General features: G+C 32.6%; 3 protein-coding genes across 7 annotated transcripts; 1 reads left to right on the top strand and 2 right to left on the bottom strand.

Annotated features, from left to right (window-relative positions):
• Positions 1-15,289: 15,289 nt before the first annotated feature.
• Positions 15,290-35,448, bottom strand: LOC148604552 (ATP-binding cassette sub-family E member 1). 4 transcript variants are annotated; one of them, XM_088548477.1, is made up of 16 exons: positions 35,419-35,448; positions 34,731-34,858; positions 34,017-34,102; positions 33,423-33,520; positions 32,122-32,239; positions 30,277-30,414; positions 28,825-28,894; positions 27,808-27,904; positions 26,683-26,894; positions 23,103-23,252; positions 22,695-22,826; positions 21,775-21,944; positions 19,212-19,354; positions 18,298-18,420; positions 17,838-17,949; positions 15,290-16,426 (listed from the first exon to the last, which is right to left on the bottom strand). In XM_088548477.1, the coding sequence occupies exons 2-16, from the start codon at positions 34,846-34,848 to the stop codon at positions 16,379-16,381; spliced, it is 1,815 nt and encodes a 604-aa protein (XP_088404603.1). In that variant the 5' UTR covers positions 34,849-34,858; positions 35,419-35,448; the 3' UTR covers positions 15,290-16,378. The 4 variants fall into 4 exon arrangements, with proteins under 4 accessions (XP_088404603.1, XP_088404604.1, XP_088404602.1 ...); XM_088548478.1 differs by having other exon boundaries at positions 34,731-34,857; positions 35,361-35,446; XM_088548476.1 differs by lacking the exon at positions 35,419-35,448 and adding an exon at positions 35,185-35,294 and having other exon boundaries at positions 34,731-34,857.
• An 8,892-nt stretch (positions 35,449-44,340) lies between these two features.
• On the top strand, positions 44,341-63,979 carry LOC148604551 (scaffold protein ILK-like). Of its 2 annotated transcripts, XM_088551200.1 has the most exons (13): positions 44,341-44,762; positions 45,870-46,035; positions 46,618-46,713; positions 48,751-48,847; positions 50,199-50,279; positions 51,038-51,123; positions 52,516-52,625; positions 53,039-53,160; positions 54,557-54,678; positions 55,147-55,221; positions 58,114-58,213; positions 58,809-58,939; positions 59,415-63,979. In XM_088551200.1, exons 1-13 carry the CDS (start codon positions 44,674-44,676, stop codon positions 59,562-59,564), a joined length of 1,425 nt encoding a protein of 474 aa, XP_088407326.1. In that variant the 5' UTR covers positions 44,341-44,673; the 3' UTR covers positions 59,565-63,979. The 2 variants fall into 2 exon arrangements, with proteins under 2 accessions (XP_088407326.1, XP_088407327.1); XM_088551201.1 differs by lacking the exon at positions 55,147-55,221 and having other exon boundaries at positions 44,348-44,762.
• A 1,567-nt stretch (positions 63,980-65,546) lies between these two features.
• LOC148604550 (heat shock 70 kDa protein 12A-like) lies at positions 65,547-71,384 on the bottom strand. Its single transcript, XM_088551199.1, has 4 exons — positions 70,940-71,384; positions 69,452-69,670; positions 67,798-67,948; positions 65,547-67,546 (listed from the first exon to the last, which is right to left on the bottom strand). Exons 1-4 carry the CDS (start codon positions 71,315-71,317, stop codon positions 66,456-66,458), a joined length of 1,839 nt encoding a protein of 612 aa, XP_088407325.1. The 5' UTR covers positions 71,318-71,384; the 3' UTR covers positions 65,547-66,455.
• Between the last annotated feature and the right edge of the window lie 705 nt (positions 71,385-72,089).

Raw genomic sequence — 72,089 nt, 5'->3', positions numbered from 1 at the left:
ACAAACTTTATATTACGTATAGAACAATAAACATCATGAATTACATTACCGGAAATGAATTCGGTGCTCCGATAAGATGAGTAGCAAGTAGTTCTAGCTTGTTGCCAAAAATGCTCAATGATGAATGACATTTTTTGACGGTTGGGGGTCAGATTGGAAACGGTTATCACACCATGTTTCAATGACGACCCATATCCATAGGCAGTATAACCTTTCCCGTTATTTTTTGTTTAAGCCATTCAAATTATGATTTTAAGGAGGTGAAAGACAATAAATCTATGTAAAAGAGCAACTGGAATGTTACAACATAAGATCGATCAATTAAAGTTATTGCTTTTGACGTAATGTTCACTTGAATCAGTTCCGTCAAAGCGAAGGTGATGATAAGAGGCAAACTTCGGCGTGTGAGTATGCATATGCGACATTTTTACAGTGACACACGATATACATATTTGAAAAATTGACATTTGAACACAGCATTTTCGAGTACGTGTGTGTGTGTGTGTGTGTTTATTTTGTTTTTTGTTTTAATTTGTTTTGTGTTTTGCTTTTGTATAATGTCTCTTAAAATCAAACGAATTTATCGACGAACAAACAGAAGCGAACTGCAATTATGTTAAAATTCTGGTATCGTTGGGAACGCCCAAGTTTGCTCTGACTAATATGGTATTTGTTTTGCCCCCGTTTTCGTTATTAGTTTTGGAACGTTGCAAGTCACTCGAATTATTTACAAGCACAGACATATTCGACGAATGCTAATTTATCGGCAAAAACGTTAAGAGATCGTTGTGCACCCTATTGGTGATTGGTATCTAAAAAGTAACGTGCGTTATCAAAACGCTTTCAACACTAATAACACTCATTAGCATTTTCATAATGTTGAAAACTGCTTTTAGAAATATACGGCTTATTTTCTGCATCTCTGTGACAGGAGATTATAAAATAAGTTTTTATTTAACTCGTAGTCGGGACTTAAATTTTTTAGGCACTACTGAGGTCATGGTGAGTCAACGAGTTCAAAAGCTGTTATTATAGTATTATTTCTTATGGTTTTCCATATTGGGTTAGTTATTGGTCCGAGGCTAGCCAAATTGGACTGATGCTAGCGGAAATCCAATATTTCTAGCTACATAAAACAAAATGCAGATGAAAAATGGTTTTATGAGATTTTTTTCTCGAAGTTTTATAACATTCAAACGGATAAAAGTTTTGACGGCATCAAAGAAGACATATGGCATCAACAAAGAAATATGGCGCTAAGAAAGAAATATGGCGTTAAGAAAGAAATAGATAAATTCAAATTAAATGACTATTAAAACCTGGTATTTTCATGAACTCTTAAGTTCTACCAAGGTCCTTACACTTTAAGAATCAAAACAAAACGATAGAATTTCAAATGATTCCACGAAATTTAAGGAATAAGTTACCGGTACATATAAAATAGTGGTAAACTAGAAAGACATTTTGAAAAATAATTTAACAAACTATCTCAAAAATATTTTCGCTATGCTTTCGTTCCACTCGTGAACTACCCATTTTCAATGTGGTCAAATCATCAGCAATACGTACAAAATGCGTTGTGATAAGTTTTCGTCGTATTCGGTTTCTCTATTTTTTAAAATAAAGGTCTAAATGTGCCTTATTAACTCTTTTTCTAAAAACTGATTTTTTTTAAGTCGTTCGCTGATCCTTTGCTCAACTCGTTACAGTGTATGGGAACCTTAAGTTGTAGATGATTTTTTTCCTAACATTAAAGTGTAAAAAAGATTGACCAAAAGAGGTACACTATTGAAGTCCTTATGATTGAATATTATATACACTTGGCAATAAAATAAAACATGTTACAAACGATGATTTTAACTTCTATAATATTGTTTATGAATTTTAAATTAATTATTTCTATTTATTGGTTTCATTTGCTTTGTCCTAAGCCTCTTTCGTTTTCAATCTTTAGTAAATAGGAGAGCTGAATTAAAATGTTCAGCCTCTCATCTGGCTTCGAATGTTGAAGAGAAGATATAAAAGTTTTTTATGCTACATTTAGAAAGGATCTAGACTTATGATACTCTGTATTATTCTGTGTATGATATAAAGCAATTTCAAATCCACTTCTGAAGTACATATCACTTCTTTTATGATAATAATTTTGGATACCGTTTTGTACAGATGTACGGATGGAAAGTATTTTTACACGACAGTGGAACACCAAGCATTCGATATTGTTCGCCAATTTGACCGCGGTCAACTGAACTAAAACAATGAATATGTTGAAAAAGAAACTTTTCATGTAATTTGATCATTTCAGGGAACACAATTCGCTGACATTCAAGTGTATTGACTTGCTACAACAACCCCAAAATTTCAGATAAGCTACGCTGGGAGAAGTGAATAATGAGAAAACAACACGTCTTAACGAAAGCATAATACAGAGAGGTAACCACGTACTCAAATATTGTAATGATACATATAGAAACATCTTCACATTATCTGTTTTGATTGTCCGTTTATAACACAAAAGTTACGACCTCTTAATTGATCATATTTATCTCCACATATGATTTGTTATATTACTATTGTTAAGGCCATTACAAAGGTGTAGATGCAATTAATTAACATCCCCCATCACAAAAACGTTACCAAACAAATTCCCCCATATTTCAAAGACAAATCCATACCAATTATTTCATATTCCTATACTTCACCATTGCATCCGAAATTTTCAATTATAAAAGGCTATTGCAGAACCTCGAGATTGAGGACTGCAAGGCTAAACCACCTGACTGATCTTGCAAAAACTTTCCATTCAAATATGGTCCTTCCGGTCACGTCGTTACGAGAGATTTGTCCATCATCGAAAATGAATCTGCGTAATATCCTTTCTAAAGGTCCCAAGTACCGTGAACCGCGCTCCATAAGTTGGAATTATAACTTTGAAGTTCTTATGGATGCAGTGGAGGACTACGCAAGAAAATGGATAAAACGAGAACAATTGATTCTTTGTCAGAGTGGTTAAAGGCCGTGAGGTCCTCAATTTTGAAACGAATGAAAGTTTTAAGTAGGTCAAAGCGTGCCAAGGCTATATCAGTTTTCAAAGACTCCGATGTAGCAAAAACATTTTACACTATACATGACAAATATGTTGTCATAACAGCAGACAAAGCCCAAAAGAACATTGTTTTGTCTGCAAAACGTTTTACATCCAATGTTTATTATCAGAGGTAGACGTAGAAAATAATAGCAGTGATAAGACCTATACTGCTACCACACTCTCCAAAGAAGAAATTGTGGAAAACCATAAATCTGTGCTATCCTCTTTTGGTCTCTCTACCAAGGACGATGACTGTGATTTACCGTCTATGTACTGGATTCCTAAACGCCACAAGAATCCATGCAAACAACATTACATAGCTAGATCTGCAAATTGTACCACCAAACCTCTTTCAAAACTTTTAACTTCTATACTCACCGCTCTCAAAGAGGGTTTGCAGTCCTACCACAACACTTGTTACTCCCGTAGTGCTGGTACCTCAATGTGGATTCTGAAAAATTCGAAAGATCTTTTGGAGGCAATCAGTTCAAAACTATCATCAGAATATAATTGCAATAAAACCTGTGATTTTTCAACACTGTGGACTTCTATTTCTCATACTCAGTTAAAATCCCGACTTAAAAACATTATACATCCTTGTTTTTCCAACAAAAAAAAAAGATGGTACACCTAGATACAGATATAGAGTTCTTGGTAGAGATTCGTCATACTTTGAAAGAAGGAATTCCAAATCTTCTTCCAAATATACAGAAGAAGATGTTTACAAATTGCTGGAATTTTTAATCGACAACACATTTGTCCAGTATGGTGGACGAGTTTTTCAACAAACGGTCGGCATTCCAATGGGAACAAATTGTGCTCCTCTACTTGCTGACCTATTCCTTCACTCATATGAGGCTGACTTTATAGCTGATCTGATCAGAAAGAAAGAATATCGTTTAGATAGATCCTTTATTCTCAGTTTCCGCTATACAGATGACGTATTATCTTTAAACAATTCTAATTTTTTGGGATTTGATACATCGCATCTACTCAAAAGAACTTGAGATAAAGGAAACTACAGACACTATGAAGTCAGCCTCATATTTTGACCCACACTTAGAAATCGATGGAAAAGGAAAACTATTGACCAAACTTTACGACAAACGTGATGACTTCATTCAAAATTGTCAACTTTCCTTTCATCTGTGGCAACATCCCTTCAGCACCTGCGTATGAAGTGTTTATATCAAAACTCATACGTTATGCCAGAGCATTCTTACAAATAGGCTTCTGGTGCAAGGTTATATTGCTACAAGATTGAAGTCATCACAACAAAAGTTTAATGGTCGTCATCATGAACTCGTGGATCGTACAGTGTATCCATCTGATCCATAAAAATTGATTTATTCAACGTGTCATTCGTCTACCCCGGACTTGACTTTTTATGAGCAACTCGGCAGGTGTTTCAAGAGAAGCAGAGGACCATTACCCTACCGGTGCACCTGGTCCATGCTCCCAGTTTTTAGTGGAGTCTGAGTTGCTCATTTGCTTTTGTTACTTTGTATGTATGATTTTAGTTATTTTATGTTCTTTGTTGTATATGTCTGTTTTCCATGTCTGGTCTTTGTCCCAGGATTACATTCTTTTGATTACCGCTATAACCTTGGTTCCCTTGATTACTCCTTCGAACAATGTACATGCATGTTCAAGTCAATCAACTCATCAGTTGATGAGACATGTCGATAAAACCAAAATATTTTTATTTCATTTCGTAATCATATCGTTCTTTCAATTTTCATGCCTCGTTTGAATGGATACACTTAAATCAATGCACTTTATATTTTAGAATCATAGGTATTGTTACCCATGCGTGTTTACCAAAGCATAAACTTACCAGCTATTAAGATTCAGTAACAGAGATACTATTAACAAATGTTGATGTATAAATATATGTTAAATGGCGGAGTCCTGTGTTAATGTTTTGATTTCGAACAGTAACATAGCCAACCACATATACATGTTTCAAAGTATTTAAATTACGGCTTACGAACAGCTTTCCTAGAAGTCACTTGAATAATTTGACAAAAATACAAAATATCCGAGGAAGAAGTTCGTTGCGGCATGTCGATCGAGAACGGACTTCAGAGCATGAAGCTCCTTTTCCACGATTACAACCATTTCCACCGAACTTTGGAAACGAAACACACATGAATTCAGAGTTGTATATTTATTACACGTAATTTGAAAAAAAGGTTTATAGTTATGAGTAGTATTAGAACAAGAGGGTGATTAATCTTCCGTTAAAGCCATAAATACTTGTAACAAATAACAATATATTTGATGATGCTTATTTTTATTGATAAGAATTCTCAACTCATTTAAGCAAGACGTATGGTGTAAAATATAGGATTAATCTCTGTGTTCTATATAATTTAACATTTAGGCAGTATACTCACAACGTAAACTATCAAGGCAATGTGAATACAACCTATCAAATATGGTGTACGAAATTGTTCAAACCTATTATTTATGGTTAAGCGGTATATAAAAGTCGAAAATGCGGCTTAATCAACAAAATAACCGATTAATCACCGAAACAAAACAACACAAAAACAAAAATGATGCAATAATTCGTACTAGTTTCACCGATTTATCAGGTTTATTATGCATAATTGCCATTTAGTGTAAAATCGTATTTAAATTAATGTCAATATCGGCTAATCGGTAAAACACTTTTTAGTAGAATAGCAAAGGTTTAAAAAGTCATCAAATAACGAAGTTTAATGGCACCGAAATATAAACGGCTAAATTGGTACCATTTTAAAGAAAATCATTCTGCTTTCAAATTAGCATTGTTGTGCAAAGTTATTATGGTCACAACTTGTATTTTTGGCGTTTTGTGAAGCCGCCCTGTTTACCTTAACAAATTCAGGCTGTTAACAGTCAATTTTGATTTTGAAAGCATGAAAAGAAAATTTTTAACGATCTAAGTGTGCAAGCATTAAGGATTACATGATTCTGTAATTTTGAAGTAAATATTGACATGCAGAAAATATTGACGTAGTTTTTTCAGACCGTATTTTTATGCTGATTTTAAGCCATTTTCATCAATTGTATGAATACGCAAATGTTTATCGACCACAGTGGGTTAAAATGTATAGATTTTGTAACCAGGTACCTTCTGAATTAACTCTTAATTTGTGTAATGATAAGTATTTGTAGTTAGTAAACAAAAAGGTCAATATCGGTGGTACAAGCTACCTCATAAATGCGGAATTTCACGTGTTCCGTGTACAATCTACCGTACATTGTGGCCAGTCAATAACTAGTACGCTTTGTCAACATTACACTCTTGTGTTGTTGCGTCTTGCTAATGATATGTTGTATACTGTATATTTTGCTCGATTGTTTTTGTTTAGTTTGCAAGAAATCTTTGACAGAATTTTGTACTTGTGTTCTTATTTGGATATCCTCTTATTTTTTTCAAGTAACATTTATAAGACTCGGACCAAATCTGAGTATGATACGTTTTATATCCGGATTATAATAGTCTTTCAAACCGTCGACATCTTGAACTAAGACTAGAAGATTTAAGGGATGATTTTAATGGTGGTTGAAAGAAATCTTAGTCAATAAAACATGTAGACAAACAAAAGGGAAGGTTGGATCAGTGGTTTAGCAAAATAAGAAATCATAAGTGTGCCAAAACGTTTGAAAATGAGTACATATACTTAACAAATGGAATGTTTGTTTCTTACCTATAAGAAGGCACACTGAAAGATTGCGATTACATTAATTGTATAGATCCGATAAAACATTTCGACTTTGACTCTCGACATTTCCTTTTTATCCACAAAACAATGAATTCATAAATAGTGTGTCAAGTCTTATACGGAGCTCCAATTAATTTAGAATATCTGACTCATTATGGTACTTTGTTGGTGGTCTAAGAAAAAAATTGATGCTATTCTTATGATTCTCAATTTTTCTGTTTCTATAGGGAAAACACTTTCGCTATAATTCATTTTTTTTGTACCCCGTGAAGAACAGGGGCCCCAAATAATTAAATTAGGGCTAAAGTGATATAATGTACTGCAAATTTTCATTTGCAAAAATAACTGTATAATACACCATAATTCCGAGTCTTATCTCATTATAAAATCTAAAAACAAAGAAGTAAGGAGTCAGAGCTCACGGTCGGAAAAGTTTTGGCATGTTTATCAAAAACTGATGTGGACAGCACTGTTTGCTAGTTTTTCTAAGATAAAGCTATTGATTCTTGTATGGGATGTAATTTGAGCTGATCTGATGTAAAAAGTTTGGAATTTTTCACACCATCAAAGGGATGTAAGCCATACAAAAATGATATAACATTTTTTTCTTAAAAACCATATTTGACATTTGACCCCATTTTGTTAGAGACGTGACCACAATCGATGTGTACGACATCGCTATTTCGATAGAGCTTGAAATACGCTTTCCATCGATGTGTAATTTAGCCATATTATATTCCGATGCACTAAATTATCAAAAATCGATAGCCTGCTATCCTACTATTTGAAAAACGGATGACTATAGAAAGAATAACTCGAAAACATTTTTCAAACCCATTTATAGAAAAAAAATCACTTATGCTGTATTAGTTGTCGGTTATCCGGTTTTCATTACCGAAGACGCGGTATCAAATATCGAAGAGTAATCAAGGGAACCAAGACTATAGCGGTAATCAAAAGAATGTAATCCAGGGACAAAGACCATACATGGAAAACAGACATACACAACAAAGAACACAAAGCAACTAAAATCATACATACAAAGTAACAAAAGTAAATGGGCAACTCGGACTCCACCAAAAACTGGGAGCATGGACCAGGTGCACCGGTAGGATAAGCGTCCTCTGATAAACGTTGGTATAATTTAATATTTTTTATGATGTAATAATAACCAATGCGGAAGTTTCAAGATAACATCTAGTATCTTTTTTATATTGAAGTAATATTCAAACGATTTTGCAACATATTTTGATTTATAACGAATATGCACGACAAAATGAACGTAACATTTCTACAAAGTGCTTAAACGTAATTGGAAAACAATCTGTCGCATGCCAAGACTAAACAACAAAAGTGCGGCCAGTAACACTTGCAAACGGTTAAGACAGCTTAAAGACTTACCATATGCTTATGAAATAGATTGTTTTAAATTGAAACAAAAACTAAAAAGTGTATGTGTTTTTGTCATATTCTTTGAGGCTTACTTTCAATGCTCTTAGATTAAAGGATCAGATGACCAAAAAGTTGCAACGTGAAAACGGAGTTTTACGAGGCGAAAAGAGAGAGATTAAAATTCTTTTACGCGAAGTAGAAAGTATTTTTGACAAGTAATGTGACTTATATATTTGCATTATCTTGGAATTGGTTATGTTTAGTCCACTTACAACATCAGTTTTATAAAATCCCCCTGCTATGAGACGACAAACTTGTGAAGTTATATTTGACATTGTGTGTAAAGAGGGATAAAAAGTTTCTTCATGAATATTTATCACCAATTTTACTTTATTAAGTTTGTTTTAAAGCATGAGGAAAACATCCTTTATTGTTTTTATAGTGGAATTTTAATAATAGGAGAGTGAGTAACCAAAATATTATCACTAGTGCCGAAGATTTAACGAGTGAGTGGAACTTGTTTCGCGCACAAGTTAACATTGAAGCGTTCTTGGCATGAATGACCATATTTTGGTTATTCACGATAACCAATTGATTATCCTATTTTCTACATATTTTGTCGATATTTTCAACATGAATTTTAGATGTCAAAGTTACGACAATTTGGCGGGGGAAAGTATTTTGCAAAATACATTTCATAAATAGTATTTTTTTAAAGTTAAGGCATTAACCATCTCTACAACTTCAAAAGTGAATTGGGACAACTCGACTGTTTCTGCTTCACTAAAAACAAATTTTCTTTCTGCACTAAAATAAGCCACATAGTTCCGATCGCGGCAATTTTTAAAACTGTATCAAGCATTTTATTCATTGAAATATTTTCATTGTGGAATTCATTTCATTAATTTCAAAAGCAGAATTGCTTGACTTAAGTTCCACTACAGGTAAAAAGACAGATCATTGCGTATATTTTCTATGGGATATATATTTAGTCTTTAGTGTGGTTCTGATTAAATTTAAGAGAAGTAAAGTCTCATACACACAAATAGCAAAAATTCGATGTCACATAGCTGATAAAAACGTATATTTGTATGAAATTGAATGAACTTTCACCTTTTATATACGTATTCACTTATAAAATCTTTCGATCCACTTAGGTATTATCGTTTACTACTTTATTTTGTGTCCTAATTGCAAGCTGAATTAACCTACAAGGAGGTATCAACCGGGCAGCAATATAATATTTTTTATATCGCTTAGCTCGTCTAGTGGTCAAAGGCCGCTGTACTCAGGGAAAAAGAGCACATCAGTACGAATTTCCCCGAGCAAATGGCTTCAAATGTGCTTAATTCTCAAGTTTTGAACATCCTCAATTAATAATTATTCAATAAAGCACGTTAACGAGACCGGTAGCGATTGAAGTGGTCACATTATGAGACGTTAAGGATATACATAATATGGTCAAATGCATTTAATACACAATTCTCTATAAATACTCTTACAATTATGTTTTGTTTTTTCTTGCTAGATCATTAGTAATAGTAATCATTGTGTTTATTTGTTATTTCAGTTCAATAAAGCAAGAGGGGACTGACTCTATGGAAGACCGCTCCGTAAGCAGTTCTATCGAAGTAGAAACCACATATAATCAAATTAAGAGTATGGATGATTTTGAAATAGGGTAAGCAATTTAATCGAACCTGTGTTCCTTAAATATTTGCTTCCCATATCAGTCCTATAATTAGTTTGTCTGACTTGTCGTTTACACTGAAAGTTTCCTTATGAATTACTTATATTAAGAGTAATCAAAGAAACGAAATAACCAAAATAACACATACAAAGAAATGAAAGCAAACTCGGACTCCACAAAGCACATTGAGCATGGACCAGGTGCACCGGTATAGTAGCATTATCTGCTTCTCTATAAACACCCGCCTATTGCTCTTAAAATGTCAAGTCCAGTGTACACTTTAATGTTGTAACAACACAACTCTAACCCAGAAGCATAATTGTAAGAAGCCGATCACGGTAAAAAAAAGTCCATGTAGTTACAGCAAGCTCTAGCATAATGCATAAGTGGTGATATGATACTCAGTACGCGGTTGCAGAAAAGATAATGCCAGAGATGAAAGGAAAAAGAGAAGTCACTGCGTTTGTCGTCAAGTTTTGTCATGAATTTTACCTTAACATCGATCTCTTAGTGAATATGAGGCTGACTTCATAGTGTCCTTTATATCAAGAGTACAATTTGTTCCCGTTGGAATGTGAACCGTTTCTTTAAAAAAAAAGCGCCCACCACATTAAATAAATATGTTGTCGATAGAAAATTCCAGCTGTTTGATTACAACTTCTTCGATATATTTGGAAGATGATTTAGAATCGTTTTATAAATAGTTCGTATCTGTATCTAGGTGATGGACCGCCTTTTACTGGAAAAAAACTATGTATGTTTTGAGTCGATATTTCATCTGGATTCTAAGTTTTGCTTTAATATGGTTCCCTTGATTACTTTTCCATTGTTTTATAACTTTTTACCCCATCATTGCTTATCGTAATAAGACCCTATTATTCGGACGTTCATAGTGTGTAGAGTTGTACAATGAATGTAGTGTAAGTAACTCCTGTCGTTAAGTTTTTTTTTCTTTTTTAGAAACGTTTTTGAACATTTTTATTAACACCTTTGTGAACTTATTCGATTGCATTTTTATTTGTTTTTGTATTTTAAAATGGAACGAATAGAAAATACACAATCAACTGTAAAGGCATTGTTACAAAATTATTCAAGAATATTTTATGTGATTATATTTACAAGTTAATTGAATCTTTTTGGTTATTTTTGTTAAAAACATTAATGCTATGATAGTTATACTTGGATGCAATTTTGATTTAATAATAAATTGTAGATCTTCAGAACCGTCAACATCAACAATAACTCATCAATTTTTCGTGATAGCGGGTTCTCATGAACTGAAAGTAGCTTGAGTTCCAGCAAAGATTAATTCGTCAAATATTAAATCCGCTTTTATATGTATTTATTTGGAAGCTGGTTTATCTTCTGTAATTTCGATTCTAATGGGACAGATACATATTACAGTATCAGTGTTTTGTTGATGATACGGTCTGTGTATGTACTCGGTGTGGGATGTGAGAAAATGGGAGGCTGCAGAATTTTATTCACTGTTATCCTAGGTTTTTCAATAAAGAAGTAATTTATTTATTTCAAGAGTGTTAGTTTACTTATTACGACATTCATTTGTATAAATAAATATTCTTACGGTTTACTGCTGGTTCACATTAGGGTCTACTATGTAAGTTTCTGTTTAACTTAAATACAGATATATGTTCTGTTCTTGTTGATTTGTGCTGATATTATGTTTGTAAATTTGTAATTTTATATACACTATAATTTTATGAAGATTTTATCATTTGTAGTGTTAGTTTGTACAAATTGTAACATGTGTAAAAAAAGTGAGTACAAATTACAATTTGTACAAAATCAGCCAAAAAATAACTTATAACTTATGTTCATCTATTTTTTAACCAAAAATAATGTCAATTTTTAGGTTAATAAATTTCCATTTTTAAAAGTTACATGGAGCATGTCAAAGAACCATGACAACGGGGATAACACATGACATTTTGCGTTTCGCACTTTTGAAGTTTTACATTATAACCCTGCCCAGAATTTTTTTTAAATTTGGGAACAGCTTCAGGCAAATAAAACTGTAGAGACGGAATCGAGGACATATTTAGACTGCACTATTTAAAGCCTCAATATTGTTCTTGCTTAGATGTTAAGTTTTTTTTTAAATATTACTTCGTACAGCTCAAACTCTTTGTGAAATTATCCTACTGGTCAGCCATTCATATAATGCCCCAAATTATCTCCAAAATTTATTACCACCAATTCAAAGTACTACTAGCTACCCATTACGAAAGGTTTCTGATCTGATTGTACCGTTCTGTCGACTGTCAATGATCGAATTCATTCGACCCGTCAACCGTTTGCGAATGGAAAAAACTTGATAGATCTACATTAAGTTAATAAGTCATGCATTTGTCAAAAGGGTGTCTACTGTTGTCGAGTCCATTTTTTTCTACTATTAATATTGTTGTTGTTTTGTATGTAAATGACCGTTAGAAATAATAGTTCAATTGTTGCATACTTTTGTGTTTATATTGAAATTATTGTGAAAAATTGTGTTGAAAAGGAGAAGACCGCGTATGTTCGAAAAAACTTGTGTCATATCCCCGTTTGTTCTTTGAGGAAATAAAAATTGTTATAAATCAAAACCATTTATATAGTTAAATCCGCTGAACAAAGATACTCAAATAATGAATAACGGAGACAAATTGCACATTGAAATTATGAACTCGCAAAACGATATTCCCTAGACATTTGTAGATAGGACTTCGATGTCTAACCTATCAAAATTAAACCAATTTTTACAATCTGGTATGCAAAATCTGCTAGATTTTTAAACTGATTTAAAGATTAATCAAGGGAACCAAGATTCTAGCGGAAATTAAAAGAATGTAATCCTAGGACAAAGGCCGTACATGGAAAACAGATACACACAACAAAGAATATAAATTAACTAAAATAATACAAAGTTAAAAAAGTAAATGAGCAACTCGGACTCCGCCAAAAATATGGAGCATACATCAGGTACACCGGTAGGGTAAGCGTCCTCTGCTTTTCTAGAAACCCCCATCGAGTTGCTCACAAAAAGTCAAGTCCGGGTAGACGAAAGAGGAAATAAAAACTATGACACGTTGAACAAATCAGACTTCATGGTGCATATAGATACACCGTAACGATCTACGAGTTCATGATGACGACCATAAAACTTCTGTAGTGATGACTTCAATCTTGTATCAACATAACCCTGTTACAGAAGCCTACTTGTAAGAAATCTAGCGCGATACAAAAAGTCTGCGTAGTACTGCAAGCTCTGGCATAACGTGTGAGTTGTGATATGAAAACTCCATACGCAAGTGTTGAAGGGATGTTGCCACAGATGAAAGGAAAGTTGACAATTCTGAATGAAAAGTCATCACGTCTGTCATAAAGTTTGGTCAAAAGTTTTTCTTTACCATCGACCTCTAAGTGGAGGTCAAGATATGAGCCTGACTTCACAGTGTCTGTAGTATCCTTTATCTGAAGTTCTTTGGGAGTAGATGCGATGTATCAAATCCCTGAAACTAGGATTATTTAACGATAATACGTCATCTATATAGCGGAAACTGAGATTAAAGGATCTATCTAAACGATGTTCTTTTTTTCGGATCAGATCAGCTATAAAGTCAGCCTCATAAGAGTGGAGGAATAGGTCAGCAAGTAAAGCAGCACAATTTGTTCCCATTAGAATGCCGACCGTTTGTTGAAAAACGTGTCCACCACACTGGACAACAATGTAAAAAATGCCAACATTTTGAAAACATCTGTACATTTGGAAGATGATTTGGGATTATTTTTTTTTTCAAAGTATGAGGAATCTCTACTAAGAACTATATATTTGTATCTAGACATACCATCTTCTTTGGAGAAACAACTATGTACTTTTTTTAGTCTGATTTTAACTGAATATGGGGAATAGAACTACACAGTGTTGAAAAATCATAGGTTTTAATGCTTGCCTATTAGTTCAAATTTGAAGAACATTTGTTTAAATAAAAAGATGGTATTGTTCATGTCATAACTGTGTGTATATTTCAGGTAATGAATTTACACATCTATGCTATTTTATCTATGTAAAAACTCAAGCTGTAAAATTAATTAAATGTACATGTATTGGTTTAAATCATGCTGTTTTTATTAGCATATAACATAACTAATCTACCAATTGGACCAAACATAATCAAGTCAATTTTTGGGTGGTGTGGCCCATTTGAGCATAAACTTGAAACCGTAAGAGATAAACATTTATCTGAAATCTGACTGAAAAACACAGGCAGGTATTTCATAAGGAAACCACTATATAAAAGAATTGAAAGCAGACGAAAAAATATTAAAAAATCGACTTCCCGGGTGTGACCACTTACAAATCGAAAACCGTAAGAGATACCTGGAATCTGATTGAAAAAAGCAGACACGGATTTTCATGATGAATCCAATAAGAAAATTTAAATTCGGACGAAAAATAAAATGCCTTGCAGGCCGCAGCTTGATACGACCACATACGTCGGGCCCTGAAAGTTGGGACAATTGTGACCACCATTCAAACTTGACAGAGCTACGAATTTGATTAAGATTAGATATTTGACACAAAATAAAAATTTAACCAGAACCAAAGTGGTCACTTTTTTGTCGGTATTCCGGACAAAACCTGCAAAATCAATCCCAAACTTTCTGCTGGGATATGCCACCGTGCAGTACAATTTCAAAGCAATCCATTACCTTTCGCTCATGTTAACGTGCAGAAATCAGTAAAAATACTTGTTTCTGGTCCCTTATTCTTACTTGGCTCACGTCATAACCCCCCCCCCCACTTAAATTTAGAACGGTTTGGGCTATAACCCCAAAATCAATATCAACTTTCCTTTTGTGGCTTGGAACCTTGTCAAATTCTGTCATTAAGATCAACCAAAACTTAAATTATGGCACAAAAACCAAGTGTCTAGGGATGACGACGTTCCCATACCAATATACGACCATAATAAATATTAATTTGTGGTCGAATAAAAAACAGGTCAACAATCAGCATTTCTCTTTCAATCTTTACGTTGATGAACTTCCAAAAAGTATTAGTGGGGAAAAGCTTTCGAACCCTCGTGGGGTCTGGGAGTAAGCCAGAGCATCAACAGTGCAGCCCATCTGTTAGTAGGACATACTGTGAGTTCTTCAGTAAGGTTTCCTAAGGTCAGGCTAGGCTACCTCCATCTACTAACTGAATTCCTGTAAGTAGCATTGTGCAAGATCCCAAGGTAAAGTCAAAGACCGTATAAAAAAAAAAAAAAAAAAAAAAAAAGTGGTTGACAGCAATGGCTGTTATGGTGATCCCATGATGGAAGAGGAAATTAGGGTAAGAATAATTTTCTTTAATAAAGTTGTCTACTCAAGTTATTTAACGAAATAATAAAAAAAAACATGTTTGACAGAGAACAAATTTTAATAACAGTACAATAAAATTATATAATGCACCATAAAGAACTAACATAACATAGCACTTTAAGTTGGAAATAGAACCATTAATTTGGGAAGATTTTGAAATTTGTCAAGGAATGCACCAGGAAAAATAGCGCATTTTCTCTCTCCCTTTTCAGATGAAGATGAAATGAAAGATTTTTTTTTACATTTTTGCTTTTTTCTTTTAAAAAATGGTGGTTTCACAAAATAAGTTTTTTCTCTGGTAAGAATAGAAGAAATCTTATGCATGTGTCTTTGGACAAAAAATGAAGGAAATACACCTTACTGATAAGAATAAGCCTAAATATTACTTCACCAGCTGAAAACAAATTTCCAACAGAACAATATCTACCTTGTATTTTGATTGCAGTAGGCAATAGGACTATTATACTTTAATAATTATTTGTTGTTGGCATTGAAATGTGAATAAATAATGAACAATGTACAAAAATAAAATATTCTATCCTGTATCAGGGCTGTCATTGTCCCCTGATATCCAACCTATCACAGAGTATAAAATAGCTGTCAACTCCTCAGGTTAATACCATTAGCTTCATATAAAAAAACATGATTTTTTTTTAAAAATCTTACTTGCATTGCAAAAAAAAATGCAATTAAATTTCTTTTAGAATTTTTATTTTCATATATTTGATCTTAATACATCATTTTACGAAAGAAGACGATCAAGGATTAATAATAAAAGAATCTCCACTTTATAAGATCACATGTGGTATTTCAAACATTTAAACCTAAGTTTTGTTCGATCAGTTATCTCCACCTAAGAGATTGACATTGATTTTGTGTCAATTTTTGTTTGTAAATTTAGTATTTTATATGTTGTAGTATATCAACCAATTACTTGTTACAATAATCTGTACATGCAAGTACACATATAGACATGGTAAGACAATTGACAGCTATTTCCTAATTAATGCAGCAAAGATCTATCAGCATTAAATGATAAAACATGCACCGTAGTCTCATTAAAAACATCATGTATTGCCGCGGACAGCCCGTGCAGGAAGTAACATTTTCACTAATGTTATAGCAGTTTCAGTCTTCAAGGAAGAAATAGTTCCCAGACTTTTTCTGTTCAGAGTCCTGAAATACAAATTAAAAATGTATTAGTTTCATTCAAAATATATTTCTGTTAAGGTTAACCTTGCAATTTTGAATTTTGCTGTGGTATTTTCTTCAACTTGGTATTGTAGTCTTAAAGCAAAGCATCACATGTGAGGCAGATGATATACATCCAGCCAACCAAAATAGGTATCAGATAGGTCTGCGGGAAAAAATCAGGGAGGTGAATTCAAATAGAAAATAGTCTTTAAATTTATTTAAAATCAAAATATGCAGATAATAAACAACGATTGATTGATTATTAGGGTTTAACACCCAAGCAGCAATATTTCAGCTGTATTCAGGTGATAGATCATAAACAAAAAAAAAAAGGAAAAAATTATTTACAATATCTTGATCCAGTAGCTTTAATTTTTTTTTTAAGCAAAACCGTTGAACTATCCTATCTTGCCCCTTCCAGCTATCGTATCTGTTTTCAATTACTTAAAAAATGTAAAATTATGTACAAGTGTGATGCTCGGTTGTAGACGGTATTCAAAAAAAAATATATAATCAATTTCACTCCAATTGATAGTGATAATATTATCATTCATGATATACATTCCTTATATACCTATAATGATATTATGTCTAACTAATAATGTTTCTCAATTCCGAAGTAAATTATTGAACAAAAATAGCACATAAATTTATACATGCATTAAAATGTAACATCATTTTCGGGAAAAAGATTCCTCAATAGAAATTCAGAATCCAAGTTTAATCATGTGTTACTGATTAATGCAGTAATAAAGTATTTTTGGGAAAAAAAATACATGATTCTTAACATATACAAAAAAGACAAACAAAAATAAAATGCAATGCTAATATAAAAGGAACAGTCACAACAAAAGGAAAATAAAAAAATACACAAAAAACAACCAAACAAACAAAAATAAAAATATATTTTTACATTATCAAGATGGGGCTTTTGTCTGGGGGGGGGGCTTATGTCCCAGGCCCATTAATAGCATGTATTTGTAAGTTGGTTAAAATCTTTATTCAAGTTGTCAATGCAACATTAAATTATCCATTAAAACCTCTTACAGGTGATTGATTGAAAAAAAAATACTATGAGGTAACAAATAAAACACAAATATCAAGTGATACTGGTACCACAAAAATTGTACTTTTTTACAGGCAAGCTATTGTTAAAATGTATTCCCAGATGTATACATTTTTTTAACTTTTTCTAAGCAAAAAAAATTGTATAGTTTTATCATCTTCAATGACCACCATTTCGTATAACAGTAAGCAGAATACCATATGTGATTGGAAATTATACTTTCATATTTCTAGCCTTAAGCACTTTTCTATTATCAACATTTTAATTCATTCTTTTTTTTTTTTTTTTTTTTTTTTTAAATATTATATTTACATGTAATGCTCATACCTTTACTGAGGCCAGTTTGTTGATTCTTGGTCGGAAGTTGTTTGGATCTCTTCTGAATGTAATCTCCAAGGATTGCAAGAACTTATTCATACCATTCAACAATGACTGAGGTCTGAAAAGATTGAAATAAATACTTCATTGCATTTTTAAATCTACAGGTATCAAATGTGTCAATCAACGGACTTTATGGTAGTTTTTCATATGCTCCCATATGAATGAAAGACTGGGATAATAAATGTCACATCTTCCAAAAGGAATTACACTAACAGTTTAATTTAATTATGGGTTCCAATATTAACTTGCAGGACATACCATTTAACTTTAGCTCTGAACTTCACAAGAGAATTTATGGATCAATCAAGGAAAAAGTTTACAGAGGGAGGTCCTTTCTTGTACAAGTTTACAGAACATTTTGTTCTATAGTTTTCAATCTGTAAAATCCTACAATCAAATATCTTACGAGCAAGCAACAGTGTCGATTCCAGGGTTTCCTTCAAACACAACAACTCTATCAGCAAGATATGTGGCCATAATGAAATCGTGTTCTACTATAAAAGCTGTTTTCTTGGCATGGAGAATAAATCTGAAAGAGAGTGTAAAAAAAAAGATCTGAAAATTTGATCTTATATGACAACATTGGCTAAGAGCTGTTCCATTAAAAGATATGATGTATCCAGGAAAAGGCACTTTTTCACAAGGGGAGTCACCCATAGAAGTTCTATTGATGTTTAGTACTAAACACCCACTCATATACAAATAATAAAAATGCCTTCCCCATCCCTCACACATTTTTCTGGAACAGTCCTTAGACTGCTACACACAGCCATTTAATTTCTTCCACTGGTTAAATTTGGAGCATGAGAAAGCTAATCTTGCATACATGTATAAAATTTGATGAAAATTTAAAATGACCTAAAATAGTGTTGAACAAATCTACACAATTTCCACAAAATCAAAAAGCCAATCTCAGTATAAATATATTACTAATTGTAGGTATTCAAATTAAAAAAAAAATACTTGATATATATACATAAAAGACGTACATGTAAAATAATTTTGTCACTGTTTTACTATCTATCAGTAATAACAAAAACTCATTTTTTGATGATGAAGATTTATACAGTTATGAGTTTAAGAGTTTATCATGAAGCAGCTTTCTATCAAATTAATTAGATCAAAACATGATAGACATGGGTCCAGTTTCATAAAAGATCGCAAATTGTGCTTTTCCTCAACTCCTACCTCAACTCATATTTTGACCAATCAGATCACAGATTTGACGAAAAACTTAGGATCTGAGGAAATTCTCAAGTTCACATTTTTTTTATTAAACCCAGGCCATGCCCTGTATGTATTTGATGAATGATGACCTACCTTTTGATAACTTTAGCAGCGTGGAGACGCTGTTCTGAATCAAGGTAAGCTGAAGGTTCATCAATCAGATAGACATCAGCAGGTTTACCCAAACAAAGGGCTAATGCAACTCTCTGCAATTCTCCTCCAGACAGATTTTGTACCTACATGTAAAACAAATAGCCATTATGATCAAAAGTACTAACAGGGTAATTACCACTCAATTATATTACTATCGAAGAAAAATTATTTTTATTAATTATGAATAATATTTCTATTAATACTGAAAGTGTAAAATTTGAAATTTAATTTCTTTGCAACTTATACTACATGGACTGATATAAATAAAAATGTATAAATACTGGAATTGTTACATTTAAACATTTACTTTGTTTTGAAATTTTATTTAGTCAAGTTTTAAAGTTTAGATGAATGGCATAATCAATTACAGTCAAACCTCGGTAGCTCGAACTCCAAGGGACCATTGAAATGTGTTCAAGTTATCGGGAGTTCGAGAAATTGAAGTTCGAAAATTTCCGGATTTTTTTCATTGCCGGTCCGAGTTCGACTTTAATGTTAGAAATTGCTTACTTATTACGAAGTTGTGTTTGTTCGTGGGTCTTTTTCATTTGCTTTCGGAAAATTATGTTTATTTGTGGTCATTAAAAATGCTGTGTTTGCTTTTAAAAACGTTCAGAGTTTTTTAATGCTTTCATCATACCGACTTTGGAACATTCTCAAACTTTAATCAGTACTATGTTAAGATCAAAACTACCTAATTAGTGATGACTTAAGTATTACCTGTAATTAATAAAAATGACACTGACTAATGATAGGGTTTCAGTTTTTCACATCTTTTATTATCCAAGCTAACAAAATGGCTGTCGAGTTCGAGTTAGTGATGGTTATTCTCTAAGATTTACCACCAAACGGACCAACTAGTCAGTTCGAGTGTTCGAGAAATCCATAATTATTTATATTGATTATATAGAAGAAAATTTTGGTACTTTGAATTGTGTTTGAGAAATCTCGGGTGTTCGAGCCATCCGAGTTCCAGCGAGTGAAGTTCGACTGTAGTTATAATGTATTTTGATCTTTGATCTTTTCATCATGTTCCTAACTGCTTATTTAACTATGATAACAATTTTCAATTTATAGTTTGAAATTGAAGTCAATCAGGAAGTATTTAATTGAAACCATTGCACTTTTTGTTTTCATTTCGAAATAGAATTAAAAAAAATACACAAAAAAAACAAAAAAACAAAAAATCTTCCTAAATACACTAAACAAAATAAAAAAAAATACACAAAAAATGCAATACAAATATAAAAGGATCACACAACAAAAGAAAAAATAAAATACACAAAAAATATATATATATATATATAGTGATAAACATTAAGCTTATTATAAGGCCATACAAAAAAAAATGCCAAGGTTCTCAGGCCACTTTTTTAAAAAAAATTTTCAAGAAATTTCATCAAAGTGAACAACTCTGTAAATGTACAGGATGTTGATAAGTTAAATAAAATACTCCATGGCATTACAACTTTACTGGAATAAAAAATGTGGCAAGAATTAAAAGCCACAAGACAAACTTTCGTTTTTAATGGTCAATGTTAAAGAACAGCCTCATTCGCATCATACTTTTTACATTTCTGTCCAGCACACAGATGATTCCCTAACTAATTTAAAGTCGATTCCAGACTGGATATGAAAATTTCCAGATTTTACTGTAATAAAAATCACATATGCGGAGGATGCAGCAGTGCCTGAGAACCTAACATTTTTTTTTTTGGGCCTAAGATGGGGGACTTATGTCCTAGACCAGTCTTACAGTATATTAATGTGTCTTACTTCATTACCATAGAACACATGTGTGATCTTTCAGACTCTCTCTTTTAAATGGTTGTACAATTTCATCAAAATTGTGCTTAGTTTTAGTAATCTTACAAAACAGTCAGAATTATATTTACAGATCAAAACGGAATAATCATCAAAAGAAATATTACTGTTACAGACTATACCCTCCAGGTTTATATGATTTATTTGGATTACTATATCATTTTCGGGAAAATAACTCAGCATTTCTAATCAGAATCCGTAGTTTAATCATTTATAGTAATCCAATAACTCCAGGAACATTTAGAACAATACAGTAATCTCTTGATTAGAGGAGTGACAATTACTTAGTTCCATTATAATAAACAATATTTTTTGTATTGTGTGAAAATTTTTCTTTCTTCTCACCACAGTGTATACTTTTCATTTCAACGACACAGTAAAATGATTTCACAAGCCGACTTGTGTAAACACTGTTGTCAGGATTGTTATGGAAAGATAAAATAAAAACTGTTTGGTCCAATATCATAAATATACTAGTCAAGAGAGAAACCTAGTGCCACCTCAGTGAGTATCCAATAGTTAGTGCTAGCCAAATGTAATTGTTACACCTCTTAGGCTGGTTTCACACACTGTTAGCAAGTCTATTTTTTTTTAGTGTATTTTTATTTGTAGTTGGTGTTGGTTGATTCTATCTCAGTAGTTCCTAACAAAGATACACCACACCATACTAAACTATTACCTCCTGGTCAATGATATTCTCTATCATCAATGGTTTCATCACATCAGTAACAAACTGTGGATGTACATAAGCATCTCTGATTCTTTCATGTAACAACTGTCTGACAGTGCCCTGAGATTTAGGACTTATCTTCTGTGGTTTGTAGCTTACATTCAACATTGGACAAGGTCCTGTAATTAATTATGGTTTTAAGGAGGTAGACCTGGTGTAAGGGAATAACTCATAGTCGGGATATGTTTATATCATATTCAATTTCACCAAAGTCTTTCAAGCTATGGTTTGAAGCAGAATAAAATGAATCCAAGTTAGATGCTTACAAAAATTGATGTAAAATGCTGAATACAAACATTCCAATGATTTTTAAGACTTGTGTCTCTTACCCTAGGTCTACCTCCGTAAAGTTTTAAAACTTCTGTGTACTTGGATACCCAGAATCCTATCCTGATATGTCTTTCTTTTTTCTCATTGAAGAACAGTTTTCTAACAATAATTAGAATTTGACTAGCAAATCATTACAAGTCTAATGATGTACAAAATAATTCTCAAATCTGTTTAATTGAAAAAAAAAAATTCTGCAATATTCATATTCATAAATGTTACAGTCATTTTAACTGCAAATTTTCATTACACAGAAACACTGTTAATATATTCAGAACACATAATACCAGTTTAGATATATGCTTAAGGTCAAATACAAAATGTAGATTTAAAAAAAATTGTCATCAGCTGAGTCTTCCAATTTTTTCACAAGTATAATATCCATCAAATTAAGAATAACAATTGAGGGCTATGCATATAAAATCTTTGAATACTAACTTTTTCCAGCTTGAAAGTAAAAAAAAAACTTAGACAGATATTATAAGTTTACACACACTTATCCCCAATTCATTTTTAAATTCCACCTTACAGTGATATCATACCTCCTTCATCTGGTTGTAACTTTCCAGCCAACATTCTGATGAATGTTGTTTTACCAGTTCCATTTTCTCCCAACATCACAATGATTTCAGAGTCTGTAAACTGTCCCTCTCTTACACTAAGATTGAAATTTCCTAACAAATAAAAAGTAAATTTTAAAGATAAGTAGAATTGTGATGTACTTACATGAGCATCAAAGAATGCATGCATGTAAAGTTATTATTTTATTCCATTCTTTACATTTGAATGCTAAGAGATAAATTCAGGTACTACTACAAACACTTGTACAATTACTATTTTGAGCTACTCATGTTCAATATTTTATGAGATTTTCTTATCAAGGAATGTTTCATGCATTGCAGGACAATAACATCACTTAGGTTTCTCTCTAAATACAAAGCAATACACACCTAATATTTTCTTCATATCTGGGTATTCATATCTACACATTCTTTTGATTTCTTCCTCCAAGGCAGTTTCAGCTACTTTGAATGTCAGAGAGCTCTCCCTAAATCGGAGATTTTCAGTTGGTACAAAACCATCCAAGAAAATATTAATACCTGAAAAATGCATCAAAATTTCATTATCAGCACACAATGCAATTTCAGCATTTTAGTTAATAAGTTTCAAGATGATGATGCCCACAGTCTTACCCTTCTTTGTCATACTTTTTTTACTAGATAATGAGAGTATATGAGAATATCTGCAGGTAGTCTGAATAAAAAGCTTCATAGAGCAAAGCATGAAAGTGAAGAAACAATAGTTTTTGACATGCTTAAGCATACAGACTTACAACTGGTTTGGATTCTATATTGCACAAAGTTTGAAATTCAAATAAAAATTTTCCAAACCAGATCAAAAATAAACAAAAAGCTCCCAGGAGCCTGAATCGCTCACCTGGTTAAAGTTTGTCTTTCAAGGGCAATGAATTGAACAAGGAGTTGTCCAACAATTTGGACTCAAGAAGACTTTGGTAGGACTGTCATAAGGATCATTTCAGTGATAGAAAGTTTCTTTCTTTTACAGTTTTAAAGATATTAGCTGGAAAATGTAAAAAGAAAAAAAAAACAAAAAAACTCATTTTTCATCTTTCAAGGGGAATAACTATTACAGGAGTCACCTGACAACTCTGATCCATGATGACTTTTGAAGGCCTTAAAATTAGAGTCATTCCAGCTATAGAAATAATTTTGCTAAACCTAACAGTTTTGGAGATATATGCAAAAACTACCGTCTGTCCCCTATGTTCTATTTTTAGTAACAGTAGCTATGCTTTTCGATGAATCAAAAATCCCCACATCAGTTCTATGCAAGATACCCCAAGGAACATTCATACCAAGTTTGGTTCTAATTAGTCAAGTAGTGTCAGAGGAGAAGAGTTTTGTATAATTGTTAACGACGATGACGGATGCCAAGTGATGGCAATAGCTCACTTGACCTTTGGCCAGGTGAGCTAAAAAATTATTTTTTTTAGGGTGTGGCCCCTCTGATCCATTATAACTTGAAATTCATAAGATATATCTGAAATCTGATTAAAAAATGCAGTCAGTGATTTTCATAAGGATACCAATAAAAAAATATACATTTTGAAATCAAGACCAAAAATAAATAAATATTAAAATATGCATTACCTCACATGTAACACAAATCACTACATCAAAACATTAAAAAAAATACCAAAAAAAAAATATTGTGTAATAATCTTGATGGCTTATCACAACCTTGTTAAAAAGCAATGGTATAATAGTAGAGGTATGTACTGACAATTCAAAGAAGGACAACTCCCAATTCATAATGAGGAATTGAATTTGCATTTATGGTAATTGCCTTTTCTTTCTAATATTAAGGACAGTCTACATACCTAATGGCTTTAGTATCATTTCCAATGTTGTTTTCAAAACCCCCAAAAATCAACCCAATTCTATTTTCATGAAGTGCAACTTCAAAGAAATTAAAAAAGGCCATTTATGACCTTTTTACCATTACAATGACTGTTTCTGACCCCTTATAGTCCTTAATTCCTTAACAGATCAAGTCACAACCCAAACAAGAGGCACCCAGGAGCCTGAATCGCTCACCTTGTTGAATTTTGCCTTTCCACGGCAATAAATTAAACAAGAAGTTGTCCAACAATTTTGACTCAATAAACCTTGATAGGACTTATCATAAGGATTATTTCAGTAAATGAAAGTCTAATATATCGTAGTTTTCAAGACATTGGCTGAAAACACCAAAAAAAAAAAAAAAAAGGGGCAATAACTCTTATAAGAAGGCCTCTGATAAATTTTATGCCGGAAGACTTTTGTAGTCCTATAAATAAGGATCATTTCAGCAATTGAAAGAACTTGGCTAAACCTATCAGTTTTGGAGATATATGCGAAAAACTACTGTCTGATCCCTATGTTCTATTTTTAGTAACAGTGGCCATATGTTTTTGATGGATCAAAAAACCCCACTTCAATTCTATGCTGGATACCCCAAGGATCACTTATACTGAGTTTTGTTTCAATTGGTAAAATAGTGTCAGAGGGGAAGATATTTGAAAGAAATAACATTAAAAATAGCAACGTCGAAAAAGGGCAATAACTCCAACAAGGCTTAATAGATTAAAATGAAAATTTGACCGTAGATAGATCTCATCATGCTGAACACTTTTTACCCATTTCAGAATGGGCTAAACCTAACCGTTTTGGAGATATATGCGAAAAAACCACTGTCTGACCCCTATGTTCTTTTTTTAGTAATGGTGGCCATGTTTTTCAAAAGATCAAAAATCCCCACACCAGTTCTATGCAGGATACCCCAAGGAACATTCATACCAAGTTTGGTTCCAATTGGTCAAGTAATGTCAGAGTAGAAGATTTTTGAAAGAAATAACATAAAAAATAGCAAAATTGTTGAAAAAGGGCAAAAACTCCAACATGGCTTAATAGATTAAAATGAAAATTTGACCCCAGATAAATCTCATCATGCTGAACACTTTTAGCCCGTGTCAGAATTTGGCTAAACCTAACCATTTTGGAGATATATGCCAAAAACTACTGTCTGACCCCTATGTTCTATTTTTAGTAACAGCGGCCATGTTTTTCAACAGATCAAAAATCCCCATATCAGTTCTATGCAGGATACCCCAAGGAACATTCATACAAAGTTTGGTTCCAATTGGTCAAGTAGTGTCAGAGAACATTTTTGAAAGAAATAACATTAAAAATAGCAAAAAAAAGTCGAAAAAGGGCAATAACTAAAACATGGCTTAATAGATTACAATGAAAATTTGACCCCAGATAGATCTCATTATGCTGAACACCCCAAGGAACATTCATACCAAGTTTGGTTCCAATTGGTCGAGTAGTTTCAGAGGAGAAGAGTTTTGAAAAATTGTTAAGGATGACAATGGACGATGACGATCGCCAAGAGATGGCAATAGCTCACCTGGCCATGGGACAGGTGAGCCATAAATCAAAACAACGCTTCCTTTCCTGATACTTCACCTTGTGGTATAATTTCATAAAGATCTATACAGTTATACTTTTACTCAGTGAAACCATAATTGTCTATGGACGACATCATCACGATACCATTATATGGCCGCAAATTTTTTGTGGTCGTATACACAAGGTTCAACACTAACATTGGTCCTACAAACCTGCCTACCTTATTTTAGGGAGGACAACCTTGAAGTTCAAATTGGTAGTCCTTTGGGTACCCCAGGTAAATTCTTAAAATTGTAAAATTCTTAAAACAGCTATTCAAACTTCAGACAGTGTCCAAACGATCATGAAAGTGTTCTGTGGTAGTTGAGTGGGACATATTGGTATAAAGTAGGGCAGATTTCTACCTAAAGAGTTATTTAAATTACTTGCTAGTGAAGCTAGATTAGTATAGAATTGGAACTATTCTATTTCAACTAGCTGTAAGAACTCATTCAATTGCCACTTGTACACTCTATAAAATTAAGACTACATAGTGAACTTCTGACAGATCTCTTACCTTCCCTGACACTAAAAGGCATAGTAACTACTCCATAACATCCTGGCACTCCATAAAGACAACATATAAAGTCTGATAAGTAATCCAATACAGACAAGTCATGTTCTACCACTATAATATATTTATCTGGGTGGATTAATGCTCTTATTGCCAAGGCAGCTTTCAGTCTCTGTTTAACATCCAAGTAACTAGAGGGCTCATCAAACATAAATCTGGAAATAGTAAAAAATTGTAATGTCAAAGCTTTAATTATTAGTTAGTAGTCTGAATTCCTGACAAACTTATGTAAACTCTTATCTAACTATGATGCAGGTACAACTTCTCAGTAGACAGAGTCAATAATGCTTATAAATTATAGTTATATGTTTGTTTTCATAAAACTATTATGCGATAATTACTGGACCAATCTCGTTTTTCAGATTATAGAGTTACCTCAGAATAAGAGATATTTCTCAACATTGTCCATCTGAATGTGAACAGCATTTATCTCATTCATCACTGGCCTTACAATCAATCAAATCAGAATTTTACAATTTTTTTTTCATTTCCAATGTAAATGCTTCATATTATCCTATATCAACCACACTACAATGATTATCTATCTGTAGCAGATGTACACCTTTTTTTGCAACTTTTATAGACAATTTATATATTCAGCAGTATAATCTATTTTTGAACAACTTCTGTAAAATCATGTATTTTATCGACAGAAAAAAAAATTGTAGACACAATACAGTAAGTGTTCAATATATTGTATCTTTATTATAAGTTCAGCTATAAAATAAAGCAATCACTGGGTGACATGTCATGTCTGGATAGTGCAGCTTTGAAAAGAATTTTGCAGAATACAAATATGCAGAGTTTAAAATAGTAGCCTGCCAGCTTGAGACTGGCTACTTTTAACAAAAATCTATATAGCCATACAGTTAATGTATTCAGGACTGGCGAGAATTTGAGTGAGTTTCTTTCCCTGAAATATGAAAATTTTATTTTACAATTTGTGTGATAAAAATAAGCCAGTCAGGTCCCACATGTTCTGTCTACAAAACTACGGCTGTTTTCCATGGTCACAAATGAATGTACTGAGTGATAACTGAGACCAGTGCACATGTTTACAACACTTACATATCAGCTTTCTGTATACACACCATAGCACAGGCAAACCTCTGAAGCTCTCCTCCTGATAAATCTTCTACATTTCTGTCCCTTACATGCAACAAATCTGAAATATTGTATAAATTACAAATCATGCCCAACATTCTACAAACTCAAAGGCAATAAATGTAAATACATGCAATTTAAAACAGGGGTTTACTTGGGAAATTCACTTCAAATAAATTAATTCCCTCCTTGAGCATTTACAAGATGGATGAGCATAAGGTCTCATGGACCAACTTCTATATGCCATTTTCCTTCAAGCAGATGAGCCAAATGCCAAATTGTCAAAATGTAAAAATCCCATAACCTTAAACTCCTTCCCTTTATCAATTCATGGCATAATATGCATTAGGTCTTGACACTGATCTTTGGTATCATACTACCAATCTTAAAGGAAAAGTATCTAAATAGCTATCTGAAGTCAACAAAGCTCAGAACAAGAGATGTTTTTCAACACAAACTGTCAGAATGTGAACAGCAATTATCTCATTCATCATTGTCTTGAGGCATCTAGTCTTATCTTACATGTAGTCTATATGTTATATTCAATTTGTGGACTGTCAATATTGAATTTCGTGCAAGCAATTTTGATTTGTGTAATCTACAATTTGATAAACAGTTTGTGAAATAACTCAACAGATATGTATTTTTAATATGAAATCGTTGATAGGATACTACAGCTTGAAGAAACTTTTGAATAACAGTTGGAAGTTCAATCAGCTTGCTAAATACAGACATGAATTTGAATGAGAGCTCTGTTCATTAATGAGAGATGTACAAGACCTAATATCTTCTAAGATATACAAATTCACACTAGCTTTAAGGTGATGTGTTCTTTTTCAAAAAGCAAAAACTGTATATGGTCAATGAACCTCAGTATAATTATCACCAGACAAGTCTGAATGTGAACAGCAAAGATTTTTTCTACATTGATTTACTGGTTTTATCAAACATATATTCTATATACAGTGTAATCAGTCTTACCCATCTGTTTGCAGACTTCCAGTTGGTTTTTCAGATCATCTTTCTTATCCAATAATGCCTGAACTGAACCCTAAAAGTAACAATCATTTTAAGCTTAAATAGTCACCAGAGATTAACTATAATTTAAAGTGTAGTTGGAGAGTTTTAGATTACAGGTCATTATTAGTTTAAACATATTTCATTTGTAATAAACAAAATGGACCAGACATAAGTAAAATAACATACTTATGAAATCTTCTCATAAAATAGTAATAATTACAATAAAGTATTGGCATACTATTTATGTTTTACAAAGTTAAGACTAGACAGTAAAAATATAATATTAGGTGATGTGGTATGGTGAGATGTGATGTGATGTGATGTGCACTAATTCAGCGCAAGCAATAAGGAACCTTTTAGTGCATTTAACAAATGAATATACACGGTCCATCACAACCTGATATTGTTTTTCTGATAGATTTTCTGCACGACCAACAAGTAGATGTAGGTCTATATTGCAAAATTCAAGAACCCACTGTACATCATTATTACATACTGAAATGTGAATTAGAAAAATTCACAGAGGAATTCATAAGTAACCTTTGTCCATTCTAAACTCCGTGCCAATAAAGATTACAAAGAATTGGAAAACAGCCAGTAATTTACACTACTTAGTATAACAAGAATCCTATTGCTACGATCAGGATTGAAATAAACAGAAGAAATTGGGTCTGAAATTGTTATATACATGCAATCATTCTGTAAGGCTTAATTTTGTGTTTCCAGTAACCCAATGACTGTATTTTTCTATGGTGTCAAAAAAAACAAAACAAAAATAATAGATTTTTGGAGTTTTTGTCACCAGTTTTTCACTCGATTGCCTTACTTTCAAATGTAGATGTTCAAAATTAGGTTTCAATGTCCTACAAATCTATAATTTGTGACATAAAAAAAACCTACCTACTGACCCTAACTTTGAAGGACATAATACCGGAAATACAGACTACAGAATCTTTTTAGGCCCGAGATATAACAGAGTTCCTTAAATTTGAAACAGAGCGAACTGGCTCAGCACAGATATTTCAACTCTCCTTTATAATTATAGCACAGTGCCCACAGTGCATGTAGTGCATCCTTACCAAAAACTGATCCAGAGAGCACAGTGCCAAATATTGTTATAGCACTTTAAAGCAGTTGAATACTGGTCCAGGTAGATTCAAAACCAACAAAAAAGCCGAAAAGTGGAGAAATTGGAAGTTAACTCTCAGTAAAAAACAAGGTCATAATATTTCGCAGGGGTCAAAATATCATATGACACTGGTATGGTTATATCAATTTTAAAAAGCTGATTTTCCTTTTTTGAGTGGAAAAAATTATGTCTGGAGAACATTTGGTTAACCAATGAGAATTGTTACAATTAAATTTCAGTCAAATCTGCCATACATTAAAGACTTCAAACACTAACATCCATACCTTGACAGCTTTCGGAATTTGGTCCACATACTGAGGTTTTATAATAGCTTTTAGATCGTCTTCTAAAATTTTGGTGAAGAAATTCTGCAATTCTGATCCTCTGAAGTAAGTCAAAATTTCTGTCCAATCAGGTGGGTCCTGAAAATATATGGATCACTGTCTCATCATAAACAACCAGTAGTCTACCAGAATGACCTGAATCTATCATGAACTACTAATATTCCATGTGTTTTTATACTTTCACGCAATCTATTTTAATTAATTACTAACCCAACAACCTGGTAATAAGACGTCTCAGAAGACGTCAGAGTTTCAAAAACTTATGCTGAATCTTAATGAATTATGTAAATTTTGTTGAAATCTTTTAATTTTTTCTTCCCAACTATTTAGTGAGATTGAACAAAATCACTTTTCCATTCAACAGAGTTCTAGAATTCCCTTTTCCCATCACCCAAGGGGGGGGAGAAGTTTTGGTAAGGGATAGTAATTGGTAACCTACAACTTTCCCTATGTCAAGAGGAATAAAGATCTGTGCTTTAAGCGCATGATACACCCATTGCCCTTTTAACTTGGCCTTGTGCTTTTAATGAATTTATATGATAAACTAGAAATACTGTAAGCCCAGTAAAATACCCTCCCCCCCAAAAAAAAAGTAAATAAAAAATGCTCAAAAAATTGGCACTATCAAGGCTACCTAAAAGTGAACTAAGATTGTTGTCTTAATTTTTCATCCATACATTGCTATCTTGTTCAAAACACCCTTTTCTGAAAAGGTTACCAAGTAAATTTTATATTTATTAAGGCATATACATATATACAAATTGGAAGGGAGCTTACTTCAATATATATGAGCAATTCACCAAAGTTTCATAAAAGTTAATGAAAAAGTTTTTGAGTTATTATGCGAGAACTAGAAAATCACCCCCTTTTCAAGTATAAAAATTCATAACAAGGAAACGAAAAATATGAAATTTAGAAATTGAAACGGAGCTTACGTCAATAAATGTGAACAATTCACCAAAGTTTCATAAGAGTTAGTGAAAGTGTTTTCGAGTTATTGTCTGAAGTGTTGACGATTGATGGAAGGACAACTGTATACCATAATGCGTCCGGTTTAATACATCATATAAAAACTTCAAATTTTCAATTAAAAACATTTTTTAGAGGTACCAAATAAATTCGGCAAGGGGTCTGGGGCCGCTGAAGGCCCCCCGTGGGTCCAGGGCTACGCCTTGGTGGGGGGTCTGGGGGGGGGAGCTCCCGCATGTTTGCCTTTTTGAGATTTAAATTTTGACTTAAAAAAAAAAAAAGGATTAAGTCTACAATATTCGCTTCAGTTTTGTTTAAAATATACGAATTTGAAATCAAGATATATGATGAATCATAAATGATTTAGTCTAAAAACACAACAAATATCGGGAAAAATTACAGGTATGGGGACAATTAACAAAAACAAATGGCATTTTTTTTTTACGTTTTCATAGAATCTTCACCTGTGTTTAGCTCTTTGTTCGGCAAAAAATAATCGATGATTGCTTTGACATTGTTAAGTCACCACATGTTTTCTACAAATGGACACTGTACGTTAAATCGTCGTAAGTTAAAGCGCTTTACCACTTTGATTCTGACATGGACCTCGACGAAGACACCAATATAAACAATAATAAACACTAAAGATTGCGATTTTGGAGACATAGCCTACAGACAGAACGATCTTAGATACCTATTTACTAGATTTTTCCTCATGATTTTTTTTGCTTATATTTTATTCCGCCTGTACCAGACGCTACCATAGCCGGGTAAAAGTACCGGTACCGGCTCTTAATGAAAGCACTGACAACATACATCAAATTTTCCGAGATTGGGCTTTTGTTTTCCTGCTAAGATCTTCAATGCAGTTGATTTCCCAATACCATTAGTTCCTACCAGTCCTAGGACTTCACCTGGTCTTGGGGTGGGGAGTCTACAATGAAAAAAAAAACAATGCAATTCTATGGATCAAACTGAGCAGAACTGGTAAAAAAATCAATCATGAAATTGTACTGGCAGATCATACAGTGATTTTCCTACTGTTTTTGGGAAGGGGCCCAGGGCCCATGCCATTGGGAAAAAAGCGTGTAAAATTGCTAATTTGGGAAATGAAATATATATAAGAAACACTACAGTTCCCTCAGTACTGAAGAGTGCAGATCTCCTTTGGAAGACAATTTAGATACAACAGAGACTGAAGAAAAGTTTGTACTTGTACATTTCTCATCAAATATTCATCTTAATAATGCATATTGTTTTCCTTTTTCATTAGTTTCAAACATTAATAAAACATTTGTCATTTGAATCATTTAATAGTATATCAAAATTAAAGTTTTCTTTCATGTTGTTTATTTTAAGCCAAATGAATCTAATTTCAGACATTTAGCACTATCAGCTGAACTCAGTTTTTCTTTAATAGAACTTGGTATTATGAGACATCGCCACACCAGCAATTGAATTGCCCAGTCAGAAATATTCTTTGACATATTGTTTGGGTCATTTTTCGGCTTGTCAATTTTTAACTATTTATTCCCTTCAAGTGCAATGATGACAGAATCAAATAGATTTCAATGCAATCATGGCATTGATAGTATAAGAAAAACTAACGAAACAACCCGAAAGACAATCCAAATGTAAATAAACAAAGTATGACACAAAAGAAAAAAAAACAACGCAATTGCAACCTTGAGGCGACCAGATGTCAATTTACGAATTTGGGAATTTTACAACCAAAAACTGGGATTTTTAGAGCCTTTTTCTCATTGGGAATGGAGCTGAGTGAACAAAGTACTAGGCCGAGAAATCACGTCTCAAGGAACATTTCACTGGCTTCTTTACCTTGTTTTCAAAAAATTATGCCAGACAATTGGGAATTTTCCTCCCTTTGGGAATAATATTTTTCAACATTTTGGGAAAAGTCTCCAGGGGAAACAGCAGATATTCTGCTGCAATAAAATGGTAACAAAATCATTTTCTATATAAAAAAAATTCTTTTCAGTTGGCAACCAATTTTGGGTCAGCTGTTTAGTGTTTTTAATGTAGGCCCAAAGAAACCAATTTTGTTTATACACAAACCACAATGTAATCTTGAGGGGCTTGTAAATTATTCTACAAACCTGTGTAATTTAAAGGAGTTGGCACTATATCTGTGGGTTGTATCTCTTTCCAAATTACTTGGCAGATTGATAATTGTTATGGCTTCAAATGGACATTTCTGGAAAAAATTAATTGAATTAGCACTTACCTTAACAAGTAAGTTACTTATAGTTTTTCTAAGGCTTTTTACAATAAGAAATTATTTCATTTATAATTTCACTGCTTTCAAATAGAAATTTGTTTGAAGAGTTAGAGGCTCAGTAGATGATTTTTATTCAATTGCACAAGTTTCACCATAAAGAGTTGGAACAAGAATGGCAGACCCTGCATCCAGTTTGACAAATCTACACATTCAAATTGTGATTTCATACCCAGAAATTCCTTTTTATTTATTGAATTTACAACAACAAACTCAGCCGTGGAAATTAGGGTTTGAATTTTAAAGCCAAGACCTTTTTTTCATCTCTGTGGATAGCAATAATTAAAACTTCTCAAAAAAAAAAAAAAAACAAGATTTGCAGGTTCTTGTACTTATTTCTAGGACTGATTCCCATTATTTTTGGACCAGAATAAGGAGTAAACTGAATTGATAACGCAATATAAAATTATCATACCTTGGCACATATACCACAGCCAATACACAGCTCTTCTGATATAAATGCTATTTTGTCAGCAGGACTGACCTCAATACACAGCTTTCCTGGAGAACAGAAAATCAATTTGAAATCACAGATTTCAAAATTAAGAACAACTCTATATGCATGTAGAATGTTCGTAAATTTACATTTATCACTACTCTATTACTGATAAGTGTGACTATGTTTGGGAAATTTGAAACATTTTGGAGACAAAAACATTCAATTGGTGGGAGATATAACGAATTGTTTTATTTTTGCAACATTTCCATTGTATTAAATATATTTGATTGACCTGATTTACCTTGTACCCGTATCAGATTCACATATTCCTATTGTCATTTTATGATATGCTTTACATTCTAATAAAGATTCGAAAAGAGCTTATATAAATCTATCTCTTATTTGAATTCAATTTAAAAGAGGATGAAAATCATGTATGGATGTCATCAACATTATTGGTTGATCTCACTGTTAAAATAAATTTTGATACTTAATTAAATTGGAAGGAATGACTTGCATGTATTTGTTTCTATGATTTATAATTTCATCTTTATAAAAAAGTTTCCCAATGCATGCATGATTGCCACTGCTGACTGCAGACTCAAAATCTTATGATCCTAATACTGTATTTTTAGCAAACCATTGCTTCATTGTCTTAGAGACAAAATTAATTTCTATACCACCTCTTACCCATTCTCACCACAGGGCAAGATTTCTTGCATTCTTGTCTACATCTCTTAGGTTTACACTTATCACTGCTCACAATAGCAATACGGGTAAGTTTATCTTGTGTCTGGCCCTTGGACATGTTAATGTTCTAAAAAAAAAGGAACATATGTTCTAAAGTAAGGCAACACAAAGTCATTACCCAACAAATTTCTGCAATCAATAATCCACCGAATTACAGGAATGCTATGTAAAGAGAAGTATAAGTTCCTCGTGTAATTTTCCACAACATATGGGACACGTGGTGACAAGCTAAATTATGTTGAACTGGATTCTGGATTTATTTCATTGAATGTGAATCGCCAGTAGAATAAGCACGATCTTGAATGAAAAAAAATGCAACAAGATTCCGTGTAAAAGAAAATATTCTAAAAATTAACTCGTTCAGGTATCGCAAAACCAAGAATGGCTCTTATACCAATGAAAGACCGTAACAGATAGGCAACCGGCTTCGTAGGGTCAGTGCAAGATGGCTGCCTCCTATTTCCACATGTTAAGAAATATCGACGTTAAGTTGACGCTTAAAAGTAGAAAATGATAGCGTTTTTCAATTGAATTAATAAAAAAAGGTTTTTGAGATAATAATTTGTTTACAATACTGATATATGTAGTTAAATGTAGAATTATTCCGGTAGAATACTTTATATTTATCACACAAAATAATCAAATCAAACACTCCTCAGATGAAGACATACGGGGTACTATTTGGGTTACTCATTATTTGGTGGGTGAACCAAAGGGTTTAAAAAAGGGGTAATATCAAGGACGAGCCTTGCGTTTCATTTATGAATTACTCTATATCATATGAAATTTACTATCTAAATCTGGTTTGTCAGCTCATAAAATTCAAAGCTAATGGACAATGACAAGTTAAGTACCAGTCCATTTAAAATCCAGACACTGCCCTTATTAAAGTTATTCATCGTGAAACAACAAACAATGCTTTTTCAATCTATACATGCTATATTTTTACGTAACAGTTATCCTTTCCATATTCAGATCTGTGCTTTTGAGAAAATCATACATTTATCTCCCACTAAAATCTACAAAATCGAACAAAATCAAGAGAGATAACTCTTGCAAAGTGCTAATTTATGTACAATCTAAATAAATTTTATCTCAAAAGCGCAACACCCAAATGGAAAACTATGACTGATTATGTGTTCTGTAACTGGTTCTGAATAAGAAATAAAAGTGAATTGGGGGTAAAGTCTTCTATATATTTAAATCACTTATTTAAATGTAAACAAAAGTTCCTCAGGTTAGAAATAGAACAATAAATTATGCATTCTTTTAGATATGCTAGGCTCACTCTCTGGAATGAATTGGCATACGCATTTCATGAGCATACTAATTTTCAACCAGTTTAAATGCCTTGTCAATAACGTAAACTGTGATGTCAACATGGAGATGTGGTTCCTGCAGAACTTAAGAGCAGCTTTTTCATACTTGATATTTTTACTGTTGCTTGCTTTAAATAGTGCTAGTTTTTTTCATATTACAAAGCAGGCTTGCTTATGCTTAGTATATTTATGTGTTTTATAACTCAAATGATTATGATTTTATTTTGATTAATTTGTACTTTGTGTTTGCATGCTTCATGTACCCTTATATTAGCTTTTAATCCTGTTGCCTTTATTATGTATTGTATGTGTATATATATATATATATTGAAGTCATTCTCGCGGGTAGTCCTGATTTCAAGGCGCTCTATTTGTTTCTATTTTGTCGGTGTTTTTTTTTCATGTAAGTTGGCAATAGATAAGATAGGACATTGTTAAGGATTGATTGATTGATTGTTGTTGTTTAATGCCGTTTCGGCGACTAGGGCCATATCACGACAAGAACATTTAATGTAAGGAAAATATTAAAAGCAAGATCAAAGTCTCTTCATAAAATAATGAAATTAAAACAAACCGTATTTACATATAAAACGGTACATAAAAGGTAAACATTAGACATAAAATACATATAGAAACATAACTTCGATAAAACATTTAAAATATTGAAAAATCAAGAAGGTATCCAATTTAGATTTTATTAAATAAGCCGATGTCCCGCAAGAAATCGATAATGTTTTTAGATGAAACGGTCTTGAACAAATCAAACATATTGGCGCAGCCTGGTGTTGGCAAAATCCACACAATCTAGAAGAACATGTTTGATAGAGAAAGGGCAATCACATGGGATACACTCAGGTCGAGGATCACCAACAAGCAAATGGCCATGTGTAAATCTAGAATGTCCAATGCGGCATCTAGTCATGACCACTTGCTCTTTGCGATTGCCCGACCCGGATTGATGAACGCCTAGATCGGGTTTTATGGAATTGAGTTTGTTGTGTTCAAGACCGTCCCATCGGTCCCGCCACATCTTTAAAATATATTTCCTTATTAAAGGTTTAAAATTGGTGTATGGCAAACTAACGTCCTTTATTATTTCATTTAATGCCGTCTTGGCAGCCCTGTCTACAACTGAATTCCCCTGAATACCAACATGACTGGATACCCAGAAAAAAACAATTTCTATATCAAATTCGATGAATAAAATATAAAATTTGTAAGATAAGAGTGTTTTTCAGTTTGTGATTCTTAATTGCCAAAAGACAGCTCAAAGAGTCAGAACAAATAATAAGCTGTGACAGATTAGATTGAGTAATCAATTTAAATGCTAACAAGATAGCTCGAGCTTCAGCTGTGAATATGGAAGCGCTCGATGGCAACCGTTCAGTTACAGTTCTGTCACCATGGACAGCAGCACATGCAACGCTATCGCCATCTTTTGAGCCATCTGTATACACCGTCGAAAAATCTGGATAATTTGCTTTAATTTCAGAAAATATTTATTGTAAAAATACAGGATTGGTATCGGACTTTTTATATTCACGCAGATCAAAACTGAAAGAAGGGTGTGGAAGCTCCCATGGAGGACATTTTGAAGTAACAACAGGTGTCACTGCATTGGTCTCCAGATGAATTGCTTCTAAATGAGGTTTTATTCGAATTCCAAAAGGATGGGTTTTGCTTTCATGTTTTCGATAAATGTTGACATATATAGGATTAATGACACAGTCGTAGGCAGGGCTATCTGGGTAGGCCATAAGTTTACTTACATATTGACGACCTAATTTCAAACGTCTGTCTCCAAGGGATGGTTCATTTGCCTCGGCATAAAGGCTCTCAATAGGAGAGGTTCTGAAGGCACCAAGGCAAAGTCGCAACCCCTGGTGGTGAACAGCGTCTAAAATTTTAAGGTAAGATTTTTTGGCGGAACCATAAACAATAGATCCATAATCAAGTTTAGACCTAACCAAAGATCTATATAAATTTAATAAAATTGAGGTATCAGCACCCCAATCGGTACTGGACACCATTTTTTAAATATCTAGTGCCTTAAGTCACCTAGATTTAAGTAATTTGATATGGGGAAGAAAAGAAAGTTTAATATCAAAAATTAAACCAAGGAATTTTGTTTCTTCTACTATTTTGGTTTTATTACCATAAAGAAAGAGATCTGGGTCCGGATGCAGCTTTCGCTTTCGACAAAAGTGCATACCAACAGTTTTAGATGTAGAAAACTTAAACCCGTTCTCCAAAGCCCATTTCTCAATTCTTTTGAGGCAAAGTTGTAACTGCCTTTCAATATTACTTATATTTTGTCCCCTGTAGCAGATCAAAAAGTCGTCTACATACAAGGAACCGTCAATATTGTCCTTCAAAACTTGGACTAAACTATTAATTTTAATACTGAAGATAGTGACAGAAAGAATACTTCCCTGAGGAACTCCCATTTCCTGTTCCTTCTCCTCAGAAAAAGTCGAATTTACCCTTACATTAAAATGACGATCTGACAAAAAATTAGACAAGAACAGAGGAAGTCTTCCTTTCAACCCCATGTCAAATATATCTTTTAAAATACCATATTTCCACGTCGTGTCATGGGCTTTTTCTAAATCGAAAAAGACCGACACAACATGTTCATTTTTAGCAAATGCATTGCTGATGAGCGTTTCAAACCGGACTAAATGGTCAAGAGTACTTCTGCCTTGCCTAAAACCACACTGAATATTAGTGAGTAAGTTGTGCTTCTCAAGGAACCACACAAGGCGATCATTGACCATTCGTTCCATTGTCTTGCAGACGCAGCTTGTCAATGTGATCTGGTGATAATTTGAAGGATCCGTATGATCTTTTCCTGGTTTTGGGATAGGGACAACTGAAGCCGTTTTCCAGATGGACGGAACGTTACCAGAAGTCCATATCTCGTTCATTAACGCAAGAAGTGTCTGTAGAGATGGATCAGGAAGATGTTTCAAAAGTTGATAGTGAATATTACCTAGCCCACTAGCTGTATCGTGGGCTTTAGCCAGTGACGATTTGAGTTCCTCTATAGAAAATTGAGAGTTGTAGGATTCAGCATTATTTGACTTGAAGTTTAATTTTGTTTTTTCTGCAGATGATTTAATTTTTTGAAAATCCGGTTTGTAGGTAGTTGAGGATGAATGTTTAGCGAAAGTTTCGGCTAGCTTATTGGCGATATCTTTTTCGGTGGTTAGAGTGGTATTACCAACTTTAAGGTGTTTCACTGAAGAATTCGATTTTTTTCCTTTTACTTTTCTAATAAAATTCCATACTTTATTGAGGGGAGTTTGAGATTTAATACTAGAAACAAAGTTTTCCAAGAGGTTCGTCTGGCTTGTTTACATGTACGTCGAGCTTTTGCTCGAAATATTCGGAAGTTTGACAGATTTGCTGGTGTAGGATTTTTGTCAAACCGCGATGGGCCTTGTTGCGTTCTTCGATCGCTTTGTCGCACTCATCAGTAAACCATGGTTTACTAGGCCTTTTTGGATTTGTCGAGGTTTTAGGTATTGTTTTATTAGCAATTGATGTCAGTCTTTCATTAAATAATAAAACGGGACATTCAACATCCTTCATCGTTTCTAATCGTAATTCTTCAAGACAGTGGGCTTCAAATGAAGCCCAATCTGCTTTCTCAAGTTTAAAACGAGGTTGACGTTCCTCTGTTTTGGAGGATAAATGCTCCAAAATAATTGGAAAATGATCACTCCCGCACAAGTCATCATGAACCCGCCATGTAAACTCTGAAAGTACGAGAGGATCACAAATGTTCAAATCAATAGAAGAATACGATCCATTGCCTGAATGAAGGAACGTTGAAGATCCGTCATTAAATATGCACAAATCTTCTTGCTGAAGGAGCTCCTCAACTTTTTTACCTTTATCATTCGTATGATTACTTCACCATAAAGGATTATGAGCATTAAAGTCACCCAAAATAATAAATGGTTTGGGCAACTGTTTAACCAAAGCAACTAATTTATTTCTGCACAAAATTGAATTTGGGGGAATGTAAATGGAACAAACGGTTATGGTTTTATCAAGGGATAACCGAACGGCCACTGCTTGTAGATCCTTAGTTAAAGAAACTGAACTATGTATTACTCTGTCCCTAATAAAAATGGTAGATCCACCCGCAGCTCGTTCATTTGCCTCAGCAAATGCACTATACATTGTATATCCCTTTACGGAAATTTGATCCGTATCTTTTAAGTGAGTCTCTTGGAGACATAATGCAACTGGTAAAATAGACTGAACAAGAAGAGTTAATTCCAAAATATTAGCCTTTAAACCTCGACAATTCCATTGAAGTAATTTGGCCATTTTTATGGGTGACGAATGGGGGATATTTTCTTTGACGGATCCGCGACCACGACTAGATGACCTTCTAGTACGAGTGCCACCATTAAGGTCAATTCGAATTGACTGAGCACGCTGCTCCTTGTATTTTTTTCATGGCAACAGGATCTGTTTGGTCAATCTGATCAAGGTCGGGATCCAGCCAGTTTTCACCTGGACAAAGTCCATAATCTGTTGTTTCCATGTCAGACTCGGAATCCGACAGACTGACAGCTGTCCTGTATGGACCAATGTAGACATGAGATGGCACTGAAGTGGAACTTAATGTTAATAGGATTGTTCTCATTGGTGTGGTTGCATCTGCACGTCGAGAAGTAAACCTTTTCACTGACTTAACGCCTTGTGATTTCAGTTCCTCACAGATCTCTTCATCAGTCAAGGCGTCGAGGTCTCGACCTCGGTATTTAAGGACACCCTGTGACTGATTTAGCGACTTGTGTGCAGATGAAACCACATCAAGGTCACCAATCCTGGTTAATTTTAACAAATTTGATGATTGGCCAGGTCTGAGGCATTCAATTAAAATTCCTGATCTTATTTTCTTTGTATCTTTAACTTCACCAGCTACACCCTTGATAGTTTTCTGTATTAAAAAAGGAGAAAGGTCATTAACATTTTTGTCCTTATCTTTTGCAGAAATTACAATAAATCTTGACCAGTTATTATCACTTTCGTCAGAAGAATTACAGACATCACTTTTCTTCTTTTTGAATAAGAAACATTGGACTCCCCGTTGTTTTTTTGTCGCCATGGTAAGTTTTTATAAATTTCATCGTCTCTGTTCCCCACCCGCCACCGAGTGCCAACACGGGCGATGCTAGGACTCTACGGATTTCAAGCAGATAGCATCAGGGATTCCAGAGACGACATACTCGAACAGAGCGTATCTATCAATGGCGCATAGACAGCGTACTACTCGATTGACCCATGAGCCACCGCCTTCTTCATTTGCCATTTGTAAGCTTTAGAAAATCTTAGAAACATTGGATTAAACAAAATGCCATCAGTAAAGCAGGTGGACAAATGAAGGGCATGGCGTGACCATCCGATTGATCGAACCGGGTCCATCCATCTCCCGTTTAGAAGACCTAAGAGCCGAGTGGCATATACAGCCGTATCCTCGATCATCCAGCCATCGATGACACGGAGGTTACGTCACGACTGGAGTCTAGATATGACCTTCATCCACCAATAACTCACGGGTTGCAACTCACGGCAAACAAATAGGTGAACCCACTTTTTATTTTAAACACCGGGCCCACGGTCGATGTTCGGATCGCTTTAGTCTGGCCTCTAACCTTTGACCTTTCCAGCATGGGTAACCCTACCAGGAGAAAGAACTCCAGCTTGCATATCTCTTGGGATCACTGAGGCACGCAAGCCCCTCTACCACGACAAGGATAGCGATCCACCAGGGGAGGGCATTGTTAAGGAATGCTATATTGTCATTATATACCAATATTGAACAAAAATCTTCTAGATATGGAAAAAACAATGTATTTACAGTTTTAATATATTCTAGTGCTATAAAGGACAATTCAGTGTGCAACCATTTAGATCTGGAATTTATTTAATTACAGGCCTATGCATGGTGCGACAAGGGATTAAAAAAAAATTTTTTACGGTAAGAGTTGATGATGTAGTGTGTTTTAATCCCGATGGCATTAAAAAAAATGAATTTCAAGTAGTGTGCACCTTCATTGTCATTGCCCGCAATTTAATGTTACCTTGTGAGTAATTATTCTGACCCAACATCAAATATACAGATGATGAAATCAATTCTATATTGAACTTTTTGATTGACAACATTTTGGTAAGTTTCTGTAAACATTCCGAAGAGCGTACAACTTTGTTTTCGTTAAATTCTTTTCCTTTTATACATATATAAGATTGGAATTTGGGTATAAACCTCTGGGTATATAGAATTGGTATTGCTAAATCAAAACAATATTACATAATTCTTAAGGGCAAAAAGAATTAGTTTTTTCGACTTAAACTTCTTAAATACAATACTTGTTGGAAAATTTTAATACGGATATTCAATATTTTGGACAAACTACACTTTGGCTTAAGGCACCTGCCAGTTCACTATCGAAGTTGGACGAAAAGTACTCTTGTCACTTGGCTGGTGACAAGAGTAGAAGGTGTAACTTAAAGTGAATTTGGTTTGTTTAAGGTGCATATTTATTTTGGAAGATTTTGATATAATTTATTTTGCTAAAGCATTATTTTTGTCAAGATAAAAGCATTTCTTTAAATAAGCTAATTTGAACCTAGGTAAGTTGTATTTTACTCAGTAACTTATATTTTGAAATAAGTATTTAAAAGAATAAAATTCTGCTCAAAGTTTGTGTCCTTATTAATATTTATTTATGTTCAATATTTAGTAGATAAATTGATTTATATATAATCTTTATTATTTTAACTTTTATTAATCATTATTATTATATATATTGACTTGGCTGGTGACAAGAGTAAAAGATGTAACTGAATGTAAGTGAATTTGGTTTAGGAGTAAACCTAGGATGTTGACTCAATTAAATTTCTTCACGTTTTTTTGGTTTTGAAAATTAGTTTTAATTAAGGAAATAGTATTTAATCAATATATTATGATAAATGTTGTACTCGTACTTGAAAGATTGATTGATTGTTGGGGTTTACCGCCCGAGCAGCAGTATTTCAGCTATATTCAGGCGATGAACATGAAATGGATGATAAAATGAACATGAAATGATGATGAAATGAAAAATGTGATGGGACACAATGGTAATGGGGTCGACAAATTTTGATTCCCACTGGAAATAGGGAGAGGTGGGTAGGGTCGGACAATATAGCTTCCTGTGGTGGAGTCCTATGGTTCCTACTCCGGGAGAATACCACAGTAGGGTTCTTTAACGTGCGAGGAACATACCACTTTACCCACACGGCACATCACTATGGTTTGCGGTCAGGTTTTCCGTATTATAGCCTGACAACCCCAGCATGTAACATGCCAGGGGTACCCCATTTCACCACCTTAGGCACACAACCCAGTTGCTCTGTGGACAGAGCGCCCTAGCCCCCGGCTAGGGTTCTGAGCACTATTTAGTCGCCTTTTACGACAAGCTTATCGCAGCTGCAGGCCTATTCTTTTGACACCCGGACCTGCATGGGGCCGTACTTGCAAGAAAATGATTAGGTAAATATAAACAAACAATTAAGTGATGTAAAAAAACAAAAACAAAAAAAACAAAAACAAAACATAAAACAAAACAAAAACCAAAAACAAAAACAAAAACAAAACAACAAAAAACAAAAACAAAACAATCAAGCAAGCAAACAAACAATCGCAGAGCACAGCTAGATATGCCAAAAATGGGGGAAATATGGACATACTCTACTCTCTATCAGCTTACGTCGATAATTTTTTTTTTATTAAAAAATAAAATAATTAAGTTTCACGAAAATTGCTTACGTGGGCAATGCTGGGAGAGCCCCATTTTAGGTAAACTCCAAAAACTCCAAAGAATAAAAAATAGATAAAGGAAAAAAATCTAAAAATTAAGAAAATCGAAAGGGAGTTCACATATTTATTTTCGAGAAGCCCTACACGTCAACTAATTCTTTACCAGATTTCGATCGTATCTGTTTTGGAAAGCGGTTTTATGTTTTGTTATATTTATGATATCTAAATACCAAAATATAGTTGAAATTGATTAACAACACAATTACACTCGTCTTGCATTTAAAAAGGGAATGATTTAAAACTGTTTTGCAAACACTACTTTTAATTATCACTTAGACCTATCTTAAAATTAATCGTAAGATCATTTTAATTGAAAAAAAAAAACAAAACAAACAAACAAAAACATATTAGGTACGTTTTGTGTTGTTAGACATCTCTGAAAACTTTCTCGAGGCCGAACAGAGGGTTGTGAAGTTGACAACCCAGCTTTCAATTATATTTTAGGATATAAGTGGACTTCTGGATTTTATATAGACATTATCGTCGTAGTAGAACTATGTAGCCAGGAGAGTACCCTCAAATGGACTTAATTTATCTGTAATCGCAATATCTACGACCCTCTGGCCAAGCCCTGTTCCACGAGTGGTGATTTTTCATTTGTTTACTAACTTTGAACTTTATTTGCGTGATTTCTTTGCGTATGAAGTGTAAAGTTTTAATGTCGTTTCAGTAGTTAATTGATATGGAAGACATTTTTACGCAAGTGCGAGAGGGGAATGCTTTTCATGTTCGCGTCTGGCTTGACAACACAGAGAATGATCTCAATCAAGGGTAAGATCGGGAATAAATCGTTCTTTCAAACCAATTTAAATTTTATATGTTAGGTTACAATACTGCATGCTGGTATTTTAGTGTTTAATTTGTGTATTGTGTATGGTTAAGATCGTTCCCTTTAGGTACCTCATTTGTGATTCACAGTGATGCTGATTGGTCCATGCAAATTCCTTACAAGGATATGGGAAGGCAGAGGTTTCTAAAGGGTATTTTACCTTGATAAATCTATTGCTTGCAGAAACTTTTCCTGCTTTTAGAAAATTGAAATGTTACATTGTTTCCTTGATTTTAATTTCCTGTAAATTGTGTGAAGTCACACATTTGATCAAAAAAGAAAACAATTGGGAATTATAACAACAATTCCCACTCAGGAAATGGTTGTGAATGAACAGCTGTAAACTGCTATTTGATTTGACAGAAGTTATCTATATTGCCCTCATTACACAAAAATGTTGTTCAGGAAATATAAACAACCACTTGTTGATGGAGATTGGAATCTTAATAAAGTACATTATGTGTACTCTTGATAATAAAAAATATTAACACCTGTTCAGAATTTGTCAAATATCTTCCATTGTATTTTTCAATTAATTGAATTGTATTAGTTTTCATGAAGTGAATGGAACTTTTTATTCATCAAAGGCAAAGTGATATTGAACATGAATTGAAACTTGAGTCATTTGTATAATTACAAAAAAATCTGACCTACTTGTACATGTATGTACAAGTACACTGTAAAATCATGATATACTGTAAACAGTGGCCGATCCATTACTTTCTGCTTCAGTAGGGTTGCAAAAGTATTATTGTCTTTGAAAAATTGAGATTTAATGCCTAAGAAAAAAATATTCTAAATGCTTGCCTACCCCTGAATTCTAGTCTGATTAAACCACGTTATAGGAGAAAATGTTTCATTGACAAAGTTAATGTTATAATGAAATTTCCATTGAAACATACATTTAATTGCCTATGAATACATGTGAAATCTACTTGATACATGTACATTGTAATTGCAAATGACACTCCCAGACTCAATGTACATCAATAAACATTTACAAATTAATTCTCAGCTAAACATATAAAATGCTTTCATTTCTGTTACAGAGATGACCATCGTTTTAGTTTGCTGCACTGGGCAGCAAGGGAAGGTAGGACCAACATAGTTGACATGTTGATAGCTAGAGGTGCTAGGATAAATGCTACCAACATGGGAGATGACACTGCCTTACACCTTGCTGCTAGCCATGGCCACAGAGATATTGTTATGATGGTTAGATGTAGATATTGTATTTTGTTTACTGGAAGTTTTTCATTACTAGGCAAAAAATGATTGTCTAGAGAATAAATTTAGTATACTGTGATCATGCAAATATCCCCATTATAATTGCAGGTAGAGCTACATCAAAGTACATTGTAAATGTTTCGTAAATACACATTGTACAGATAGTGACAGAAATTTAACAAGTTGGTTTGGAATAAGACATGTAATTGAGTCCTCACAAGTAGTATGCCAGTCTACAGTATATGTACTGGCTATAGTATTGGTATTAGTCTGCAAATATCTTTTCAACCACAATTACCAATTATTTTTTCAAGCAATCAGTCCTTAATATTTAACAATTATTTACATACATGTATATGCGACTGCTGTGTGATTCCATTTGAAGTTTCACATTAAAAAAAATTCCTCATTCTTGTATATACAGGTACAAGTACATGAACCATGAGCACAAAACATTGTACATGCACACAAGTTGTACAATGGCTTGATGGCTATTGTTTTACAATCATGGTTATTTTGAAAGGCATTTGTTTAATAAAAAAAAGTATAGTCTTATTTCTTTAATTTCAGCTGCTACACAACAAGGCCAATATTAATGCTGTAAATGAGCACGGTAATACACCACTACATTATGCATGTTTCTGGAACCAAAATGCTATTGCTGAGGTAAGTGTTCTGCATGGTACCTTACATATGTAAAAAGTAAAGATGTGTTGATTTGTTAGCCAGGAATACAGTATATCAAAATCATAAAACTTGTCATGAGCCTACTAGACATTGTACTAGTAAATTGTGCATTAAGCATTCCATTGACTATCATATTACTATACAAACACATGTACATGTTCATATATAAACATTTAGTGCTAGCTACTTGCAGCTACATGTTCATAAGTTATGTAGACTACTAGAAAAAAAAGTAAACTATGCAGTCAGTGGATGCTTTGAATTACATATCAGTCTCTGTAAAAATTAGACAGGAAGTGGTTCATGCATGTCAAAAACCCACTGAATTAATTTTTAATTCTAATTCAGAAAAAGATACTAATCACATAACCATTCTTAGTTTGTCATTCAGTTGTTGCACTTTCAAGATGGACATTATTTAGATTGTGTATGGAATTTGCTCTTTGCAAGAGTTATTGTTCTTGATTTCCTCTGATTTGGTTGATTTTAGTGGGAGATGAAAGTATGTTTTTTTCAGAAATACAGATCTGAATACAGAATGAACTATCATTGCATAAAAATATATCATATGTAGACCTAAAAAGCATTGACTGTCTGGTGGGTTTTTCTACATCCTGAATTACTTATTCCATAGGCAGTATCTGAATTTTATATGGACTGGTATTGAAATAATGTACATATACTAATTACATGAGATGCATACATGTTCATTGTCAATGTATCATCATATGTACATGTGTATGCAATGTATAAGAGTAAAATCAAAAAGGAAACCAGACCCTATAAAATAAAGACAGTATTATTTGATGTATAGGATGTTGGGTTGTCTTACTCATCACCTACTACACTAATGTATAGGATGTTGGGTTGTCTTACTCATCACCTACTACACTAATGTATAGGATGTTGGGTTGTCTTACTCATCACCTACTACAATAATGTATAGGATGTTGGGTTGTCTTACTCATCACCTACTACACTAATGTATAGGATGTTGGGTTGTCTTACTCATCACCTACTACACTAATGTATAGGATGTTGGGTTGTCTTACTCATCACCTACTACACTAATTGTTACCTTTTTACTTAGGCCAAAAAAATAATATGTTTCCTGCTACCCTACCTACTCTAGAATGTGTCTCCATTAACACATATAAAATGTTTTTGAAAAATAAAACTTCCTTAGCTACATTGTACCTACCCTATTTTTTTCTTGCTGCTACAGGAAACAAGACTATTATTTTTTTTGCATAAATTTATCCATGCTTTGGTTTAGCATTTTGTTTTTAAATTATGATTAATTGTGATGAACATGATGCAGTGCCGATATTAATATCTCTTTCTAGTATCTTATCATTCAGTACATTGTCATGGGCAAGTTTTTTTAACTTCTAGCATATTTGTGTATAAAACAGTTACAAATTACATCCTTGAAATTGCTACATGTACTTGTAATGTATGCTGACAATTATAAAGTAAATGTACATGTCAAGTGTTCTAGCCAGGATCTGAAAAAAAAATACACAATTATAAAAAAAAATAATTAAAGTTAATATTAAATAAAACCAAGGGGGATTCAAATTACTGAAATGATCCTTTATTAATTGAAAAAAATTACTAAATGTAAATATAAACATGTTTTGGTACATGTAATGAAGGAAGCTTTTATGTAGCTTAGAAGAGAAAATTTAAAACAAAATAACTGGTAAATTAGCAGAAAGAGGGACTATTTATTTCTAATGAAAGCAATAATTAGATCAATTCAAACTTGATATGAATATAAAATAAACTAAAACTGAGTAAAACATGGACTTTTAATGACTTGAGAATAAATACATTTTTGATAATACTAATTTTCTTGTGTTATAATTTTATTCACTCATCTAGCAAACTCTAACATTGATTTCAAAACATATCATATTTACATTTTCAGGGACACATGAATAATATCACAAAACTTCCTTCCCTTTGTTAATTATTAAACTTTTCTATTACATTTATTTTTTTTATTTTTAGGACTTGGTGAACAATGGTGCTTTAGTTGGTATATGTAACAAATTTAATGAAAGTCCTCTTGAGAAAACAAAACCGAAACTGGCCTCTATACTGAAAGGTATGATGATTTGATTAAAGTACAGGTAAATTAAGTTTATAGAATTGTTAATTTCAATATCAATGACAGTGATTATGTTAACATTATGGAAATGACCCAAATCAGTCAAACCTTATACAAAACATAGATAGAATGTGTTGTCTTTCTCCACCAACATACTACTGTTGATTAGGACTACACTTTAGCCCTATACTGTTGATTAGGACTACACTTTGGCCCTATACTGTTGATTAGGACTACACTTTAGCCCTATACTGTTGATTAGGACTACACTTTAGCCCTATACTGTGATTAGGACTACACTTTAGCCCTATACTGTTGATTAGGACTACACTTTGGCCCTATACTGTTGATTAGGGCCACACTTTAGCCCTATACTGTTGATTAGGACCACACTTTAGCCCTATACTGTTGATTAGGACTACACTTTGGCCCTATACTGTTGATTAGGGCCACACTTTAGCCCTATACTGTTGATTAGGACTACACTTTAGCCCTATACTGTTTTTCATCTTGTCTTTCTGTCTGTACACCTTTCAATCTGAATTTATTCATAACAGTTTTTCTGCAAATAATTATTTCAGCCACTTAATACATGCATTTTGACAAAAGCTTTATAATGGTGTTTCATGTCTTGGGAATGATGGGCTTGGATGGTAACATTTCCTGTTGATGACTTTGTTTATACAACATATATGTTGACCATATACATAAGTTGGGATGGGGCAGTAGGCATTGGCTCACATATTTCTTTTGTCTCCTTCTTTTTAAAAGAAACTACAAAATTGTATTGTATCAGCTGAGCTTGCAAGGACAAGATGATGTCTCCAATGGAAATACATTGTCATTTATTCCTTCTAATACTGATTTATTAATAACAAATAAAACAGTTTCTTGTGTTCATGTTTTTCTGACAGTATTTTAAAAAATGAACTACTGAACTCAATCTATTACTTCAAGATACAGTTCTTTCAAAACTTGCATGCATTAATTGAAGTATTATAATTATTGTCCTGCAGTGACTCTTCATTTACTAGAACACTAGAGTATTAATTAAACTCATTGAAGTGGTATTTCCTTATTGAAAAATTTCTTAAACACCAGGCCCCAGCACCACAAAAGTAAAAAAAAAATATTTACAAGTCTGAGAATATCCTTAGTTTCGATGGTAACTCCAATCAGTTTCTTTGAATTAGTGATATCACAAACAGTTACGAACTTTTTTGGACTTAAAGTATTTTTCAAGTTTTTTGATGCTGGGGCCAGTTATGTTCTTATTTGTATTTGGTTAGCTTATATTTTATACTGTGTATTGAAAATATTGATAAGATGAAATTAATTTTTTTTTCAGAAAGAGCACAACAGTTAGGCCAAGACTTACAGAAAATACCTTTTAAAGACAGAAGCTGGCTAGGTTATAAAACTAGGAGTAGTAAGTACACTGAAAATAGTATATTTTCAAGATGCTTGATGATCCCTAAGATTTCGTTCCTGTTTGAAATCATTGATTTTACACTGTTTCATTGGAAGCAATTTATGAGAATACAGTACCATATTTTGGTGTGTATAATGTGCATATTTTTACATAGAAATAATTTCCAGATCGTGGGGTGCGTATTATACATAAATATATAAGATTTGGTCAAGAAATAAAAGATTTTTGTAAGAGAAAAGAGATTGTGTAATGTAAACAAACAAACCATAAGTGAAATGTTACTGAAAGAAAGTTTATATAATCATCAACTTTTAGTATTGAATTTTAAAAGATTTAGTCTTCAAATCAAGTTTAAATGTCTTTATGACATGTTTTAGGCATAGGTTGTACAATATTTCTTTCTTATAAAAACATGGTTAGAGATTAAAATGAAACAACTAAAAACCAAAAAGTAACAAAGGCCTTTTTTGTCAAACCCTCCTTATTGAATGCTTTTGCAGCTAAAAATGATTATTTTGAAACTTATGTTGATTGTTTCTAACAATTTTCTTTCTTTGAAGTATGTTTTAAAATGAAAAATTACGAAATTTGAATAACAACCAAAACCGGAAATGTTCGATTTTCCCCGACTTTTAATTTTGTTAGTAAGTAAGTAAGAGTTGTTTGTGTGTATGGAGAATTGTAGATATACTTTTGATGTCTGTTGATACAATAAATAAACTCCTGTACATAATTTTTTTTCTACTACTTAACAGGAGATGCTTTACTTTCAAGACATACTGGTATAGATATAAAACAATTAAACCTTAGTAATCAGGTAGCAGTCACTCATTCAGGGGAGGTAAGTCTGATATAGAGTTCTAAGTCTCAATATTAAACCATTTGTAATGTTCCCATTACTTTACATGATATAAAAGTAATTTTCAAAGTTCTACTGTGAATTCCCGAGACAAATGACATCTTTTGGTTACATACCATTGTCAAGCTTGAAAAAAAAGCTTTCAAAATCATTATGCTAATTTTACAATAATCGTAGAAATTCTTCACACAGTTTTCTTGAATAAATTATACTGAAAATCAACATTTTTACCTTTTCTTTTAACTGACAGCATGGAGGCAAATTACCCACACATGTAAACAATATTAATACACATTTGTATTAAATTACAAATATGAAATTAAAGTACACATTCTCAGCTTTGTTTTGACTACTTTTAATCAGAATGCACACAAATAGTGCACTTACAATGCATAGATCTAGGTTCAGGGTGTTTTTGGTACTACATGAGGGGGTGGCCATTTGACCCAGAAGTGGTTTTTAAGACCTAGGGTTTGTTAAGTTGCTTTTTAGGGTATCCAGATTGGTCCATATTTTTAAATGATACAGATAATGATAAATGTAGTTTTGAAGCTTTCTTTATTAGCCAGACATTAATGACCATTCAGTTTCATGTAGCATTATTTAAAATGTTTGTTTACATACTGAAGTTGCAAATGAATTTATGTATAGAATTTGAAGGTAATGAACCCAAACATCTAAGGAACTATGGACCAAAACAAGAAATTTATAGAAATGAACTTGATAAATGTAATTGTATCTATCTGTATGAAATTTTACAACAAGTTTACACATACCCCAAATGTCAGTCTGGAATTTATCGAGGTGGTTATGAACTTAACCAGTTTATAATTGTAGGCCAAAAACAAGCATTTTTCTGGTTTCCAGACAATAGTTTGAGTAAAAATGTATAAATCTATAGAGCATTGTACTACACACTTCCACACCACATGATAATTGCTTTGATAGATAAGAGGATTAAGATCTTTACTATTTAGAAGTTAGGGCTTAACTTCAACAAAATTAAGTATTACAAACATTTTCCTGGTTTACTGGGAATAGCGTGAGTGAAAGTGAATGGACGATTTGTTTTATTCTAGTTTCTGATAAAAATGTTATAAATTGCATTATTCTTTATGGTTTTTAATTAAAAATATAAAGGTTCTTTCACTACTTCCATATTGTTCAGAAAATTGTACTATGTTAAACATTTAATCACAATCTTAATGTAGAGCTGTATCAAGCTTGATTCAAACTGTCCTATGTCAAACCTTTGTGGCCATATCAAGCTGCATTATGCATTTTTTTAAAAAATATTTTCAATGCATATATGATCTTTAAACAAGAAAAACTTTGTGAATATTCAATAAGAAATTATTTGATACTTTGTTTCAGACATACAGAGGACAATGGGAAGGCAATGATATAGTGGCAAAAATACTCAGTGTTAGAGAATGTACTCTCAGGATGTCCAGAGACTTCCAGGAAGAAATTCCTAGACTCAGGTAAAATTCTTTTTATTTATCATGGTAGGGTTCTATGATCCATATTAGTGTATTGGGATAATGTCTGGGGACAAAACAGAAATTTTTGATTGAAACATTCAAATGATTCTGCTAAAATCTAATTGGTAGATAGATGAAACATAAAAAAAAATTGGTATGTGTCTCTCCTACTAGGAAATCAAGTCTGCAGTTTAACATGCTTCTAATCCCATTATTATGTTAGTGAAACTTGGTTAAAATACTACAAAAGTTAGGCATCAAAATTGACTATTCTACATTAAAAATAAACCTAAAAAGTTTACAAAAGTAGCATGTAACAACCAAGCAATGTCTGAAATGTTTGTCAGACATCTATTAAAGTATATCATTTTATCTGAAAACATAAATTTAAATGTCTTTTTTATTATTTTTAGAATCTTCAACCACCCCAATGTTCTTCCAGTTTTGGCTTGTTGCAATCAGCCACCAGATCTTGTGGTTATAAGCCAGTTCATGCCATATGGTTCCCTGTTTAATGTTCTACATGGGGAAACAGGTAACGCCACAGACAAAAGCATATAGGAAGTGATTTGAAGTATTGTATTAATATTGCAGTACTCAAGCAGGAATTTTATTGGCAACTGAAGACATTGTTTTATGTTGTAGAAAAGGAATATTTTAGTTTTGGGGTTTTTGATCTTTAAGATCAAAATACCTTATGTCACTGGTTTATTTCAGGAACTTCCCTACTATTTCTGTTCACTACACAAAAATATAGTTCAAATGTAATTCCTTTTGTTTCATTCTATACAATTTTTATAACCAGTAAATATGTTTCTAGCAATTATTTAGCTCGATAATATTCTATTATTTCTGCAAATAAAGTTAATATCTACCTGTGTCTTAAAATCAACTGAAGATTTGAGAGATTCCTTTTTGTCCTTTAAAGATGTTCAATAATGAATTTGCATTTTGGGAATTCAGTTCTTGCATTATTGTGTCAAGAAACATGAAATGTGATTAGCATGTTCCATTTAAACACATCTATCAGTCAAAATTTTAATCCTGTCATTAATATTTTATGATTACTTTACAAGAAGTGAAGACCAGTTATTTAAACCAAGTAAACTTGGTGGGAAAATTCAAATTGATAAAAGGGTTTAGTTTTGGAAAATCTTACTCTTATCAAGGAAATTGTCATCTTAAGCTGAAATTGGTTTCATTTTAGTATAATTTTTGTGTGGGATTAATTCTCTTTTAAAATAGTTTTTGAATGTAAATGCAAATCAATTTTTGGACTGGTTTAAAATTTTGGACAAAGGTGAAATGAAACAAACTTTGTAAATGTGTGTGAAGTTGGATACTGTTTTACTATTGATTTCATTTTATACTTCAGATATCAGTAGTTAAGATTGGTATTTATACCCATTTATAGAAAAAAAAAAGATTATGGGAAATGATAATGTCTGATTACATATTTTTTACATCACATAGTCTTTTGAAATTTTGTTCATGCTACAATTTTCACATGAATAACAACCCTCCAGTGCTAACAGCACTTAGATTATAAATTATGTCTATAAATTTGCTTGATCAATTGGTTTCATGTATTTTACATAACTATTGAGGAACAGTTTTGTATTAGATATGGTAAAAATTGTTAAAAATAATTTTACTCTGAGGAAGCTTTTATTATTAATTCCAATCTTGTTGGTAATGGCAAATGCTGGAATATTTGTGTCAAGGATTACATTTTGAATTACACATTTATTTATAATAATCACCAGACGTTACCAAATATATTGAAATACCTGTAACTTTGAATGTTAAAATAAAACTAACACTTGCACAAAGTATTCAAAATTAACCTTCACTTACTGTTCACATAAGCATACAAAGAGAGGTAATCCAATAATTATGGAATCATGACACCATCCTATTGTTTATTGTAGGTATTGTGGTAGACCAGAACCAGGCTCTCAGATTTGCTATAGATATTGCCAGAGGAATGGAGTTCCTTCACACACTTGAGCCTCTGATACCAGATCTAGTTATCACTAGTAAACACATTATGGTAATGTTTCTTCCACTATTGATGCATGCTGACTACTTTTCTAAAATATTTTTCTTTATGAGGATATACTTCTACAGCTTGTTGGAATATTTTTTCATGATAGCAAACTGTTTTGGACAAGGTGTAGTTTTCCAATGCCAATTTTTTTTTTTGTTGAATTGAGAATGAAATAGAAATGATTTATTAATTTTTCTCATTTTTATGAAGTTTTTGTATTCAAGTGAAAATTCAATGTTAGAGGTGCTTTTTTGTTGGCTTTTGGTGGTGTCATGTAAGTCTACGGTCAACTTCAGATACCAAGATTCTAGGAAACTTAACAGATAATTTTTGTCTGTAATTTTAGGATATGAAAAAGACAGATATTTGAAATTTACTCCATCATCAGACATTGCTATCACTGGTTTTATTAAAAGGAAAACAATGCATTAAAAGGTTTTGTTTCACATGAATATGCTGCCTTCGTTTTAGATTGATGAAGACTTAGCTAAGATTAATATTGATGACCCTAAGTACTACAGAAAAACTGAAGGAGTCATTAACAGGGTAAAAGAATGCCTCCCAGTTGTTACATAGCGTGAATTAAAACCCTGTTACTAACATTCAACTTTAATTTTTTGTGTTAGGTAGCATCTATATGTTACTGAGTAGTCAATAGCTATAGTGTAATCTGCAGACCAAGTGTTAATTTATAGGAATAATTAGTAGGTAGAAGTTAAGTGGATTTTTGAAAATATCTCCCAAGTTCAAACATGAACACAGGTTTTTATAGTTATCAGCTGGGCAGGTATTTGATTTAGAAGGATAATTTCCCTGAGACAGATTTCTGAGGCCTAATAAAGTATATTTGTGATAGTATTTCTTTTCTAGAGGAAAAAAAAACAGGAAAAATTTAGAGCCTAATCAAATGGACAGAATACATATTGATCAAAGTGTGCACTTCAAACTTATGAATGAAGTACTGGAATCTGTTAGTATCTGGCAAAATTGAAAAAAAAAGGAATCATGTTCAGGAAAAAACACACAATTTTGACAGTGTGTGTACATAGTACATCGTCTATTGAAGAGAAGTTACATTAGAAGGATATGGGAAAACTGAGTTATCTCCCTTTGATATGAAATTCCAATTCATCTTACATAATTTATACCTCAAATGACTGACACTCAAAATAGAAATGAATGCCATTTCTGCATTTCATTTTGAACTTGACTTCAAAGAAAGGCTTCTGTGATTTTTTTTTCATCTTGTTTCAGCCACTGCCTGATTCTTACAGAGAACTGAATAGCCCTTAATGCTTCAACGTTATATAGAATTTTTTTTCCCAATTTATGAAAAAGGTTTAACGGTAATTAAGTAAAAAAATCAATTTCCATGTGCATTTGTTTTATGTTGTCGAATTCATAGGTTTGTAGGTAGGGAAGTCAATTTTTTAGTGTTATGTTATTGTAAATTACTGAAATGTATGATATTTTAGCATGAATTTTTTACTTTTTATTTGTAGAAAATTCTCATTTTTGTGCAGTGAATGATTGATATTTATTTCTTGAATGGACATATGTGTTGTTGATTTTTTTTTATCTTATATTTCAAATCACTGTAATTGTTAACATCATATTGAACAGACAAACAGTGTTTGTCATTTCCTTTTTTTTATTATGATTTTACTCCCTTCTTAAAGTAACTCATCACCTTGATTTAAAGTTCACCCAAACAATGAGGCAACAAAAAAGTAAATGTGACTTTTCTTCTTTGGCTAAAGTCCCAGTTAAAATATTGTCCTTTAAGGTCACAACTTTTGCTGTTTTGACTTTGATCTTGTAAACTGTCAAAGATTTAAAACATTTGAATTAAAGAAATGATTCTTAGGAACTCGTACTTAACATTTTTTTCCAAGGTTTATTGCTGTAAGAATTTGTGCATTTGAAAGATATTTTACAATGTTCAGTGTTAGTTGAGGTCTGACATCTGATTTTTCCAGGTGAAAAATTCTGGCTCCTAGGATCTTAACTGTTTTTAGGTGGATACTGATATTGGTATATCCAATTAAGGCAGGCAATTTTGCATTTATTTGAAATAGTATATGTAGGAAGGAAATTTTCACTTGTACATTGACATAGACTAAACTTGGAATTTTGCTATTATCAACTCTCATGGATCAATGCATGTACATTTGTGAAATGCATTTAGTTCTGAATTGACTATCAGTTGCTACTGCTTGTCTTATGGGATTGAAAAAGGATGCATGAGCTATCCAAGTTCAAATTACTGTAAAAGTACTTTAATTTGTGGATACAAATTTTCATGGATTAGGGAAGAAACACAAGTTCATGGATTCTTGAATTCATGGTTTTTAGGTTTTCAGTATACACATCAATGGAAATCTCCATTTCATTGGGAACCAAATTTGGTGGCTTGGCCTTGTATTTGATACAATTGAGAAACCTTCCATAATAAATTTTAAGTGAAGTTTTCTTCATATCATTGCTGAAACTTAAACATTGGCTTATCTGAAAATATTAAATCAAGGTCTATGTATTCAAATAAACAAACTGTAATTGCACCTTAATACAACTTACCTATTCAATCATATCTGTATAAATGTAAATAAGACTTCCCATCATAGAAATACATGTAAATATTGTACACATAATATCTTAATACACTATATTCTGGCAATATATAATGTACACCTAGTGTTTGTAAGATAAATAGTTTGCACAATGTTTACACCATTATCTTTCTCCATTGTTTATAATGTTGAGTGGTGGATCAAACTACAATAGCACTTACAAGTCCTGAAAGGATTTAGACCTTTATAGACACTTTCTGATGAAGGATTTAATATTACCTGAAGGGTTGAAAATCTCATGTGATATAAATGCTGCAAAGTTGAGACTACAAAGATTTTCATATGAATGCATTTTGGTCTTCTATTTTTAAGTTTATATAGAATATACACCATATAGAGACTCGGTATACATAGACAACAGTATACTGAGTCAAGTTTTCAGTAGGCCTTTCACTAGTTATATGTTAGGCAAAAAAAAAGGAATGTTTTTGTTTCCTGCTACCAGCAAGAAAGAAATAGGGTAGGTAGGGGGGAAAATTATTTTATTTTTTAAGAACATTTTACACTGAGTTAATGGGGTAACAATCTAGACTTAACGGTGATTTAGGCAAAATGGCCATAAAATGTTTAGGGTAGGCACAAAAACCGAGGGTAGGTAAGGTAGCAGGTAACAGACATATTATTTTTGGCCTTTTCTAAAAAATGCCAGATGGGGAATCAAAGTTGTTTCAAAACATTGTTTCTTTTGGTTGTGAAGTTTGTTGTTATTGCTGTAAATTGAAATAATTATTTCATGTTCTGTTCTTCATCTGGACCCTAACACATTATGTTGTAATGTTTCTATGAATTCTCTTCATTTATTTCAAAGATTGATGAAGATTTGACTGCAAGAATTAATATGGCAGATTACAAGTTTTCCTTCCATGAAAGAGGAAAGTTATTCTGTCCAGCATGGATGGCCCCAGAAGGTAATATTATCTTTATATAAACTTTTGCTGTATATCTTGGGAAAATTTAAATGATATAAAATAGTCGTATAGCATAACTAATAAAGTTGAAAAGAAGGCAATGTTTAGAATATTAAAAATAAATTTGTTACTGGTACATGATATATTGGTCCAAATTTTTAGCTCCATTCATTTTTCAATGTTAAGGCAGTGAAGTTTTATAACTAGGTACAAACATTGTTGGACGGAGATCATGGGACAAGATGTTGTTGTGAACATAAGAATTATCCAAACATATATGTTTGATAATATCAAATGCAGGATTAAGTTTTAAAATTTGTGATACTCTTTGTTCAACTTATATTGCTGTGATCTATCTATAAAACACTTTATATTTGTCATTGTGTGGCTTGTTTAGACATTTCTATACATGTATGTATAATACTACTTTGTACATACATGTACTGGTCCTTAGGAAACATAGTTTTCAGTAGAACATTGTCAATTTGCATGTACTTTTTTTGAAAACCTTGGAAAGGACTACTATTATATTAGTGTTGTTATATGAAAACCTTTGAAAGGACTGTGTCAGCAAATGTTTTATCCATCTTTACAGCATTACAACGTAAACCATCAGATATAAACCAAAGAGCAGCTGACATGTGGAGTTTTGCTGTGTTGCTATGGGAACTAGAGACTAGAGAAGTTCCACATGCAGATCTGTCGCCAATGGAATGTGGTATGAAAGTAAGTATGTATATACATTAATGGATTGTGAAGTAGAGATATATGAAAATGTGTAGAAGTTAATGTCAACTAGAGGGTCTCATTCTGCCTTTAATGTAGACTCATTCAGAATTGCAAGCTCAAATTGGTCAAATTGGGAAATGTAAAAAATACTTAATAATTTTGGGAAGATCTGAAACAGTTCTTTTGTATGTGGTACTAGTTTCAAAGTTTAGATTTTCAACCCGTGAGCTTTAGTGAGCATAGAGAGTGGAGAAGTAGTTTAAGTCAACATAGGGTGAAGCAGATTTGATTTCTCCCAAGAAATCTGAACAAAACTTGAAAAGAAATGGCAAATTGTAAAATGCTGGGAAGCCTCATGCAGAAATTAAAATACAGCCCTATGGTTATGAACAAATGCATTTTTAATAACTGGCTCAAAACGTAAGAAATTTTCAGAAAACCTACTTTGATGCTTATGTTTTCTTATCTGTAGATTGCTATGGAGGGTCTGCGATTATCATTACCACCTGGTGTCTCCTCACACATGTCACGACTCATCAAAATCTGTTCGAACGAAGAAGCAGGCAAGCGACCCAAGTTTGATATGATAATACCTATTCTAGAGAAATTGAAACAAAAATAAACCAGAATTGTCTATCTCACTGATGATTGAGTACTGCTATAAACATGTATATTACTGCATATGATGCTGGTTATAATTGTTTTATGATTGATACCTTTTGTAATGTTAGAGCTGTCCTAGTGACAATTTTAAAAAAGGTAAAAAGAGCTTCAATATTTTGCAGAATTAATTTCTTTATTTAATACAGTTTTGTTGAACAATTAAAAAGTTCTTTGGACTGCTGTAGATAATATTAAGGTAGCATAATGTTCGTGTAGTAAATAAATACAAGGAGAATTACACTTTTTGTTTGAAGATACATTTTGTATCTAATTTTGGAATGGTAACAGCTTTATAATCAAATGAATAAAACAATAAAATGATATTCCATATCTAAAGAATAGGCATAAAATGAAAGATTAGATACAGTCAAGAATTTATTGAGTTAGTAATTAATATAAAACATGTACATGTGTGTGGTTTTTTTTTGATAATTTAAAAAATTTGATTTCTTTTTTGAACAAACTGCTTTGACAGGTAAATATGATGGCCTAATTGTTAAAGTAGGTGAAATGTGCACACAGGTATAGAATTGTTGTTTTTTTTTTTAAGTTAACCTGTTTAGGCACAGTCTAGATAGGTGCCATAATGTACACATGCAGTTCATAATCCAGAACAATACAGACTGGTGCTGATATATTGTAAAGCTATATGAAAGTATTGTATACAATATATTTATAATTTTGTTAATTGTTTATCATATTCTATATGTATTGGTGAATGTCCATTAGAAGGAAATATTATGGGTATTGATGTCATATTTGTTCACATCATCATTTCTTCAACAGTAAAATGACCTCTTAATAAAACATCAACTCTAGTATAAAATTATAGGGTTAAACTCGTTACTGTTTTTTTATGAAAGCTGAGAATATTTAATGAAAGTTCACTCACACTTTTAGGCAAAGAGTCAATATACTTGACAACTGTTTCTTCAGGATATACATATAGATTGAAAGTTCATGACTCTGGTGTCTTTTTCTCATTGTTAATTTTTTTACATTTTAGAGGAGTTTTTTTGTACTGTTTTTCTAATACTGTGTTGTATTTGATCACTGTGTATAATCCAGTATCTCCACTAGTCATAGAAGTGTTAGTATCACTATAGGCATTTAGACAATGATTGAAGATATGGCAGAATGTGGCGTTTCAGAGTTTTTTTACTTCGATTTTAATAGGACTATTTTTTTCTTATTTTTAAAAAAGGCACAGCCTACGTGTTGTAGAAAATGGTAAAAATTATGGAGCAAAGTTATGTTGTAACATCCTCAAAATTTGATAAAACTTATCTATGATGTCTGAAATATTTCTATGACTTCATTTATCAAAATTTTACCAGGGTTAAAGTCTTTGAAGTACTTCATATAAGAACCTTGGATAATCTTATGCATGTACACGTATATGATATATAATTAGAAATAATCCACAAAACCTCAAGTAAGTTCATTACTGAAAGTTTGAAATGTTTTGAAATTGTGCATTTGTCACCAGTGCTGTTTTATATGGCTGATATACAATAAAAATTCCCCAGCATGTCCAGACGCACACATTATTGATTTTTTAAATTGACATTTTGGTGCTATTTTTTCCTGTTTGTAAAATATTTCCTATTAAATTATTGTTGCAGTGCAAAACTCGCGTGATTACTGATGAAGTATTGTTTAAGGGAACACTTATCATGTACTCTTTTGTTTCTATTTTAATTATAACAACCTCCATAAATTCATGAGTAGGTGATTGATACAATAATGAGTTATAACAGTCATTATTAATACATACTTTTTTCAATTTGTAGACATGTGCCTTATTATCTTTGGTATGTACCGGTACATTATTGATTTTTGATGAACACTTTCTTTCAGTGTTTGTATTTTTGAGAAAAACCATCTTCAAAAGAATTAAGAAGGATCAAATATCCTTTGTAGAAGTTTTATGGCATGTATTGCAATTCAGCTGCATTTTTCACAATACTGACAATACAAAATGCAATAATTTCAGATTTTACTGCAGATGTCACTTGTTTTATACAATTTGAAAAATTTCTTGGAAGTTATATAGAAAATATAGGTGTTCTTCATAAATTGAAACTCACACCATCGTGGATGATTTCTTGACCAAGTAATTAATAGAGAGAAACCCACAAGTGTCAAAGTTCACTTGTATTCAACCATTGTATTTTAGTGTTCATATGTAAGTTAAACCTGACAATAATCAGATGCTGTGATTAATAATCATGCAGGGCCTAATCTAGAGGGAGAAATGAGCAAAAACTTCTCCTTGTTTGTGCCCTCTGCTCCCATTTGTCTTTTACGGGGAGAAGTTTTTGTAATATATTACATAGACAAAAATATCAATATTAATATTTTTCATACAGAACTTCTCCTTGTCATTGATGTCTAGATAAGGCCCTGAATTAGTGTATATTTCTACTTGCTATTTCTGTTATGATTGTCAGTAAATATCACTGCCGGATATAATAAGTGAGATTTAGATTAATGTAGCTATTTTAGTTTATCTATTATACCTTGAAGCTGTATATTTTATTTCTTGTCAATATTTAATGGAATAGAGGCGATGATATACCTTTGACCATATCAGTGGAGCATTTCATAAGAGGTTTGAGGAGTAAACTCTATCATAAGTACTGCTGATACTGCAATATGATAATATGACCCAATGACTAGTGGCTTATTTTACTCTTTTAATTTTTTATGAGATCCTCCATAGGTTATTTATAGGACCAGAGTTCACTGCTGTATGGTGTAAAATGATATAAGTAACTGATCCTTAATTGTAATCGGTATTAAATTATTTTCTTATAATAACCATAACTTAATTGAACAATGTCTGATAATCTATATATAGATTCAGGTTATTCTCCAGTTTAAGTTTTTAGCAAATAAGTGAAACTTTTGAAAAATGAAGAATTTCTCGAAACGTGTTTATTTATACTAAGTCTTACTCATTCAAGAAAAAACTTTGACAAAAAAATTAGTTTGCTATAAAAAGTTGGATTCTCAAAAGATCTTTTATTCTGCATAATAATAAATTTCCTAATCACCTGCAGCCAAGATCAGTTTTGCAGAAAAATGATCTGAATTATAACGAAAAATGGTAAAAGCATTAAGTTTGTGAAAATAACACACAGTAATGGAGTATTTATTTAATGGTCACTGGGTTAATTGTCAAAATGCATTTCAAATAATTTAGTATATATTGTTTGAGTAATCATAGTTTTTGAAAAATCTTTTTTTTTCAAATGTTTACAAGGGCAATATTGGGATGACTAAGACCTTCTTTTTAATTCATTTCATCAATCTTTTACAACATATAGTTAAACATCCTGGTTATAACTTTGTTCTTTATAAATCTTGAAATTTGATGAATAATTTGAAATTTATTAATTGGGTGTCACCTTTTTACATAAGTTTTCAAAACCAATTTTGCTTTAGTAATACATTTTATTTTTGCCTTATTAATTTCTGCTTCAGTTTTAAATTTGTGTGGTCTTTAAAATACTTTTTTACTTCTGTATGCAAAACTGAAGTGCCAATTGAATGCTAGTGTATCACATATTGTATGTAAATGGTCTGGTCGGTAATTCTAGTTGGAATGTCCCAAATCTGCTTAAAATGTGTATCTTGAATACTTGGAAAAGCTACTTGAAATTCTTGTATTTTTTTATTTATTATGTCATCATAATTGTGTTTAATACTGGTACATTTACTTCCTGTTTTCCTTCTCTAAACTTTTGACCTTTTGAGGACAACAATCCATTATGACACGAAATATAAAAATTTTATTTGGATACAAATCTAAGCTTGTAATCTTCTACAAATATGAATAACATTAGTATTAAGATATGATAATACAATTAAAACCACTTATTATAAAGATATGGCAAAACTGCTTTTTTTTGGTGCAGATTCTGTTGAAACTTTTCACCATTTAAAAGAAATGTTGTTAGGCCTTATTTTTGGTTCTCAGGCCATATTACAATAAAGATAATGTAGGAGGGGACACTAAAAAGTGATGAGGGTGCTTATTAAATTGCTGAGTGGCAAAATAGGTATAAAAAGGTGCTTTTTTGTTTTCTTCAAACAGAAATGAAGATGGGTATTGAAGCTCTCTAGAATAAAGACAATGAACGGCCTGAGAATCATGAAATTATTTGTAGTTGGCATTTTCTTTTTAATTTCTTTCCATTTGTATCAATGAGATTACTTGAAACTTGATAAAAATTTAAATTCCTCCCAAGTAAAGTTACAGTTAAGAAATCTAGAATGTCTTGGAGTGCTTATCATTGTATTAGAAATAATTAATATGCTAGCATTTACTGTTGATATGTGTTGAACATTATTAAAATTTAAAGCTTTTATTGTTTTGTTTTTTACTACAGTTTTATTGAAACTTACAAGTGCAGTTGTCCTTTTTGGTATTCCCGACTTAGTCTTCGTTTTTTTAAGATTTTAAGCAAAGGGGAGTACCTTTCTACAAATTTGTCATCCGAAAGACTGGTTTACTGTGAAATTGGAGCAAATGGACATATAATAAAAATCTCGTATAAAAAGTTGCGGTCACCTGAGGTAAGGAAGAGGAGGTGACCAACATTTTTTTTTTAAATGAAACAAATGTCTGTAGGCAATATTGCAATATCGCTATTTTTGTTTTTTTCAAAGACATCAATAACTGATATGAGATTCCTTCATACTGCATTATAAGGAAAACAATGAAAGCAATAAGTTGTAAAATGTCATTTAACATATACAATGTACGTGATAAATTGACAAAAATGACATTTTTAACCTCAACTGCACCAAAGTCCAAATGCATCAATTCGTGTCAGTTGTCGTTTTTAATCTTTGTACTCTATTCTACTTGAACCAACTATTACAATAATGTCGCCATGCATGCTTGTCTGAAAATCACAAGTTTAACTGATCTGTATCACTATAGGTTTGTTGAGACAAAACAAATCTTCTGTTCATCAATTCTCTTCAATCATTCAAAATCATTTTTATACGACTGCCAATAAGTTGGTATGGCGTTTCATTGTCGTCGTCAGTGTCGTTTTCGTCAGTATACACTTCGTTACAAAATTTTAAAAAGATCACCAACTACTACTCAAGTTATCACAGGAAAACTAGGTTACTAACTACCAAAGGAAGGGTGGTATTGATTTTGGTGATGATAGCCCAACCGTTTTAGAATTAGGGGCTTAAAACAAGTATTTCATAGAATTCAACTATATAACTCCAGTAAAAGCTTCGGAATGTCTATGATTTTGTTCTGCAATATTTTAGACCACAAAGGTTAGTCTTGAATTGATTTTAAGTGTAAAGACGTAACTTCTCAGATATAACTCATAATATATTTGGTTTAGTTCTTGATATCTTTAATTGGATATTCTTTGTCAATAGAGGGCCTATTCTACTTTCAAGTTTAACGAAAAATTGCACCAAACACCATAATTTTTGGCTGACAAGTCCACAGCTAATACATCTGTAATATTGTCCAATTATTTGTTTATATCCGTTGTAGCAATGAACAAGAACCACGGAACCCCAGCGTTGTTGACATTTCAGTATTTTTATACACCGTAGAAAATTTTAATATAATTCATGTGCGATTGTCTACTTACGAGGTTTCTAAGATTCACACCGAAATATCCAACAATAAACATATAGCTCTAGTTGTAATTCTCATGAATAATAGATTTAGATAGATTCTAGGTGTATGTAAGGGGCGACCACTTATGCCTTGGAAAAAAAACACAAGCTTTTACTAACCAATATATTATAAAGGAAATTAAGACATTGAAATTCTAGGCATGATGGCTTCTTCTACGTTTGACTTCAAATAAAGTTAAATTAAATGTTTCAAAATAGCTATTTACTTTAAACATTTATATTTATCAAAATCCCAACAAAACAACAATACTAGTATATTGTAACGTTCAATTTATTAAAATAAAAACACTTACACACTAATTACTATTTCTAGTAAAACATTCATACAAAAATATTCACAAAGTTTAAGCCATTTAGACAAAATATAACGATACAGATCCAAACTTATAAGTACAGCTTTTAATCTTAACGGGTGATCAAGGGTAAGTGGTCAAAATAGAATAATGTCATTAAAGAGAAACGGGTACTTTTATAAAAGATGGCCGACCCAGTAATTTTTTTTCCTTTTTACTTAATTTTCTACATTTCTTTCAGGAAATAACAAATGGCACACAAATTCAATTTTTGATACAGTTTTTTCGAACGCCACTAAGTTATCAGTATCTGATCAATCGGGAAACAGAATTCCGATTAGGTGACTTGGGTTTCCATTAAAGAGCATCTTTAAGGTTTTAGGGTAAAAAGCGAAACCATACCGACAAGGCATTTTAATAACCTTTTCTATACTTGTATGATAAAAGTAATTCAACAGGTCTCGCTTTCGACGACTCTTAGCTTGCTCTAGGAGATAATTTAATTTGCACGAAAATTTGAAAAAAACAGTCAACGACTTGAATAAATGCAATTGACAAGCTAGAACTGTTGCAAAAAAAAAAAAAAAAAAAAAAAAAACAAATGACAGATGTGAAAGAAAATACAAATACTTAATATGTGCTTCTTAATTCGAACGCCTTTGAGTAGTTTTTTTTCTTTATGGAACTATTGCACGCCATTCATAACTTGATTTTCTAAGTGCATATTTATAAACTACATTGTTTCTAGCGCGAAAACAACATTTACAATCCAGAAGAACTTATTGTTGTGTAGTATGCCTGTTTTGGCGTGAGGTCGCCGGATTACACAAACTCCTTCTTATAATAAATTAAAAGTTTTTAAATCACCATCATGTATTTCCTGCCTCACTTTTCTTCTGATTATCTAAAAATTCAAAAGAGGCAATGACAGTTTTGCCTGTATTTTCTTCCGTGGCTTCAACGGCTAATTCTGTACCACCGAAAATCATTTTAATTAAAACAGGCCTTTCTAATTCACCTTTGCTGTCATGGAATTGAAAAGTTAATAGTCCTATAAACTGTGAATCAGCGTCCGTTACAAAGTTTGGCTCCGTCTCAGTACTTGCAAAGATCTGGACATTTGCACATTTTTGTTTTTTCCTGACGGGTGTATACCGTTTCGGACCTATCACAGTGTTGATCGGTAAAATGTCCCCGACCCTCACATACTTGACAAAGTAGTCCTCACAAAGTTCCCTACCGTCCATCAAAATCTTCTTATTTTCTGGAAATCTCCCTTCTATAAATGGAACATAGCTGCTTGTTCCATATGTAAATCTAGCTACGCGAGCACTTATGATTGACGGGTTATATCCGAACAACACCGCTCCTTTCATCACAGCCAATTCTGGATCCTCTGGTATCATCACATTTATTGCAGGGAAGGCATTCTGTACACTTTTCTGAATAAATTCAGACTCGGAAAGGCCTCCAACCATAACGATATGTTTAACCTCAAAATTACGTTTATTTGTCAATAAGCAGTTCACTTGACGAATAATGTCGTCTGCTATTGATCCAAACATTTCCCGAAGAATACCGGACTCCATTCTGAGTTTGTCTCCTAAAATTGTCACTCTTCTGCGATAAGAGGTAGTCTCTAATGCTTCTTTAACATCACAATCATGAATTGTCCGGAACAATTCCAGAAACGATGGCGGGATTCGTATCGTTACTTTGGTACTATCATCAATTTTCACTTTCCGCTTCACCATTTCAAACTCGCGTTCTAGTTCCAGGAAATCAAAAAGGTGCATTTCTTTGAACGACCGAACGACGTCTCCACCAAATATCTTTTCCAGAAACTCAAGAAAGGCAGTGTCTACGTTTACACCTCCCCATGCTCCACCGCACGCCTTTTGGAGTTCTTTGATATTGCCGCCATCTTGAACTTGGTGAAGTGTGATATCAGCAGTGCCACCTGTAAGAAGTCCGAGGGTACAGCCTTTTAATTCATCTCCAACTCTAAGGATGATCATTTTTTTAAAATAATATTTGTATTTTTCCTTGTACAATTTAAGTTTGTCGTCTTTTCAATCAGTGGTAAGATACTCAATTCGTAAATCCATTAAAAGACGAGGAAATGAATTCAAATTTATTATGAGTAAGCAAAGCGATTAGAATATATTAAGTAAACAGAAAAAAACTAAACTTGAGTCTCAAAGTACCCACCTCCTAGGTCCAAAACCATATATGTGGTTCCGGTCTTAAATGCCGTTATTCCCCGGCCACCATGTAATCTCTCAAAAGGGATATGTTGGCAGTAAACAGAAGCTGCCTCTGGTTCCAAACAAAGCTGCAATCTTTCAAGTGGTATACCAGCCTGAAAAACGACAGAGTTTTTTCTATGCACTCAAATTTGATAAATTTTGGGATGCATGTTGTAAAAACTATATAAAATGGAAAACTAAAATTCAGGAAAATATGTGCGTTGCTTTTTGGGGAAAAAATGGAGGAAAACCAAGATGAAGGAATAAAAGAATACCCTAAACTCAAAATTAAGCATGCCAGATCTAATGAATGAAGATGGTACCATGTCACACGTTGTAAAATTGACCATAAGTGATGACTTTAAATGCTAATTGCTCAAACAACTTATTGGTAAATGCAAAATGAACCGCTTTAAAAGTATTTAATTTAGTAAAAAAATATCTTAAAAGATTTCGAAAAGTATAAAACACAGAATACCAATAAACGTTTAACTAGAACTTTCTAAGTGTCTAACGTAAAAAGTCTGTTAAGGTTTTCTATTCTTGTCTATTTTTAGTTAGATGGAATTCTTGTTTACACGGTGACTTAATGCGAAAAACAAAATGATTTGTGGTAATGAAATTAATGACTGTTTACATCCCAACCGTCAGTGCCATTTAACAATGTCATTTAGATGTGTAATGGGGATTTTATTTCCCCTAGAATTGTCAGATTATCATTACAAAGTATATTCTAATTAACTTTAAATCTTCCTTTCGAATAAGGAAGAACGACAGTAACTATTTCCAGTAACACATTAACAAGGAAGACCGGGTGAAGAATGATGAAATAGTATGTTGTGTCTTTAATGCAAGAAAAAAAATAATAATATGCCTGTTTCCTGCTACCCTTACGTTCCCTAGTTGTTTGTGCCTACCCTTAAACCTTTATGGCCGTTTTGGCTCAAACACTTTTGAAGTCGACTAAATCGTTTAAAATGTTCTTGAAAAATGAAATAATTTCCCTACCTATCCACCTATTTTTTTCTTGTTTGTTGTAGGAAACAAGACCATTATTTTGTTGCCCCCTGACGATGATATCCCCGATCAGGGGTTCCATGATATTTACTATCTACCATTCACACCAAAACCTTAGAAAATGATATAGAAAAAAAGTATGCGGTATTTTAATACGCAAATAGTGGCTTTACTTAGTTCTCTCGGGTGACCCATGTAGAACTCTAGATGAGATTTCTCTTATTCAACGCTAATTGTCTGTAAATTTCACATAAAAATGATAGATATACATGTACATACTGTATATAAATGTAACCCAAAGGTCAACTTTTAAAGAACTTGAGAGATCGTCTACTAAATACATAGATGCTTACGTACTAATATTGTATATATAAACAAATAACAAAACAATAATACCACAACCGTCGACATAACGTAATAAATCAAAATAGCTAAGATGTGTTTTCGTATTGCTGATTGGTCTTACATGTATTTTTTTATTTCAAAGTTCTAAAGACTAAAAATTTATATATAAAATAAAAATACAGAACTTATATTAACATTACAATACTGATTTCAGACGGAATTAGCACCGACTCATTCAGTTTGAATCATTGTACCTTGATTGCAGCTTCTTTCATAAACTGTTTTGCAGCATCACTCCATATAGCAGGAATGGTCAATACCCAGAATATATCTTCCTCTCGGAAGCTGTTTATTCGGTTACATAGCACATGGACAAGAGAGTCCCGAAGATACTTTATTCCATATGATATGACTGTAAGGGCGGCGAACTGTTTTCCATTTACGCTTTCTATTTGAAAGTCTCTTGTGAGTGTCTGGAACAGCATAAGTTAATACATACATTATACATAAAAAAAAATTGCAAGGGAATACACACACAAAACTATAGGAAACGCCAAAGCTTTTAGTACTTCGCTGTCGAAGAGTCAGGCAATGTGGCACACGAAGGGAAAAACGCTGAGGTTTTATTGCATAAACCAAGTATTTATATCCGATAACCCCAAGAAATAACCATCAAAGTGTTTGTAAAATTGGCCTTTTTAAGATATTGATAGGTCAAATTTTGTTGAAATGCACTATGGAAAATGGCGGGAAAATTTTCCCTCACGTTTTCCTTTATACGCAGTCAAAAACATCTACATCACAGATGCTTCAGGGTAAATTTAAATAACTTTTCAGTTGTTTTCTAGAAGTATTGAATAAATCTGAGGAAAAAAAGACCAAATTGAGAAATATGATGTGCCACCCATTGGCAGATTCTTACACAGAATGGTACTTAAAAATGAAAGATATATTTATTACGGTAGTACTTCATTTTAGCTACACATGAGAATGTTTGTTAGTAGCTGACGCCATCAAAAATGCATGGTAATATATAAAGTACTGAGTCATATGAGCTTGCATTAAATTCAAATTTCAACACTATCCATATACGTGTTTACTCCTTGGTAACGGAAGGGTAGGGTCGGTCAGGATTTCCGTTACATTGTTTATCTTTTAGGAATTTGAACTAATTTTAATCTCTAAATGTTTTATAGTCTAAAAACATTTGTGACTTTTCATTTTGGTGTCAGCAGGTCATCTTCGAAGAAGTACAATACTACGAATGTACATAATTTCTATACACAGACAGAAATAAATGATCGATTTAAATTACGTGAGGAGTGCACCAAGGAATTCGTTGTCTGAAACATTACACCTGGATTCAACAGATTTGATTGATAAAACCATACTAGGAAGTTAAATAGTTATTCTGAAATCTTTTCTAGCTTTAAAAATATATGTAAAATAAAGATGACCGTCGTTTTATCGAATGTAAAAAAAAAACAGGTATCAATTTACGAGAATATATTGTTTGTACTGAACACTATAGAATATGATTATGTTTGAATCTTTTAAAACCCCTAGATTTTATGAATAACGCACAACGAAGTTCAAAGATCAAATTATAAATATAGAACTTCACTGTTAGGTCTCTATAAAATTAAGTATTTCCTTCATTATTTTATATTCTGAAATAAAAGGAAATTCCAGATCTTTAATAATTATATATTGTATGTGTCTTATTCTACGATAAACTTTACCTTTTGTTTATATAGTTCCATTTTGAATCTTCTAAAATAGTACCATTCCATATGTTCTCCATCCAGGCTAAGTTCGGAATACTTATTCTCGGCATCATAACCAAAAGAATGAAATTCTTGTTTCGGACTCAACAGAACGGTCGTTGGAGCCTTGTGCGATATTAGCCATCGTCCTCCGGATTCCCACTTTGGGTTGACTTTGATACAGAGAGGGTCCTTCTCGTGCTCATGGCGAAGACTGAAGGCATACCCGCTAAATGTAGTCCCAAAGTCAATAGCAGCAACTACTAGTTTACTGTTGGAAGCTTTCGACATCATCCCACCCGTATTATCACCCTTATTTGTGCGAAGGGGTCGTCTCAAAGAAGAATATTCCATTTTTGATCACAGATAAAAATTAAAACATGTTTCGTTCCTTCAATGAATTTATCATACTACGACACATATAACATCGCAAAACAATTTTTTTTAAGTTATAACTGAATTGTTATACTTCAAGCCAAGGTCACATTGTATTGAGAAACGCGGAAATTTCTTCTTTGATAGTTTCATTGATCTACAGGAAATAAATAGTTTAGCATGTTCAATATAGACCTCCGCGAGGAAAGTTATTTTGTTATTCCTAAGAGCACACCTCGCGGACTGGTATATTGAGCTAGCATGCTCATCAACTTACCACAAAAGGGTCTATTCCATAAAAGTGAAGTTTCTGTCAACTATTAGAGCCTACTGAAAAGATATACATATAACTATATGATAAATATACGAAAAATATTCTTTTCACTTATGTAGAGGTGTATATTTTCATGATAATTAGTTGCATGTCTAGATAAGCATATTTTGATTTAGTCATTGTACCGTTAGTCTAATATCCAGAAGTTTATCTTTATTATTATTTTAAGCGATTTTCTATAGGAAAGGTTATGAAGTACAGTATCATGTTACCCATGTAGGATGTTGTTTTAAGTAGCTGTCAAAGTTTTTGATTTATTGGAAAATGGTGCTAAGTTGGTGTTGAATTGGTGCTTAATTTAGGTCAGTTATGTAAGTTATGATAATTAAAATAGTTGGTGCATAGTTGGTGTAAAATTGGTGTTGAAAAGTATATAAAGGCTTTGATTTTCAGTTTAAAAAAAGATTTGAGATTGAA

The sequence above is a fragment of the Perna viridis genome, chromosome 10 (assembly GCF_037379345.1).
Source record: "Perna viridis isolate PV_CMFRI_1.1 ecotype Kerala chromosome 10, ASM3737934v1, whole genome shotgun sequence".
Classification (NCBI taxonomy): Eukaryota; Metazoa; Mollusca; class Bivalvia; order Mytilida; family Mytilidae; genus Perna; species Perna viridis.
Note: the sequence above shows the minus strand (reverse complement) of the source record. Positions and strands in the feature narration are given on the sequence as shown.

Bases quoted from the DNA above. Each gene is read 5' to 3' on its own strand.
- LOC148604552 (XM_088548477.1), bottom strand. From the start codon at position 34,848: ATGTCCAAGGGCCAGACACAAGATAAACTTACCCGTATTGCTATTGTG. The intron at 32,240-33,422 runs GTTTGTAGAATA...TTTTCATTGTAG, and splicing joins AACTCCTTTAAATTACACAG to ACTCCCCACCCCAAGACCAG. The intron at 16,427-17,837 runs GTATGAGCATTA...TTTGTATTTCAG, and splicing joins ACAAACTGGCCTCAGTAAAG to GACTCTGAACAGAAAAAGTC.
- LOC148604551 (XM_088551200.1), top strand. From the start codon at position 44,674: ATGGAAGACATTTTTACGCAAGTGCGAGAGGGGAATGCTTTTCATGTT. The intron at 46,036-46,617 runs GTTAGATGTAGA...CTTTAATTTCAG, and splicing joins ACAGAGATATTGTTATGATG to CTGCTACACAACAAGGCCAA. The intron at 51,124-52,515 runs GTAAGTCTGATA...ACTTTGTTTCAG, and splicing joins CAGTCACTCATTCAGGGGAG to ACATACAGAGGACAATGGGA.
- LOC148604550 (XM_088551199.1), bottom strand. From the start codon at position 71,317: ATGGAATATTCTTCTTTGAGACGACCCCTTCGCACAAATAAGGGTGAT. The intron at 69,671-70,939 runs GTAAAGTTTATC...ATGCTGTTCCAG, and splicing joins TGGAACTATATAAACAAAAG to ACACTCACAAGAGACTTTCA. The intron at 67,547-67,797 runs GTGGGTACTTTG...GACTTCTTACAG, and splicing joins TATGGTTTTGGACCTAGGAG to GTGGCACTGCTGATATCACA.